The 71049-nt window shown below is 44.4% G+C and overlaps 2 protein-coding genes, 1 long non-coding RNA gene and 2 pseudogenes across 5 annotated transcripts; 3 read left to right on the top strand and 2 right to left on the bottom strand.

Moving 5' to 3' along the window:
* Positions 1–12181: 12181 nt before the first annotated feature.
* LOC112671488 (glutamine synthetase-like) lies at positions 12182–13335 on the bottom strand (annotated as a pseudogene).
* Positions 13336–25110: 11775 nt separating this feature from the next.
* On the top strand, positions 25111–26249 carry LOC112671005 (protein FAM3C-like; annotated as a pseudogene).
* Positions 26250–51039: 24790 nt separating this feature from the next.
* On the top strand, positions 51040–68180 carry PATE1 (prostate and testis expressed 1). Its single transcript, XM_025465017.3, has 7 exons — positions 51040–51257; positions 52060–52095; positions 52772–52807; positions 53082–53198; positions 63113–63163; positions 63736–63933; positions 66507–68180. Exons 1-6 carry the CDS (start codon positions 51161–51163, stop codon positions 63927–63929), a joined length of 531 nt encoding a protein of 176 aa, XP_025320802.1. The 5' UTR covers positions 51040–51160; the 3' UTR covers positions 63930–63933; positions 66507–68180.
* On the top strand, positions 53216–54005 carry LOC118349937 (uncharacterized). 2 transcript variants are annotated; one of them, XR_003143405.3, is made up of 3 exons: positions 53216–53456; positions 53626–53821; positions 53913–54005. It is a non-coding gene; the product is annotated as an uncharacterized LOC118349937 (long non-coding RNA). The 2 variants fall into 2 exon arrangements; XR_003143404.3 differs by having other exon boundaries at positions 53217–53456; positions 53642–53821.
* Positions 59379–61462, bottom strand: LOC112671106 (prostate and testis expressed protein 13-like). Of its 2 annotated transcripts, none has more exons than XM_025465029.1 (4): positions 61328–61462; positions 61172–61195; positions 60662–60805; positions 59379–60347 (listed from the first exon to the last, which is right to left on the bottom strand). In XM_025465029.1, exons 1-4 carry the CDS (start codon positions 61389–61391, stop codon positions 60145–60147), a joined length of 435 nt encoding a protein of 144 aa, XP_025320814.1. In that variant the 5' UTR covers positions 61392–61462; the 3' UTR covers positions 59379–60144. The 2 variants fall into 2 exon arrangements, with proteins under 2 accessions (XP_025320814.1, XP_025320811.1); XM_025465026.2 differs by having other exon boundaries at positions 61167–61195; positions 61328–61449.
* Positions 68181–71049: the final 2869 nt, after the last annotated feature.

Here is a 71049-nt window from a genome sequence, read left to right as displayed (position 1 = left end):
TGTTGAATAGAAGTGGTGAGAATTGGAGCTCTTGTCTTGTTCCTTTAGAAAAAAAATTTTTTTCTTGATCCTGATCTTAAGGAAAATCTTTCAGCTTTTCACCTTGGTGTATGATGCTAACTCTGGATTTGTCCTTTGTATGGTCCTTATTATGGTGGGGTACATTTCCTGTATACCTGTTTGTTGAAGAGTTTTTATCACGAAAGGTATTAAAAATTTTCAAATGCTTTTCTAGCATCTATTGAGATGAGCATATGATTTTTTTTCATTCAGTTAATGTGGTATATCACACTGATTTGCATATGTTGAACCATCACTGCATTCCAGAGATAAATCCCACTTGATCATAGTGTATGATCATTTTATTTTATTTTATTTTATTTTATTTTATTTTATTTTATTTTATTTTATTTTTTTAAGATTTTATTTACTTATTCATGAGAGACACACAGAGAGAGAGGCAGGGACACAGGCAGAGGGAGAAGCAGGCTCCGTGCAGAAAGCCTGATGCGGGATTCAATTCCGGGTCTCCAGGATCTCACCCTGGGCTGAAGGCAGCGCTAAGCCACTGAACCACCCGGGCTACCCATGTATGATCCTTTTAATGTGCTGTTGAATTAAGTTTGCTAGTATTTTATTGAAGATTTTTGCACCTGTGTTCATCAGAGATGTTAACCTACAATTTTCTTTGCTTGTGGTGTCTTTATCTGTATCAGAGTAATGCTGGTCTTGTAAAATGAGTTTGGAAGTACTCTTGGAAGAGTTTGAGGAGTATTGGCATTAATTCTTCTTTAAACGTTTGATAGAATTCACCTCTGAAGCCCCCTAGTGCTGGGCTTTTCTTTGTCGGGAGGCTTTGGATTACTGTTACAATCTCTTTATTCATCATTGATCTGTTCAGAAATTCTATTTCTTCATGATTCTGTCTTGGTAGGTTATAGTTTCTGGGAATTTATGCATTACTTTTTGTTTATCTAGTTTGTTAGCAAAATTGTTCATAGTAGTCCCCAACACACCAACCTGAAGGCATGTACAGGGTGCTAGGGACACATGTCAGGCAACTGGTGGGTCTTGCCAATTAGGTCCCATGGTCTCCATGTGTGGGCCTGTTGGTGTGGCGTGCCAGCCAGTTAGGAGGATCTGTGGCCAATTTTCAGGATCTAGATTGTGGTTTCTGTGAGTTTCCTCCCCTTTGCCCTACTTCTAGGTCCTCCTAGACTATTCAACCTTGTTGATCCCCTACACGATCTGGATGGGGCAAGATAGAAGTGAGTCAGTCACTTTGACAACATCCTACAAGGCTGAGAAAAGCTGGATACTCATTCTTCTCTCACTTTTCCCTGTGGGATAAACCATGGGCTGTGGGAGTCCCTCTTGACACCACGATCTTTCTCTGGAAGATGGGTGATATGGGAAAAGTTAAACTGCTCTTCTTGCGCTCTCCCAGGTATCTATTCTCAGATATTTTGCTCAAGTGGAGGTGCTGGAATCTTTCTGCAGGACATACAAGTTTCCACGGTGACATTTCTGTCTGAGGATGTGTGTCAAAATCAAGGGTTCTGTGGGCTACACGGACTGGAATCTCTTATTGTACAGTCCTGCTGACGTTACTGTGTTTTTTATTGTAGTGTAACAAATTGCCATAAACTTAGAAGCTGAAAACTACACCCACTTATTATCACATAGTCCTGTAGGTCAGATGTAAACCCATCTCAACAATCTCCTGAATCTGTGGCCCATGATTAGTAAAATAAGTAAAGATTAGTAAAATTCATTACATTTGCAAGATTCCCTATGCCTTTTAATATAACAGCATCACAGGCATTATAACAAGTGGAAAAATGGGGCTGTGATGGAATTCCACCTATCATAGGTAGTGAGACATGTACCTAGCCCAACCTATCATTCATCACCAGAGTGGAACCACATTTGGCACCAGCAACTTGTCCATCATCCTCAGGAAGTGAGATCTTCCCAGCAGGCCGGCTCCATGGCCCATCTTCCCTGTGGCTCACACCTCATCCCACCTGGCAAAGGGACCATCATTGTCCTGGGATAAGATAAGCACATTCTGACGTGGACTTCCTGTTGTGTGGAGAATGGCACTGTGGGGAATAGAGCTGAATGGCAAGTCCATATCCAAGTCGCACTTGAAAGTGTTCCCAGCACATGTCCTTCTTTTCCGTGTATGGGGTAGTTAAGGAGTTCAGGGAGTGATGCCGAAACAAGTAGTGTGGAGGGGCTCCCTGGAGTACTCTCCCTGCTTGGCCCTGAGATGTCGGGAAGAAAGTTGACACTGATGTCATCTGAGAACTGACACAAAGACTCAGAGTTTGATTTCCCCAGTGCTCTCTGCCCCACATGCATATCCTTTCCCCCCACAGGGGTCATTCTTCCCTGCCCCAAGCCCACAGACACTGGAGATATCTGGCTGCTGAGCAGCGATGAGTGGAAAATGAGTGGAAACTGGCTGGAGTGCACTAGTGGTCAGTGTCGGGGGTGGAGAGGGAAGTGGTGGCAGTGGGGTGTGATGCTGCGGGTGGGGGGCAGGTAGGGCGAGCCAGACAGGGGAGATTCAGGAGCTGAGTCTGCGTGGTTTATACATATGGGGTCCATAACCAATGTTCCAGGAGAAGGGGCTCTTCCATCAGGTCACACTCTGTGCAGGTGGACGGCACTACACAGACTCCACAAGAGACACGGGGGAAGACGAGGAGGCTCACGGTGCTAGTTTGGGACCTGATGAAGGGCCAGGGGCGCTGGCAACTGCCCACTGCCTCATACAGTAGCATTCCTTTGAGCGCTGCTACACCTTGTCACTGGTCTGGACGGTGGCAGCAGGTTCCCAGGGTAGGACGTGAACGAGAGGAGAGGTCCGTGGTGGGAGATGGTGGCCCAGGGACTGGGCCTGCCCTTGGGAGAGGCAAGGTAGCCGTGGCCTTTGTGTGCTGCTGGGGGAAGGAAGCACAAGACCCTATGGAGGGACGTGTTTGTCAGTGTGTGTGTGCTGGGGGTGGTCGCACGGACAGAGTCACTAACTATAACTTTGTGATATTTCCTAGTTCCAATTTTAAACCCAATTTTTAAAAAAGATTTTATTTATTTATTCATGAGAGAGGCACACAGAGAGAGAGCGAGAGCGAGCGAGTGAGCAAGAGAGAGGCAGAGGGAGAATCAGGCTCGGCTCCCTGCAGTGAGCCCGACGTGGGACTCGATCCTGAGTCCCCAGGATCAGGCCCTGGGCTGAAGGCGGCGCTAAACCGCTGAGCTGCCCGGGCTGCCCAAAACCCAATTTTTATTAAGTGAGTCATAACTGTTAGCCTTGAAACAGAACAATAATATGGATAATTGAGGTTTTAATTATTACATCCTTACTCTGCATTAGATATTGTGGTAAAAAACCTGACACTCAGCATCTGTATGTGGGTGGTGTCTGTGTGTGTAATTTTTTTTCCTAGAGCTATTCTATGACTGATGTACTATTATCATTTCTCCTTGGAGGAGGAATTAGGATGTAGCATGATGTAACTTGTCACGGCCTTAAAATTTTTTTAATTCATTAATCTTTAAAGGAAATTCTGCACCCAACGTGGGGCTTGAACTTACAACCCTGTGATCAAGAGTCGTATGCTCTACTGATAGGCAGCCAGGCACCCTGGCCTTAATTTTTAAGTGATGGAACGAGCTTCAAACCCCGATGGGTCTGATTTCTGAGTCTGTGCTCTGGCCAGGGCGCTTCCCTGTTGGGTCTCGGCCTAGACACATCACGGGGAGATCTGCCGGGGGGCGGGCGGCCGTGGGCCTGGAAGTGGTGGCTCTGGACGCCCGCTGTCTGGATGCTGAGGAAGAGGAGGCTCCTGGACTGGGAGACAGATTGTGCCTGGTGACTTCTGAGTAGGCTGGTTGCGTAATTTGTCCCCCGGACTGGGGCATGTTGGGAGTCAGTGGGTCTTTATTAATAATAAAGCTTGGCCTAGAGGCACAGATGAGACTCACTATTGGATTTCGGCCAAGTTCACGAGTCTGGGAGGCGCGTGTGGGCTTCAGATGAATGTAATACACGGCTTCCATCATGTTCCCAGCGCCTCATGGGCCCCAAGCCTTCCCCTGCTTCTCAACAGTCGGGAAGCCTCCACCACTTTTCACTCGGCACAACCCCACCACGTAAGGTGACCTTCTTGTGCACCTGATGTACAGACATTATGGGATGGCGTTTAGGAAGCTTTACCAGGAAGAGGGGCTGAGGAAGGCCAGCCAGGAATCTAGGGCGGCAGATTCTTCTGTGGGGTGATGGTGCCCTTCGCTGGTGTAGACTGAACCTGTGACGTCTCCGCATGATTCCTGGGTGGTAGCAGATACACAAGGGGGGTTTGCAGTCATTTACCACCTCCATTGTGTTTTACTGTAATTACATAGCCTCCCCCATGGACAATTTGCAGTGGAGCCACATGCCATAAATCTTTAAAAGAAGGTTTGTTTCTTGCCAGCAAGCCACATAGACAGGTCATCATATGACATCCTCCCCTTGGGAAGCAGCATGGTGATGTTGGAGAGCATAGGTTTCCTTGAGGAGACCTGACCAGATCATTCTTTTCTCTTCTCACTCTTTTTGCCTCAGTTGCCCTGGTGATAAAGTGTCCCTTTCCAATATCACATTAGGCATCATCCTCATGACGTTCTTCAAGTTTGCACAGAACAGTGACTTTAGTCAAACAATGCTATGGCAGAACAAAGTTGCTCTTTGGCAGCTCTGATAATTTGTTTATAATTTGTTTTCCCCATTTTGTATTCCCCCTGCTTTTTCTTGAGGGGGGTCATGTCGGATTTGGGGAACTGTGAGCATCCCTGGAATCCCACTGCCACTGTTAGAGTGGCATCCTGGCTTCCAGGTGATCTTGAAAGTTACTCAGTTTGGGGAGTGAGGTAGAGGGGATTATAGCTCTGCTCTCAAAGTGTGGGATGCGGTTGACTCTCAGTCTGTGGAGGGTGGGGATGGGGGGTTCTCGGGCCATTCTCTCCTACAGCTGCTTTCTGGGCCAGGCAGATACTCAGGCATTCATCTATTTGCTCTATCATTCTTGTTTGCTCAGAAATATTTCCTAGTGTCTGCTCTGTCCCCTACATTGTTCAAGGGGACACTTTCAGGGATAAAGGATGTCCCCTGTATTTGGTTCGCTGGGGAACACGACTGTCAAGGTCTCTGCTCGGAATGGGTTGTCTAGATGGAAAAGGACAGAGGGCAAAGAGAAGGTGCTACTGCTACCTGGGACATTTTTTTCTAGCGCCCAACCTTCACTTAGGGATCTTGCTTCTTGGTCTCTCTCCTTCCCTTGGCTGGATCTCCAAGGATGACGCTCTGGTGGAGAGCTGGCCATTTTTATCAGCACAATGAGTGAGCTGAAAAGTGTAAGTAAAAAATTAGAATTAAAAAGTCAGAAAAATACTTTGCACCCGAGTTGCTTTGCATGCCCCACCCTTGTGAGCCACACAGATGAGAATGTTTGTAAAACTCTGAACTTTCTAGCCAGGACCTGGAGCAGTGAATGAGAGTCTCTGAAGTCAATCCATCTCGGTGAACATGGGTCTGTGTTTTCAAGGCTAGAAAAGTAAGACAGTTGAATATAGTAGAATTGTTTTATTCTTTGTTAAAAGAACCTAGCCATTCTATCTCTATAAAGCTTCTATTTTATTGTTTGGATAGTATTTTCTGTATGTTATATGTATTTTTTTAAATTTTTTAATTTATTTATGATAGTCACACTATCATATGTATGTATGGTCTGCGAGAATTTTAAGAGAGGTCATTGTTGAGAGAGGAGAGAGAGGGAGAGGCAGAGACACAGGCAGAGGGAGAAGCAGGCTCCATGCACCGGGAGCCCGATGTGGGATTCGATCCCGGGTCTCCAGGATCGCGCCCTGGGTCAAAGGCAGGCGCCAAACCACTGCGCCACCCAGGGATCCCTATATGTTATATGTATTTATGATAGGTTGAAGATATATCTTAAATAATCATATTGCACGGTAGCAGCAGATATAGATGCTGGTTTATAGAAAATATTAAATAAATGCCTGTTATTATAACTATTCTCACACTGCTAACACCAATTTAGTACTGAGAGGTCACAAAAACTCTGCTTTTGCCAAACTTGAGCAAAGCTCCCCTGAATACTCTGACTAGTTCCTGACTTTGGGCCCCATCCTCGGCATGTTATATCCAATTTTAGCAAGGAGACTGCTGGGTCAGTTTGGTAAAAAACCTTCACCTTGTCATCTGATCAAATATTTCATCCCTAACCCTCCACATCCTGTCACCGTGTCCTGCCTTCCACAAGACTCCTGTCCAGTCAACCTCGCAAGAATTCTCAGACCTGATGGGTTTTGTTAGTGATTTTGCATTACTGACCTGAATTTTGCTTGGCTTGCTTCTTGGCTATAAATTTCCATTTGATCTTGTTGTATTCAGAGCTTAGTCTTATCTCTTTCCCCTACTACAAAACCCTCTTACAATTGTCCCCTTGGATAAAGTCTACCTTACTGTCTTTAACAAATGTCATGAATAATTTTTATTTAGTAAAGGGCCCTGTCCTAACTACGAGGGGGAAGAGGAAGCATGAGGTACAGAACACCCCTATGATGAACGCATCCTGAGCCCTGAAGCAGGGCATCCACCAGGTTGGGGACTGGCTTGGGCCATGGGACTAGTGGGGAGGTGGTCAGAGGGGACATTGGACCCGGAGGAAATGGTATTTAGCAAGGCCCCGCCCACATGAGTAGCCCCGGTCCTGGACATGGCACAGTGGGATGTCCAGAGAGTGAAGGGTCAGGACTATCGAGGGGCCCCCCAGATCTGGCCAAGCAGCATGTCCCCCCACTCAGCAGGAGGCAGTCTCAAGGGAACAGGAGGGACACAGGGGACATCTTTTATCCCTGGAAGTATCCAATGGGGCTAGGTCTCCTGAGCTTGGGCGGTGGTGAAATACCCCTGTGCGGGTGTGAACAGGAAGCTTCTGCCCACAGCTTGGGCACAGCACAGTCCAGATTCTAGAGCAACCCATCCTAGCCCTTCCTGGGCACTGTGCTCCCCTGCTCCAGCCAGCGCGCACATCTTGCTGCCATCCCGACCTGAGATGGACAAGTTCCTGCTCCTGCTCCTGCTGCTGGCAGTCTTCCCCTTTGTGTTCTTCCAAGGAGTGGGTGAGGGCCTGGGCCAGGGGGCGGGGGTGGGGGGGGCGAGGATGTGCAGGCAGGCTGGAGTGCAGCCCCGGGGTGGTGACCGGGCTGGCTGGGAGGGAACGAAGTTAAGGACCAGGTTCTGGGTTGATCTGTCCACCAAGGATTTAAGGTCTCTGTCTGCTGTCCCCACGCCAACTACTCCCAGGGAAAGAGTTCAGGTCCCTTCCTAAGATCTCTGAGTGGAGTCAGTCACTCCCTGGGGGTGGACTGGGGCCAAGGGCTCTTCTCACCCGAGGGCCTCGGGGCTGGCTGGGATGGCCCTCAGCAGCAGAGCCAATGGTAGCTCAAGACTTTCTATAAAGAAGCAGCCTAGGGTAGTGTTGCTGGAACATGTCATTGAAGGGCTTATGTTGAACCGATATTTCCATGTCAAGTGCTTGCTGCCACTTAGGTATGTTTGGGCATCAAATGATGTTTGGCGGGAGGTATGGTAGGAAATTTTGTAAGACTGCATCCTCACTTTGGAGCCTCTGCAGTCCTTATGTCCTATCATTTTCTTATAGATTCCTGGCCTCAGGCAGCCGTATATGGATGTTCTCATTGTGTTCTGTGTAATGACACCATAATTAACAGAATGCCTTTCACTTTATTTTTAGTGGAAACAAGATTCCTGTGTCAAAGGCTCATATCCTTAAAGAATTAAGGGACACAACCCAGTGGGGAGCATTGCCAAGTTTTAAGAGTACATTGGAGAAGGTGTTGAGGGTCATGGTTTCCCCTTGAACTCCAAGGCCCTACCAATATCCTAGTACACTTTCATCTCAATCCATTCAATCCTGGAATTAGCCTTCATGTCTTTTCTTCCATAGGTCCAACCACGTTATGTATGGTCTGCGAGAATTTTAAGAGAGGTCATTGTTTGAGAGGCAAGAGCAATTGCACCATGGAGCAGGGTCCTGGATGCAGAACCAGAGATTTCTTTATTTTCACTGACAGAGGTAATGCTGCCAAGCCAAGAGCTCCTGGCTTAGGCTGGTGCCTGCCTCCTGAGACTGTGAAGGGGCCCTCCAGTCTGAGGGAGGCTTTTTGGGAGGTGGGTGTGCCCCTCATCTGGAGGCCAGGCTTGGCATGGTTAGGGAAAATGCCCTCTTTCTCTGAGCTCCAATTATTGCTCTCTGAGCCTAAGTGTGAACGTCCTTCTCTTCCAGATGGGTGGCGCTACAACCACACTCAGCTGGACTGCTCTAATAATTGCCAATCTATGAATTACCATCTAGGAACCCTGAGGATATCGATCTTTTGCTGTAAAGGTCAAGATTTCTGTAATAAATATCAAGGAAAAGGACTGGAATGGAAGCCCTACTAACTGTTCTTCCCTTGCTGGTGGAGGTGTCCGCTCCCCGCTCCCCACCTTGGTCATCCTTGACCCTCTCTGGTCCTGTCTCCCTCCTCATGTGCTCCTGAGGAGCATGCAGCATCCTCCTGTCTCCTCCCAGTTTCCCTCATCCCTTCCCTCCCACCCCCTGGCTCCTGCTCCCCAACACCAGGCACTGTCAGGTCACCCTTGCGTCATCTCGCCTGCAAATCACCAGCCTTCCTTGGCCTGCATCTCCTCCTCCCTCACAATCACTGTGCTTCTCTGGCTACCAGCTGCCTGGCTTCTAATCCCACAACTCAGGAGTGACTGTGATGACCCCAGACCGGGGAATGGGATCCATTTCCCATCGGGGTTGGAGGAGTCAGTGGAAAGCTCAGGAAGACGTGTGCAACTGGCAGACGGACAGAGAGGCTCCAAGTCCAAGAAGGAGCCAAGGCCTGAGGCAGAGGAGATGGGCTCACCAGCTGTAGATGCGACGCAGTCTCTGAGCCTCCTGATGGCTTGTGTTCTGAGACTTACAGAGGTTGTCCAGGGAGGGGAGTGGGGGTAGGGGTGGGCGACTCGAGACAGGGGAGACCAGGGCAACAGAAAGTGGGCGAAGGCCCCAGAAGCAGGGGGGAGCCTTGACGGAGGAGCATCGCTCTCTCTTTCTGTGATGACTGGTAGGTTATTGGCAGAGCAGATTGATGGAGAAGCGGCACAGGAGCCACAGCACAGAGGGTTGAGGAATGAAGGGACCACGATAGGAGGACATAGTGAGTATGGGCAGCTCTTCAAGGAGCTTGGGAGGAACTGAGAAAGTGGAACAGTATCTTTTATAAGAACAGCAAATTTCATACATTTTTAGGCAATAAAAGATTTTTATTTCTGCAGCAATAGTACAGTTTCCTAATAATGCAAAATTTGAGGTCCAAGTTTGGGACATTGTAATTCGTGTAGTAATTCATACTTTTGTCCTAAACCAAAATACCCCAAATTTGTAATTTACCATAGTGTTAAGTACCTGGAAAGGAATGCCAGTCACATGATGATAAGTTCAAAACTAAAATCTGTTGTAAATAAAGTAAATGGTGTCTTTTATAAATTGATCTCGTGGCTTCTAGAGGTTACCTCCACATTTTATCGATTTGACATTCTCCTTTTCCTTTTTCCTAATGTGGACTTTTCCTTTTTGTGTATATACTCCAGATGAAATCTAGAAAATATTGAAATATTATTATATATCCCTATGACGTTATTTTATCATTCTGAGTATTTTCTAATAATGTTTAATATTAACTTTAATGCTACTCTTACATAATTCTAAACAGAATATTCTGTCTTCAATTGATGCGGAGGGGGCTTGGACTAGTATAATATCGAGGTTATAAATATCTGTTATTATGTAAGGTCATTGTGAAATTAAAGTATAACCATGAGACTGTATGAAAAAAATAAACAGATTGTTTTAAACCTCCAGTGATTTGCTTTAGTCATCCTTCTGTAAAGGCAAATTTAGATTTCTTTAGAAGAGTTTCTTCAGATTTCATGTTTTCTTATATTTTTAACGTGGTTTGTATTATTTTGTGCCATAGCATAAAGAGGAAAAATACCTCAATTGCAACAAATATTCTTTTGAGTAATATTGTCGTGCTTAAATAGGGCGTTGTTAAATTTGTGATATTAAATCAATGAATATGCACTATTTGGAAGAGAAAGAGAACATCAAATTATGAAGATGGGAAACTGAGAATCCAGGAAGGAATTTGGAATGCTGGTCACTGCTTTTAAATAGCAATTCCTGGGACACCTGGGTGGCTCAGCAGTGGAGCGTCTGCCTTGGGCTTGGGGCGTGATCCTGGAGTCCCTGGGTCGAGTCCCACATCGGGCTCCCTGCATGGAGCCTGCTTCTCCCTCTGCCTGTGTCTCTGCCTCTCTCTCTCTGTGTCTTTCATGAATAAATAAATAAACTCTTTTTTTAAAAGATTTATTTATTTATGAGAGAGAGAGAGAGAGAGAGGGAGAGAGGCAGAGACACAGGCAGAGGGAGAAGCAGGCTCCATGCAGGGAGCCCGATGTGGGACTTGATCCCGGGTCTTCGGGACCACAACCTGGGCCAAAGCCGACGCTAAACCGCTGAGCCACCCGGGCTGCCCTAAATAAATAAAATCTTAAAAATAAATAGCAATTCCTCCTTGGGGAATAAAGAAAAATTATCGTTTTTTATTAAAATTTGTCTAATTCAACTATATCATCAAATAGTTTTCTATTGATGTAATCTGTAGATTGGATGTCATAGAAGCCCCACCACAAGCTGGCTAAGACATTTAAATATTTTTTTTTTGCTTTTAAAATTTTAAGATATCAAAAGGCCTGCTTCAGTGACATGCTAGTCCCATCAGAAAATAATCCCAATAACCCAGTAACATGCAAGTTGACCAGCCAACTCTTCTCTTTATATCTAAACCTCTTTGTGTACGTGTGTGTCTTTTAAACCAAAGCCACCAGGCTCAGGTGACTCCTCCTTCTACATGGTGCTTTCCACCTGTTAACCAACTGGTGTCCACCCCCCCACCTGCAGAAGGGTGGGCAGGGCACATGGGAGCCCTATAGTGGCAGTGAGGGAATACCAAGTCTCCACTCAGTAGGATATCCTTATTTCCAGACTATTCACCTCAAATCTGGCTCTCCGTGACCAGAATGTTTTTCCTCCTTTAGGAAAAAAAGCACACACATGTATCTGCACACCCATATATATAATTTTTTTTGTTTTTACATTTAAATATAAAAATACTACTCTGTTTTGTGTTATAAATGGAGGACCAAGCAATAAGAACTTTTTCTGCTAAGGTAGGTCAATTCATCCTTACGCTGAGCTTGTCTTTAGGTGAGGGCTGTCTCGCCCCAGGTAGGGGAAGCCCTGCACCAGGAGGACGGGAGGTATATTCCTGCCTGATTCTCTCATAAGTCTCACTTTTTAAAATTTTTTTTAATTATTTATGATAGTCACAGAGAGAGAGAGAGAGAGAGAGAGAGAGAGAGAGAGAGAGGCAGAGACATAGGCAGAGGGAGAAGCAGGCTCCATGCACCGGGAGCCCGATGTGGGATTCGATCCCGGGTCTCCAGGATCGCGCCCTGGGCCAAAGGCAGGCGCTAAACCACTGTGCCACCCAGGGATCCCCAAGTCTCACTTTTAATAGAAAGTTGGTCATAACCTTATACGAAGTGGAACTTCCCACCAGGAGGGGAAATCCTAACCTAACCCCAGAGTAAGTAACCCCCGCCCCCAACACTCAGCTACCTCGAAGAAAGAGCCCTCCCTTCACAAACACTATTCTCTGTCCGGATAGCTACACCTATTGGACAAACACACCTGATTAAATGGGAACAGTGGCTATGTCTCCCCACCCCCTCCCTACTAACATTCTTGACGGCTTTCAGTGACAGGGAAAAAGAATGGGGTGGGGGTGTTGTAAAAAGACTAAGGAGTTGACCCCTCTATCCTGGCCAAAGAAAGCAAGAGATATTAACTGGGCATGAGGAATAAAAAAAAGACCTCTATATTCTGCCCTTTGAGTTACAGCTATTAGGACAGCCAAGACAGGGGCAAACACGGAGGCAGGATGGAGGATTAGGAGGGGTTCGATGGCTGCAAGTCTAGTCCGCTTAGTTTTTGTACTGGAAGGGTTCATTGCCAGTTTCGTTGAGAAGACATGTGAGGATGAGGGCTCTGTCACCGAAAAGGGGTCGCAGGTGGCAGAGGGGCGACGGTCTTCGAAGTAACCCTTCTTCTCCTGGCCGACAGTCTGGGGAATGCGGATGCCAGCACCACGGTTGGCCACGCCAGCAGAAAAGTTGATGTTGGATGTCTCATGGAATCCAGTTAGGTGCCGGGCATTATCCAGGCCTCCCTTGGGATCGTGGGCTCGGATGTGGTACTGGTGCTGCTTGCTCAGTGTCGCAATGGACTCCTCAGTGTGTTTAGACCATTCTCCTCTCACCAAGCATGGCCTTGGTGCTGAAGTTGGTGTGGCAGCCTGCACCATTCCAGTTTCTGGGAATGGGCTTAGGATCAAAGGTTGCTGTCACTCCGAAGTCTTCACATACATGATGCAAGATGAAACGGGCCACACAGAGATGATCTCCCATGTCGACTCCTTCCCAGGGTCCTATCTGGAATTCCCACTGGGCAGGAATGAGCTCAGCGTTTGTCCCAGCAATCTGGATGCCAGCGTGCAAGCAGGCCTGGTAGGGAGCCTCCATGATATCCCTGCCATAGGCTTTGTCTACTCCCACGCCACAGTAGTATGGATCTTGGGGCCCAAGGAAGCCATTGGAAGGCCAATCAAAAGGGTGTCCATCTGTGCCCATGAGAGTATATTCCTGCTCCATTCCAAACCAGGGGTGCTAGTTGCTCACCTATCCATTATCCATTTACAGGTATGCCTTAAATTGGTTTCTGCAGGCTTTCTGTTGTCTTTGAAGACTTCACAGAACACCAGCTTGTTGAGGTCCTTGCGGAAAGGGTCACGAAACATGGCAGCAGGGACAAGATACATGTAACTGTTGGAGCCTTCAGACTGAAAGGTGCTAGAGCCATCAAAATTCCATTCAGGCAACTCTTCAACACCCTTGGGCTCACTGTCCAAGGTCCAGGTCTTGCAATGTAATCCTTCTCCAGTCCCATCAATCCAAATATGCATAGCTTGCACTTTCTCGCCCTGAGGCAGGGACATGTACACCTGCTTGATGCTTTTGTTTAAGTGGGAACTCGAGGAAGTAGCCATGGTGGAAGTTGTTCTGGGCGGGTAACAGGCAGCAGGGCAGGCAGGCCGCGAGAGTGAGGTGCGGTGAGGAGAGGAGGCCGAGTGTGCTGCTCAGAAGCTCCATTCTACTCCCATTCTTAGCTCTGCCGACATTTAAATAATTTTTTGGCCAACCACACTGGAAATCCGAAGGATGAAGTTTTTCCAGAGTTGGTCACATAGAGGATACTCTGGCTTCATTTCTCTGGGTTTCTCTCACACTGCCTTTTTCTTCCTGAGAAGGATTAGTCCTCCTGCTGTTTATGTTTGTGGTTATGAAATGGCTACATCAACCACAGTCTCAAATGTGTACAAATCAGCTAGAGAGAGACTTCATTTGTGCCTAAATTTTCTTCCAGATTCCAAATATTCACTTCCATCAGACCAGTTTAGATTATATGCCCACTCAAAACAAATCCTTTGGTCCAAACTCACTCATTGACTGTCGGTTTCTGCACCACCCCAGGGGACCAAGGGGGATTTAGCCTCTCTGCAGTCACATGGTTCTCCACTATTGTAAGGGGAAAAGGAATGGATCCTATTGGGACAACCAATGCTTGTCCATCCAGTAGAGTTCCTCATGGAAGGTCTACAGCCATCTGTCTGGAAAAGACACCACATCGCCAAACAATTTTCATGACAGAGATGAACTTTGATAAAGTGAATGCCCTAGTTTTTGAGGGAGGCCATCTCTACTGGAAGTGTCCTTGAACTGCTCCTATTCCTGCCCAGGTATATCTTTCTACTGAATAACACCAGAGCCATTAGGCAACCATAGTGCTTCTGCAGCAAGTCTAATGCATAACAGTGCAGAGGAGAAAATGTCTAAGCGAGGGAGGGATATCAACCTGTCTGTACAGAGAGGTGCAATTTTCACTAGAGGAAATACCCCCATGAGGTGCATGTATTGGAAGGTGGTGGCGAAAGAGAAAGCAGAGAAGGGAGGGGTAGGCACAATCTCAAACATCTCAGGAACTGACCTTAGCGGAACTCAGCTGCCTCATTTTATTGCAGACTGCTCATCCCGTCTGCATTGCTAGCCATCCCTTTGTCTGGATCTAGTGTCCTTTTCTGTGCCTTAGTACTTAAGCACATGCAATCCTTTTTAAAGACTTTATTTATTTATTTGAAAGAGAGAGAAAGTGAGTGGGAGAGAGAGGGAGAGAGAATCTGAAGCTGACTCCGCACTGAGTGCAGAGCCCGACACAGGACTGGATCCCACCACACTGAGATCATGACCTGAGCTGAAACCAAGAGTTGGATGGATGCTTAACTGACTGAGCCACTCAGGCGCCCCAGCACATGCAATCTTATGCTTGAAATACTTTTCCTTCCATCCTTGCCTGGTGGTTTCTATTCTGTCTTTAAGATCCAATTACATTTCATTCATCTCTCAATACTTCCTCAACTGATCTATCAAAGTACCTTTCTCTTCTGGGCTCCCAGAATAGTCTCTCTGTTCCTCGATTAGGGCATATGGTAGATACTTCCCCACATCCACTTCTCCTACATAGAACTCGAGCTCCCTGGGGTCAAGCTATAGTTCAGTCTACAGGTATAACCACACCACTCATTGCCTGACACCTGTGTCACAAAGTAGGTGCTAAATAAACATTAGATGGAAAATGCACTAAATTACAGTGACAGTCTATTCTATTTTCTTTTTTTTAAAAGGATTTTATTTTTTATTTATTCATGAGAGACACATAGAGAGAGGCAGAGATACAGGCAAAGGGAGAAGCAGGCTCCCTGAGGGGAGCCTGATGTGGGGCTCAATCCCAGGACCCTGGGATCATGCCTTGAGCCAAAGGTAGATGCTCAACCACTGAGCCGCCCGGGTGACCCATGTCTATTCTATTTTCATGGTTTCATTCTCTCCTACCACACTGTCCCTTCTTCCATAACACTGGACTTGAAGCTTCCACTGAGCTGTTTCCTCAGATAATGATCCCAGAACATTACTATCCAACCAGGCAGCACTCTGCATGGATAATCACATTTGAATTTCATCAAAGCTCTGAGACACACCTTTACCTTATGCCTATTTTACATTTGAGGTAATTAAGCACAATGCTGAAGAGAATTGCTGAAGCCCAGACAGCTAGCATATGTGTCCCTTGGGATTTAAATCCAGGCTGTTTGAGGACAGAACCTATGCTCCTAACCACCATAGCACAGTACATCCAAATCTGTACCTTGCTCCAGTTTGCTATATTTATATCCTATATACCTATTACTTCATATTCCTCATGAACATACCTCATGAACATTGTCTTCATTGCAGACCCAATGGCAGTAACGACTATGCATTAAATGGATGCTAATCAGCACATTCCTTTCTTGTATGACACGTCTAAGATTTCCAGCACCATTAACCTACCTCTGATTTCCAATTGCTCCTTGCTGTTGTAAAGTCTGAATTAAAAGAGATACTCAAAACTTTAAAATAAGGAGGCATGGTAATGACATCAGCAAAATGAGTGAGGAGGAGAGGGAGGTACAGGCTTCCAATGGTGGCGTGAAGAAGTCATAGAGATGAAAGGCACAGCACAGGGAATGTAGTCAATGGTGTCGTAATAGGGTCGTATGATGATACTTGTGATGAGTACAGCATAAAGTATAAACTTGTTAAATCATCATGTTGTACACTTGAAACTAATGTAACATTGTGTGTCCACTATACTCAACTTAAAAAAAGAAGGAAGGCAAGAAGAAAGGAAGGGAAGAAGGAAGGAAGTATTTATCAGTTAAAAGAATGTGATGCTCATTATGATCAGCACCCTCCTTCTCTTCCTCAGCCTGTGATACATTTGCCCACCCCATCGGTGCCATGGCCTTCTTTTGAATCATAGGTCACAGGACATGAACTAGAGCCAGAGTCAGTTCTGGTCATGTTTAACGGGAAGAAATGCCAACACTAAAGACATGGACTAAACAAGCGGTGAGCATATCTCAAGGGGAAGCTACTCATCCAGGAGAAGTGATTATCCTGGAAGGAATGAACTGGTTGTGAGGCAACATGATCCTAGCCTCCTCCTAGGGAATCTTAAATGACTGAGTAGTTATTGCAGAAGTCAAAGTGGTTACAACAAATGTTTCTCTGGCTGCAAGACTCGGAGCATTTCTTATAGTTGGAGCAACTTTTCTCATAGCTGGTCCTCACCGAGTTTGGGTCATCCATGGTGCAAAAGAAAATCAGATATAGTGTCACAGTGACCGCCAGGTTGTCAGTCAAAGAAAAATATTGTAAAATGAGCAACATCCACTCTCCATTTAGGTTTGGATTTGAAGAAGGGATATCCTATAAAAGCTATATGCTCCATTAAAAAAAAAAAAAGTCCTGCTTTAAGTCTTTAGGAAGTCATAGTCTATGAAAGACCTAGTACCCAAAAGGCTGCCCTATAAGAAAGACCTATCCTTCCTGTCAATCAGTGGTGGACAAATGTTAGTGGAATAAATTGACCTCTCCCTTAAAACCATTTGCTCATATAACAAACACTTTCTGGAAACCTGCTGTGTTCCAAGTTTGGTACTAAGCACCAGATGAAGAGTGGTGAGAAACATAGAATCCCTTTATCTTGAGGATATTTCAGTCTAATGGGGGAATTTCAAACTATTAGAATCCCACATAATTAACAATAGGGGAATTAGAAAGACTGCAGGTGAGCATGGGCTCTTGGGAGACCCATAGTGAGATTGAACCCAGCAGGCCGGAGCAAGTGTGGATCTCCTTCTATTCGGATGGAGACAAGACTTCAATGTTAGGTGCCTGATCAGATTACCCCATCCCCAGCACTCAGCAACTCACTTCCTCTTCTTGGAAAGTTCCCAGGTGTTTGGACACTATGCCATATGAGAAACTGATTTGAGCATAGGGCACAAAGCTGAATCCTCCTGTCTCTACAAGTTGAGGTCCCATACCCCAGTTTGACAACCTCCAGAATAAACCGTGGAAGCAAGAAACAGGAACGACTGTCAGGAGGACAGCAATGTCACAGTTCATTTTTTACATTTCCCATCTATATAGAAGGAGCACTGCTGGGACAGGAAGCCAAAAGCTGAGGGAAGAAAAACTGGTTCTCCCCTTGGGCTGAGGATGGAGATGGCACAACTCCAAAGAGATTGGAATCTACTCTTCCTCTTTCAGAACCCTGCTTCCCTGCTTTTCTTCCCTTGGGACCTTATTCAATAGACATATAGACCTTAGAACTGCATAAGAGCTAGAGGAAACTTTGGGATAATCTAATTCTCTTCTACATTAGAAGAAAGCCTGAAGAAAGCAGAAAAATTGTCTCAGGCTTGACCTGCTCTCCAAGGGTCTCCATACCACCATGACATTCTTGCTGGTATTTCTAGATGGCCATAGAGACAAGATGCATATTAGCTGGAAGCCCCAACACTCATGGAAGCTGAAAGCATCTTGCCTGGAGCCCCAGGGTAGAAATCAAACTTCACTTCAGTCTACCTGGGTGCTGTGTTTTCTCCTTCTGCAGCCAAGCCAAGGGACAGGGGGTATTATAATGAGCCAACACAATAAACTCCAGTGCCAAAAGGAGGTCAATATTCAGGAAGGGCCCAAAACTGGAATTGGCAATATGTCATTTTTTTTTCAATATGCCATTTTGAAAAGCTTGGGACTGGGCAGCCCAGGTGGCTCAGCAGTTTAGCACTGCCTTCAGCCCAGGGCCTGATCCTGGAGACCCGAGATCAAGTCCCATGTTGGAGTCCCTGCATGGAGCCTGCTTCTCCCTCTGCCTGTGTCTCTGCCTCTCTCTCTCTGTGTCATGAATAAAAAAAGTAATTTAAAAAATCTAAAAAAAAAAAAAAAAAGAAAGAAAAAAAGAAAAACTTGGGACTCATTCCTCAGAAAGCCCAAGTAAGTACTCTGAGGCTCAGAGAAACAGGAATATTGAGGTCCTTACTCCAAGGGTAGCCCACAGTAAAGAACAGATGGGTAGGGGCAGGATCCTCAAACCATGTCCAATATTCACTACTTTCTACAAGGACACTGGCCACTAGCACAGGAGAAGGTGGAGGGATGTGGTGACCTGGGCAACTCCAGGAGTGCTCCCTGAGATGGGCTGACAGTCGCAGATTTCTTCATTACCTCTCTTCTTTAACTCAGAGAAACTCTGGAGTTATTTCTTTCTGTATCCCTGGAGCCATCTGATTTCTGGGTTGATCCCCCAGCTGAGAGGAAGAAGTTGCCCTGTTCTGACACGTGTTGCCCATGTACCTCCGCTTCCTTCCTTCTGACCATTCTCTTCCTCATCCCCATTCAGCCTGGACTGCTGCAGGCTGGCCCAGGGGTGATCTCCCCACTAGCTTGTTTATCATGGAGGGTCCGTCTTGTGCACTGGTCACTGGAAGAGCATCGGGCTGGGGCAGGGAGAGAAACAGGTCAGAAATCTGTGTATGAAAGCAACTCTCAAGTTAGCCCGAAGGCAAATCATCATACAGAAAACAACCAGAGCTTTGTGCAGCCTGAGATCTTCCAGCACAAACGGTGGAGCCGAGATGGCTCTGTTGGTGAGGCTGGAGTGAGCGGGGCAATGAAAAGGGCAGATGGAAAGAGTACTTTAGTGGAGGACTGATGCCCCCCAGGAACTGCAGAGGCCTAGATAGAATGACATCTTACTGCTTCCCTGAAGATTTCCCATCTATTTAGCGACATGTGCCTCGTATACCTGGGAGCTTCTGGAATCAGACCAGTTCATTTCTGATCTCAGATGTTCTGTGGGACTTAGGGATGTAACTCTATGTCAGCCCTACCTTACTTTGCTAACGGAATGATGATTGGGTGATGTCCACATTGTGCCAGGCCAATGCAAGAAATTTTGCACAATAGGGTTGATCTAACACATTCTCAGAATGCTCTCAGGGATTGGCTGATGGTCTTTTTCCCCCTCTTCTTTTTCTAGCTCTTCTGGTGCATCCTTTGCTGAGAACTCATGTAAGAGAAACCAGATAGCCTACAGTGGAATACATCTATGTCTTGAAAGCACTCAGTTTCCTTTACTTTCTAAACAATTCTTTAAAAAATGAGTTCTTCTATGGGCTCTCAGAGCCTCTCCAGCTGCTAGACAGTGAGGAAAGTGAGAAAATAAGGAGGTCTCAGGTGGCAGCCGCTCAGGGCAATTGCACCAGCTCAGAGATTTTTATTTTTATTTTTTTTTTTAATTTTTATTTATTTATTTATTTTTTTATGATGGTCGCACAGAGAGAGAGAGAGAGAGAGAGAGAGGCAGAGACACAGGCAGAGGGAGAAGCAGGCTCCATGCACCGGGAGCCCGACGTGGGATTCGATTCCGGGTCTCCAGGATCGCGCCCTGGGCCAAAGGCAGGCGCTTAACCACCATATGGGATCCCAGCTCAGAGATTTTTAAAAATGTCTTATCAGTGTGGGGTAAAAGGCACAGAGACAGTGCAAGTGAAAAGAGTCCTTGGGGACACCTGGATGGCTCAGCAGTTGTATGTCTGCCTTTGGCTCAGGGTGTAATCCCGGGTTCTGGGGATCAAGTCCCGCATTGGGCTCCCTGTGAGGAGTCTGCTTCTCCCTCTGCCTATGTCTCTGCCTCTCTGTGTGTCTCTCATGAATGAATGAATAAATAAAATCTTTTTTAAAAAAAGGGTCCCTCTGACCTCCAGTATTTTAGGGACAGGAAGAAGACTGGGACACCTGGAAATGTGGACCACCTTTTGAGGACATTTCAGAGGGAGAAACAAGGAGGGCAGAGCTAAGATCCACAGAGAATCATTCTCAAGTACAAGACTGACTCTCTGTGAAAGACTGGGCTTCAGAACTGTCAAAGACCAGTGGCTGATATGTGCTTTACATTTTCTTCTTTTAGATGGAAGTATTCATTATTCTATTTCCTCCTATTTTATGTTAGGTATGTGGAGAGTAGACACTTGTTTAGTACATGAGACCCAAGGAACCACACGAGAAGCCACATGCACCCCAGGACCTGCTTTAGATGACAATATCCTGGATTTTCATTTAATGCTATAATGGGATGGGATTATGGATCGAGTAGACATTTCTCCAAAGAAGACATAAATGGCCCACATGTATATGCAAAGGTGGCTCAGGCAGTTAAGCATCTGCCTTTGGCTTAGGTCATAATCTCGAGGTCCTGAGATCAAGCCCCACATTGGGCTCTCCACTCAGCAGGGAATCTACTTCTCCCTTTCCCTCTTGCTCTCCCTCTGTGCTTGCTCACTCTCTCTGTCAAATAAATAAAATCTTAAAAAAAGAGAGAAAAGGTGCTCAACATCACCAATCATCTGGAAAATGCAAATCAAACCCACTGAGATATCACCCTATACTTGTCAGGTTGTCTATTATCTTAAAAAAAGAAAAGTTTTGGCCAGGATGTGGACAAAAGAACCCTCATGAACTGTTGGTGGGAATGCGAATTGGTGCAGCCATTGTGGAAAGCAGTATGGAGATACCTTAAAATTTTTTTTTAAATAGAACTATACTGGAGAAAGTTCCATGTGCACTTGAGAAGAATGTGTATTTAGTTGGGTTCGGATGCAAAGTTCTGTATATATCTGTGAAATCCGTCTGGTCCAGTTTATCATTTAAAGCTCTTGTTTCTTTGGTGATGTTGTGCTTACATCTGTCATTTGCAGAAAGTGCCGTGTCAAAATCTCCTACTATTAGTGTATTATTATCTAAGTATGTCTTTACTTTGGTTATTAATTGACATACTTGGCAGCTCCCACATTAGGGGCATAAATATTCATGATAGTTAGGTCGTCTTGTTGGATAGACCCTTTAAATATGATATAGTGTCCCTCTTTATCTCTTATTGCAGTCTTTGGGATAAACTTTAATTTATCTGATATGAGGATTGCTACCCCAGCTTTCTCTTGAGGACCATTTGAATGATAAATGGTTCTCCAATCTTTCATTTTAAGGTTGGAGGTATCCTTGGGTCTAAAATGAGTCTCTTGTAGACAGCAAATAGATGGGTCTTGCTTTTTTATCCAGTCTGAAACCCTGCGTCTTTTGATGGGATCATTTAGTCCATTCACGTTCAGAGTTACTATTGAAAGATTACACACACACACACACACACACACACACACACACAATGGAATATTACTCAGCCAACAACCAATACCCACCATTTGCTTCAATGTGGATGGAACTGGAGGGTATTTTTTTAAAAAAGATTTTATTTATTTACTCATGAGAGACACAGAGAGAGGCAGAGAAACAGGCAGAGCGAGAAGCAGGCTCCCTACAGGGAGGCCCTATGTGGGACTCGATCCTAGGACCCTGGGATTATGCCCTGGCCTGAAGGCAGGTGCTAAACCCAGGCTGAGCCACCCAGGGATCCCAAGAACTGAAGGGTATTATGCTGAGTGAAGTAAGTCAGTCGGAGAAGGACAAACACTATATGGTCTCATTCATACAGGGAATGTTAAAAAATAGTGAAAGGAATTAGGGGAAAGGAGAAAAAATGTGTGGGAAATATCAGAGAGGGTGACAGCGCATGAGAGACACCTAACTCTAGGAAATGAACAAGGGGTAGTGGAAGGGGAGGTGGGCAGGAGGATGGGGTGACTGACTGGGTGACAGGCACTGAGGGGGGCACTTGACAGGATGAGCACTGGGTGTTATATGGTGGCAAATTGAACTCCAATTAAAAAATATACCAAAAAAGAAGAACGATAATCTGATCCAGTAATTTCAGTTCCAGGCATTCCTCCAAAAGAAATAAAATCACTATTGCATGGTGGTATTTGCACTCCAGTGTTCACTGCAGCATTATTTACAATAGTCAAGACGTGGAAACATCCTAAGTGTCCATGGAAAGATGAATACATGAAAAAGATGTGGTGTGTACATGCAGTAGATCATTACTCAGCCTTAAAAAAGGAAATCCTAGGCACCTGGGTGACTCAGTTGGTTAAGTGTCTGCCTTCAGCTCAGGTCATGATCCCAGGGTCCTGAGATCAAGCCCCACATTGGGGTCCCTGCTCAGTGGAGAGTCTGCTTCTTCCTTTCTCTCTGCCCCTACCCTCTGCTCGTACTCTCTCTCTCAAATAAATAAATAAATAAATAAATAACTATCTTAGAAAAAAAGAAAGAAATCCTGCCATTTGTGTCCACATGGATGGACCTGGAAGACATTAGGCTTAAATGAAATAAGCCAGACAGAAAGACAAATATTGTGTGATCTTATTTTCATATGGTCTCTACAATAGTCAAACTCATAGAAGCAGAGAGTAGAATGATGGTGATTCGGTGCTGGGAGAAGATCAATAGTTAGATGCTGGTCAAGGAGAACCAGGTTTTAGTTACACAAGATGAGTAAGTTCTGGAAACCTGCCATACAGCATTGTGCCTGTAGATAACAGTACTGTATTACAGATTTAAGATTTGCTGAAAACATAGATCTTATGCTAAGTGAAAATGAAATAATAATAATACTAAAAGAGATGGAAGAGAATTTTGAAAGGTGATAGATATGTGTAGGGACTTGCTGGTATGATGCCTTACTTAGGCATAGACTTATTCCCAGATTCATCACATTGTTTACATTAAATATGTGCAGCTTTTTACACGAAAATCATACTTCAGTAAAATGTGTGTGTGTGTGTGTGTGTTTAAAGAAGCAACCCCGGAAGGAAGTGATGTATTCTATGTGTCGGAGAGGCAAAGGTCACCTAGATCTAGCGAGAAGACTATAGTAGCGAATGTCTCACGCGGGGACCTTCCCCTCCAGGGAAGGATCCACCTTCCCTCGTGGTATCCACACACTTGTGTTGACCTCTCTAACACTGAAGTGGATCGACCCTGCAATAGTGGAAGCAACATTGCATTGTTTCAAGGTTAGGTTCTAAGTGGCCTTGCAGTTTGCTCTTGGAACAACCGTAGCCTTGAAGTGCCGTGTAAGAATTCTGATTCATCAGAGGCTACCATACGTGGAGAATCCTTGAGGCTACATGAAGTGAGAGAGATGCCTGACCTGCCACAAGCTAGCTGTTCCAGCTCCAAACATTTCAAGTTCTCCAGCTGAGGCCTCAAACGCCATGGAGCTGAGCTGAGGCCATCTCACCAATGGTGCCTGAATTGCAGATTTGTGAGCAAACTTAAAAAAAAAAAATACTTGTTTTAAGCCAATAAGCTTTTGGGTAGCAGGAACACTTTTTAAAGAGTATTTGTCCTAAACTCCTACTGATATTTCCAACGAAAGTTATGACTGTCTTTTCTGAACACTTTGTCTATATTTGCATCTCTTTTTGTGGAAGGTGGGCAGAGGGAGAGGGAGAGACAGCGTCTTAAGCAGGTTCCATGCACAGCACAGAGCCCAACGCCAGGCTCAATCTCACGACCTTGAGATCATGACAGGAGCCAAATCCAAGAGTCGGACACTCAACTGACTGAGCCACCCAGGTGCCCTTGTGTCTCTTTTTCTCTTGTGCTAAAATGCTGGGTTCGTGCCATGTATACAATTAATTTTGGATAAGCATACACACACGTATGTGTGTGTGACACACACGTGCATTTTCAGCATAACACTAATTTTATTACAAAGTTGCAATGACACAACTTTAAGGCTATGTTGTAGTTTATTACCCTTAGATACACTCTACTAGTAGTAGACAATTCAATTACTGGCTGCTTCTAGTTCTTCTTCTTCTTCTTCTTCTTCTTCTTCTTCTTCTTCTTCTTCTTCTTCTTCTCTTTGGTGCAGAAAGGTGATTTTACTAAAACACAGGGACAGGACCCATGGGCAGAAAGAGCTGCTGCCAATTACTGACTTTTCAAGTAAAAAATCTCAATGGGTGCATGTGTCCCCACTCCTTCTCCCTCCCACCCTCCCTCCCCAGTGGCTAACTAGAGAATTCCAGGGCCAACTATAAAACAGCACAGATTACATGATGCTCTTTGGGTGTAGAAGATGGCAATCTGCTGTGTTGCCCACAATTTCTGCAATCACATTTTAGGGCAGTAACTGTAGCAGTGAGGCCATACCTTGCCCGTTCTCTGTATCCTTGTATCTCTCTTAGGCAGGACCCTGAATCTCTCTTCCAGAACCAGGGCCTTGTTCAAAGGGCTTCCCTCTTTGTTCATTGGTTTCCCCCAAATATCAGATATTCAGAGTCATGGGGTCTGAGTATCAACTCTTTCCTGGCTTTATAAATCCTGCCTCACTCTCTGATCTGCTGATGCCCTCAAACATGGTGCTTGGTTTATTGATTTACTCATTTGAGTAACAAAAGCAAAAAGAACAATATCAGTTTCTGATCCTACACTTGTTTGAGAGTCAAAAAGATGAACAGAATGTGTGTTTAAACGTGGCATAGGTTAGAGGTGCCTGGGGTAGGGGGTGGAAGGGGCCCTCCATCAGTTGAGCATCTGACTCATGATTTTGGTACAGGTCATGGTCTCAGCCGTCAGTTCTGCCTCAAAACCACTGCCAGCATGGTCTCCTGCTCCTCTGCTTGCTCCCAGGCTCCTCTGGCTCCCCCTCTCTCCCTAGGGAGTAGCCCCAGGGGAAGGCCAGCATAAATTATTTTTTAAAAATATCTATTTATTTATTTGAGAGAGAGAGATTGAGCATGAGCTGGGGAGAGGCAGAAGGAGAGGCAGAAGCAGACTCCCCGCTGAGCAGGGAGCCCGATGTGGGACTCAATCCCAGAACTCCAGGATCATGACGGCTGAGAAGCCTGACAGCAAGGGCATGTGGCAGACAGGTGGGCAGGAGGCTGAAGCTTATTGAATTAGAAGGGCTATAGACTGAAAAGCCAAACATGAGAGTGGCAGGGGCTGCAAGGTTGGTGGCAGCTGTGGCAGGATATTTATCACAGGTTATGTTAGTTTTCAAGTATTTGAAATAAAAGTGGATGCAAGTTTAGGAAATCTGTTTGCAAGGTCAGCATTGGACATGGCTGCACAATCAACAAAACCTTCCGAATATAACTGCGAGATGTCAAAATCTTGCCCTGAGAATCATTTTGCTTTTAAAAATGGCAAGTGGAGTAGCCAATGTGGTGGACCAAAAATCTGCCTGGAAGATAATGTTTTGTTTTGTTTTGAAGATTTTACTTATATTCCAGTCAGTTAACATACAGAGTATTACTAGTTTTAGGGGTAGAATTTAGTGATTCATTGGTTGCATATAACATCCAGTACTCATCACATCACTTGCCCTCCTTAATGCCCGTCACCCAGTTAGTGCTCACCCTCCTCCCCTCCAGCAACCCTCAGTTTGCTCCTTAGAGTCCCTTATGGTTTGTTTCCCTCGTTGTTTTTTAATTTTTAAATTTTTTAAATTTATTCATGAGACACACACACACACACACACAGAGGCAGAGACATAGCAGAGACATAGGCATTAGAACTCAATCCCAGGACCCCAGGATCACGACCTGGTCACTGAGCCACCCAGGTATTCCTCCCTCTGTGTTTTTATATTATTTTATTTTCCTTCCCTCCCCTTACCCTATGTTCAACTACTTTGCTTCTTAAATTCTACATGTGAGTGAAATCATATGGCATTTAATGAGTGGTGTTAAGAATAATGTAAGAAGAGGGGTCAGTGGAAAATGAAAAAACAGAAGTATTAGATAACACATATTTTGACACACAGGGAGGAGATGTGGCCTCATTTATGGAGTTTCTGAGGTCCATACAAGATGGGCAAATCATGTTAATGGAAATGTATGATGACAGAGCAATCAAACTCAGTGACAAGGCATTGAATTGTGGAGTGAATCTATCACTAATCTTGGTTTTAGAGACAACTAGGCCTTCTGCGGTGGGAGAGACATTAAGATAAAAAATCCATTAAGCAGCCCATAAAGGCACAAGCAAATATGAAGTATGGCCCAAAGTTGCAGAAACGAAAGGCTGTATCCCCCTGAAGCAAGACAATTATGGAGAAAATTGAAGAAAGTACACTCTCAGTATTAATGGGAGAGCTAGCACAGCGAAACTTCATGTAAATATTTGAAGAGCATGCAGCCATCTCAACGTGTGAAGGAGATCATCCTTTTGATATCAGGATTTTTTATTGCTAATGTAAATAGACATCTTTGTAAATAGACATCATGAACAAATGCACAAATCACTGAGCCATTTCTTCTTTTTTAAAATTCCATTAGCCAACATGTGTTACATCATTAGCTTCAGACGTAGTTTTCAATAATTCATCAGTTGTGCACAACGCCCATTAAGCCATTCCCAAGCACATTTTAGTACCGTGTTTAGACTGCAATGGCAACAACAATTTGATTCTAAAGTATACGCAATGGATAACTGAACAAATTATGGGAATATATATATATATATAACATATATATTAATATATAATATAGTCCTATTTAACAAATATTAGCAAAATGATTCTCAGGGCAAGCTTTTGGTCTTTAATAATATATACATTCCCATAATCTGTTCAGTTATCTATCTATTTATCTATCTATCTATCTATCTATCTATCTATCTATCTATCATCTAAATGTAGTTTTATTATTCTTGTCTATCTTATCTATCTACTGGTAGCTATGGAAATCTACTGTGAAATAATATAGATTTTAGGGAGACTTTTCTTTCATACAGAGATACAGCATTTTGAGGATGGTATCTTTTATTTTATTTTTTTTGGTGATAATGTCTTTTAAGTATCATTTAAAGTAAAAAACGATTTGGCTTAGTTATGTATAAAATGTTACTTTATAGTCTGACCCTCTTGCTATACCTCCTTTCTTTAGCTTTCTTTCCCTTCCCAAGAAACCTAGAAATATGAAAGCGCAAATCTTAAATATACACAGTAAAAAGTAAATCTATAAGTGTAGATGACATCGAGGACCACAGCTTGCCGGGTGTTGTGTTAGCAGTGTGAATACCTGATTTTGCAGAAGCTATTTGGAGTGAGGCTGGGGTTGGCAACTCCACAGCCCCCAGGAAGCAGACGGTTCCCTCCCCACTTTAGCCAGGTAATTCAGGACAGCCCTATCAGTAGATTGAAAGCAATACTGGCATATATTTTTCTTATTTGATTGTTATCCGCATGGATCAGGTGGTCTGGGAAGAGGCATCCTTTAGTATCAAAATAATTTTGACTTTTAGACCAAGAAATTAATTCTGTATTTACTTCCTTTAACTTCATAATAGCAATTTTTGCCTGAAGATATAGTGACATATTTAGAAAAATCTTAATGACTGGGTGGACTGATAACATTTAAAAATACTTTGATTTGACCCCAAATGACTTTATACTCAACTCTACATAAAAATATCAGAGATACTGAGATGATGAAAACATTCTGGAAATGGATGGTGGAAATGGCTGCAGAACGCTGTGGATATACTTAATGTCACTGAGCTGTACACTTAAAAAATGGTTAAACTCGTAAATTTTGTGTTATTTGTATTTTACCACAATTAAAAAAATAACTGATGTGGGCTTGATTCAGTTATTGTGACACAGAACCCTCTGATTTAGGAGCTATACTATAACTCGATTATGACTAATGACAGTGAGGGCTTCGTATTAGGTAGTTAATGTGTGCCAGTCACTATGTAAAGTGCTTTTCATGCATTTTATCATTTAATTTTCACAACAGCCATGTGAGGACGTTTCCATCTCCCCTAGTTTGCAGAGGGAGAAATGAAGGCTTGAGAAGCTTGGGGAATATTCTCAAAGTCCCACGTTACTGATGGGTGAGCTGCAATTAGAGCCCAGATCCCTCTGTTCTGCTCTGGTGCTTCTGACTTTCTGTGGCTGTGGCATTTCGTGCCATCTGCTGGAACCCGGGTCAGAACTCGGGCAAGGAGCCTGGGCCCAGGAGTCTGTGGAGCTGAATAGAGCACCCTGGCTTGTCACCTGCTATCTTGGTCTAGCTCATCTCAGTGCTGTAACAACTGTGTGATGACATTGGGTGAATGGTTTTGTCTATTTCAGATTCCTCATCTGTAAACAGGACTAACCTACAAATTAAAGGAGATAAATTATATATAATGCCTAGCAAGTAGGAAGAATAGTGACAGCTTCCATTCATTGAGGCATTACAATGTTCTAGGCACTGTGTTGGGGGTGCATTATATATACCATCTCTTTTATGGTCACAGGACAATAAAAAGGAGATGTAGAACTTCCATTTTACAGGAGAAGAAGCTTAGAATCAGAGTGGCTAAGTGTCTTCTGGCCCAGAATCCTGCAGCCGGCAAGTATCAGAGCCCTGCTGCCTACCTGGTTCTGTTTGAAGCTGAAGCTTGTACCCTCCACCACTTGGCTCTCCCACCTCCTTGGGCCACACAGTCAAGAGGACTCAGGAGTGAGTTAGAGCAGAGCCTGATGGCACAGTTCTGGGTTGAGAGGGGAAGGGAGGCCTGGGCCAGCCTTAGGAGATGAGACCAGGGCCATCGGAGGGAAGGAAGGGAAGCCACGACTGGGCTGCAGTTATGATGCTGACTGTGCCAATGCTCTGGGAACCCTCACAGGGCACTCACTTCTAGAGCATAGAATCAATGTGGGCGGATACCTCTGTCACTTACCTGCTGTGCACATTCTACAAAGTTAATAAACCTTTCTGGCCTACAATTTTTTCACCTATATATAAAATGGAGGTAATAACCTCATTGCACTGGAGGGTTTATGGGGTGATGTGTAAGATCACCAGCCCAGCACTTGTAATATAGTTGCTAAGAAACAGAAAACACCTGTGCTTGGCATATACCTAAAAGCTATGAACTCAATCCTCATATTCACAGTGTAATGTGAGAGGTGCCTGTGGTGCAGAGAAGCTAAGTAGTTGCCCAAGGTCTTTAGGGCTCGTAAAAGAGAGTGGTGTGAGATTCAAATTCAGGCAATCTTTTTCAGGACATGTGGTCTTTAATACTAAGTCATACAATGACCAGAACATGTCCCTTCCCAGTGTCTCCATCACACCTCCTCACCCCAGCCAATCCCAAGAAGGCAGAGGATGCCCCATAGAAAACCAGGCCCTCTTGTCAGGCCCTTCCTGCTTCGGGGACCTCCCCAGGTGTAGAGTGTCATTGGCCTGGTGGGATTTAGGATCTAGACATTTGAGCAGTGATTTGGGGACCTTTGCCAGGCCTTTCTCTGTCCTGCATCCTTCCTTCTTATCTGGCTCGCTATTGAAACAGCCCAGGAGTCTTGTTATTCATTAGAGTTGCTATTCGGGGTCCTCAGGTGTTCCAGCACAGACTCCCCTCTTTTCTCACTTCACCTAGACTTGGGGTTTGGCCTCCAACCAGAAAAGCAGAACCAGACGACCAGGCTGGCTGGATAGTACTTGGGCCCGGATGGTGCTTCAAAGTTGCACCACATCCCGTCCTCATCCACAGTTCCTTTCTCTTGGGCCTCTCGGCTCTTAGGAGACAGTGTGGGTGGCAGTTGAGAGCAAAGGCATTTATGGATGTTGATGTTTGTTCAGGAAGGATGGGCGGGATGCCGTCGGGAGGAGATCCCTGCAAATTAGCTGATTATCTCAGGCTAAATTCTGTAATGGGTCAAGGTTGAATGGAACTTGCTCCTTCACATTCAAGCTATTGCAGTAGCTTCCATTACAACAGAAGAACACGATTTTCTCCCCCCTGCTGATGCGTACATATTCCACACATTTTTTGGGACAGCCTAGGATGGAATATTGATAGGAGTATCCTGAAGAATAACAGAGAAACCCGGGTTGGACTTGGAACGTGAGGGAATGTGGTCGAGAAAGCAGTGCCTGCCTTCCGTCCCGTCCCCCTCAAGGCAGAACCTGAGACTTGCACTCCCTCTGTACAAGGGACAGTCTCCTTCCAGGACAACTCACCCTGTCCCCAACACCCTCACATGTTTCCAGCAAAGGAGCTGCAACAATTGTACTGTTTTAGAGACTCAGTCACTGAATATCAGGAATGAATGAGAATTTGGAGATCAACCGTAACATCCAGTCATTATATAGACGAAGTCATTTGAACTTAGAGAAGGCAAGTAACATGCCCTAGACGATGGCTGAGTTAAGCCTGACCTGGTGAGACTAGACAATTCTGACCTCAGATCTAGTGATCGCCCCCTCCTCCCCACTTTTTTCCCAGAGCAATCATAAAATTCCATCTCCCATCGCCCTCCTTCTCCTGCCCTCATCTTACCACCAGTGAAATGTTGAGTGTACACTTCTTTGGTCTGGCACGCAAAGTCAGGATATCTGGGTCGACAGGAACCCAAATTCCTTCTGCAGTTCTTGCCAACAAATTCATCACAGGAGGTGCAAAGTCTCTCTGTAGGATCTGGACATTATGTGAGAACCATAGGGTGAGACTGAGGGATGCCAAGTGGAGAGGGGCGAGAGAGGGGGGCACCACTGCAGATGTTGAGATTGAGGCCAGGACCCTGGACTTTCCAGACTTCCCTCATCTAAACTCTGGGAACCCTCCCTGCAGAGCCTGGATCTATCAAGGAGTCTGATTTTCAGAGTCACATGGTTACCGGGTCGCCCTCTCCCTTCTTTCCAGGATCAGCCTGCCATGCAGCTGTGGCTTCTGAAGGGAACACTGAAATGAGCATTTCTTGCTGGTAGGGATAGGCTAGGCTGGCTGAGAGAGAAGACCCAGGGCCCAGTGGGGGAAAAGAAGGAGGAGGATCTCTTTTCTGAATTACTTATCAAGACCTGGGTCTTAGTTGAAACAAAAGGTGACATAGCTCTCTAGCTTGTCCACCTGTAGACCCCAATGGTTCTGCGTCATCCCTTCCCCTCACACCATTCCTGGAGTTAGAGTTTGGTGAAGTTCCTGGACAGCAGCAGTGGCAGGGTCCCCAGGAAGAGTTTCCATGGGTGGGGTGGGGGGAGAGAGTTTGCAGCAGCCAGAAGTTCAGGGCCTGGACCCCACCAACACTGTCAGGACTTTCTAGGACATTACTCCCTGAACCCCTCACCCTGCCCCCCTGCCTGTCTGCCATGGGACTCACTGTCTGTGGAAGACCAGCACAAAACCAGGACGGCTCCTGGGAACAGGAGGAACAGGGGCCAATCCATGTATGTCGGGGAGAGGATGGTGAGGCAGGCAATCAAGCTTCAGGAAGAGTTCAGTAATGGAACACAAGACAGGATGTGGGATGAAGAAGAAGCTGTGGTCTCCTCTGTAGTCTCCTACTCTGAGTCATATGCTGGACTGTGAGAGGTGCAGCTCATTTTCCTGTACTGGGAGGCCCTGCCTCTGAGAGAGTGGGTGTTGTGCTTCCTCTCCCCTCTCCACAGCCAACCCAGGGCCTCAGCCAAGGAACTTGCACAGGAAAAGGATGACCGTACTCTCAGAGGAAGACAGGAGAGTGACAACCTCATTCCAGAGAAGCCAAGAGATCTTAGTGAAGCTGAGATGGGAGCTACCTTCAGATTCCGCATTTTCTCTGTTCATTAAACTTTCTATGTGTGATGCTACCAAGTGCCCCACTGAGCCCTGGCATCAGGCTTTGCCCTGTAGGCATACAAGTGCATGGCGCATCCCCGTGTTATGTTGGATTCCTCAACTCAGCCAAATTGCATAAGTGATAGGACTCAACTTTCGGATGGCTTCATGTATAGTCCACCTAATAAGACTAAAATCTACTCACAGGAAGAACATTAGTCACCATTGACTAGAAGAGAAGAACAACAATTTCTGGAGGGGATATATTGTAAAGGAGAGTAGGATTTGACTGAGCAGAATCAAGATCCATGACATTCATTCTATAATCAGAAAAAGGTACATGAGGTGCATTTGAAGTTCTAGAGATGGGAACCTATGTCACAGATCAGACTCTTTTCTCATAGTCTTTTTTTTTTTTTTTTTAAGATTTTGCTTTTATTTGTCAGAGAGAGAGAGAGAGAGAGAGAGAGAGAGAACAAGCAGGGGGAGTGGCAGACGGAGAGGGAGAAGCAGGCCCCCTGCTGAGCAGGGAGCCTGACTGGGGCTCCATCCCAGGACCCGGAGATCATAACCTGAGCTAAAGGCAGATGCTTAAACCAACTGACCCACCCAGGCGCCCCTCTCATAATATCTTTATCTGGTTTTGGTATCAAGGTAATTCTGGAGTTAGGACAAATCCTCTTCAAATTTCTGGAAGACTTTTTCTAGAATTAGTATACCTTCCTGAAATGTTTCACAGAGTTCACCAGTGAAGCCATCTGTGCTTCCCTTGTGATGTTGTTTTTTTTTTGGGGGGGGGGGTTGTTTTGTTTTGTTTTGGCAGCAAAGGAAAGTTTATTGAGCCATAGTACAAAGTTTATTGAGTGATAGTACAAAGCTCTCGAACAGGGAGGGGACCCTAGAGGGTTGCCCCCTTGTGGGGTTTTTAACTAAAAAGTCAATATCTTTAATCAATAGCAATGTATTTATGACTTTTTGAGTGTCCTCTGGTAGTTGGAATCCTTCAGGACTGCCCATTGTCGGGCAGTATAAACAAACTCATATAAACACCGTATGAGTTTGCCTATTATAGTTTGGTTTGTGAGGACTTAAGATAATGTATTTGCAGTGTTTACAACCCAGGGAAGGTGCTTAGAAAACTATAGTCGCTTTTTTTTTTTTTTCTTAAGATTTTATTTATCTATTTGAGAGAGAGAGAGAGAGAGAGAGCACAGCTCAGGGGTGGGGAGAGAGAGGCAAAGAGAGAGGGAGAAGGACGAGCCCCACTGAGCAGGGATCCCAACTCGGGGCTTGATCCCAGGACCCCAGGATCATGACCTGAGGCAGATGTTTAACCAATGGAGCCCCCCAGGCACCCCTCTAGTCATTATTATTGCTATCTTCTAAGGAGAAAAAGAACCATCTTTAATGAAGACAAAAAAAATCCTCTAGGTTAATTTTATACTATAGAATGACAGGAATTCAAAGGATTCAAATACTAAACATCTAGGAGGAATAAAAATATCAATATTGAATCTCAGGGGCTTTTCATTGTCCCTTTGCTCTTCTCTGAGCTAATACAATCTTTTAAGCAGCAAGCAATCATCTTTTCTAAGACTGCCCCCCTACCCCACATATGGATATAGAAATGTCAGGTGAGTCCTTTTCCAAAGCTTGGGGGGCCCATAGATGACTGGCTCTGCCCTCCTTCTGTGGCTCTAGTGAGTAGTTGCAGCCAAGAGGCAGGTGTTCCTCATTCTCCTGGAGACTCTTCCAATAGCTATGCCCTGGTCACAGAAGCCCTTGGACGTGAGGAGCAGGGTAGGTCATGCTGCTTGGATCTCACATGTCTTCTGGTTCTGGAGGACCAAGGTGGTTCCTCAGTTAATTCTGATGGAGGCCTTGGAGAAAAATTCCTGAGACATTGACCCTGGACTGTTTTCTTCTTGAGGCATCTTTCTACCCATTTCACAGGTTTGGAAATGGAGGTTAAGAAAGCTTGAGTGATTTGCCAAAGTCAAAATGCTAGGGAGTAGACGATGTTTCCAGCAGAAATGTCCACAATAGCCAAACTGTGGAAGGAGCCTCGGTGTCCATCGAAAGATGAGTGGATAAAGAAGATGTGGTTTATGTATACAATGGAATATTCCTCAGCCATTAGAAATGACAAATACCCACCATTTGCTTCCACGTGGATGGAACTGGAGGGTATTATGCTGAGTGAAGTAAGTCAATCGGAGAAGGACAAACAGTGTATGTTCTCATTCATTTGGGGAATATAAATAATAGTGAAAGGGAATATAAGGGGAGGGAGAAGAAATGTGTGGGAAATATCAGAAAGGGAGACAGAACATGACTCCTAACTCTGGGAAACGAACTAGGGGTGGTGGAAGGGGAGGAGGGTCGGGGGTGGGGGTGAATGGGTGACGGGCACTGAGGGGGGCACTTGACGGGATGAGTACTGGGTGTTATTCTGTATGTTGGTAACTTGAACACCAATAAAAAATAAATTTATCAAAAAAAAAATGCTAGGGAGTAGAGCTGTGATTGCAGCTTGGGCCTGTCCCCAAACCCATGCAGCATTTTTTTTTTTTTTAACATTTCAGCATTATAGAATTAAAATTGACAAAACTGGAAAATATTTAAAGTATGCATCATGGTGGCTTGATATACATATATACACACATTGTGAAAGGATTTCCCTATCCCCCACCTAGATAATTAGCATATCCGTCATCTCATATATTTATCTTTTTGGCAGGTGTGGGGTGTGGTGGGGGTGGGGGATGTGAGAACATTTAAGTCCTACTTACTTTCTTGGCAAATTTCAATTATACACTATAGTGTTGTCAACTGTAGCCTCCATGGTTTACATTAGATCTTCTCACCTTATTCATCTTAGAGTTGAAAGTTTGTACCCTTTTACCAACTTGTCTCTATTTCCCCCTTCCTCAACCCCTGGAACCCCTTTTCCACTGTCTGTTTTATAAATTATAAATTAGACTTTTTTTTTTTTTTTTTAGGTTCCACATATAAGTGGTACCATGCTGTGTCTCTCTGGCTTATTTCACTCAACCAACCATGCAGTTTTTTTGTTTTTTTTTTTTTTTTTTGAAAGAGAGAGCAGGAGAGAAGGGCAAAAGGAGAAGGAAAGAGTCCTCAGACTCCCCGCTGCGTGAGGAGCCCAATCTTATCCTAGGACCCTGAGATCCCAACCTGAGCCAAAATCAAGAGTCTGAAGCTAAGCCTACTGAGCCATCCAGGCGCCCTGCCCATGCAGCTTTTAATCACTAGGCCAGATGATGTGTGTAAAGCAAAGGCCCAATGGTTCTGACAGAGCAGGGACTCACTTAGTATTTTTTTCTGTTTCCTCTCCACTGGAAGCACAGAGGTAACTCTGCTGTCTGAGCAGATGTCAATAAGTTGAATGTGAAAATATTCTGGAGCCCTGATGTCTGCAAGGAGAGCCAGAGAGGCCAGCGTGTAAGAGACCAGGCAAGCACACCTGGTCATAGGTCTCAAGGCCGGGATGCAGATCAGTCTGCTTTCATTATTGAAAGGGGAGGAGGGAGGCATGGAGCTTACTGGGTAAGAAGATCCTGTTGTGAGCCAGGCGTTCTACATTTGAATCCCTGCTGAACCTCTTCCTAGTGCTCTGATCTTGGGCAAATTAGTAACTTCTCTGAGGTTCAGTATCCTGAATGGTAGACTGGAGATACTACTGGATACTATTGGTGGAAACTAATGCTGTGGATGCTACAGCATAAGCTTGCTGTGATGGTTGAATGAGTTAATATATGTAAAGCCTTGGAGCAGTTGTGGGCATCCTGCTAGTATTTCTAATTGGCTGCCCGTGGGCTGGGGGCCGAGTAAAAGGTGGCTCCAGGCTGAGAAACACTGTGTGAAACTGCCCACGGAAGTCTGGCACAAGTCCAGTCAGGCTGAATTGCACAGTGAGGCAGTGTCCTGCAGAGAGGACCACATTCAGGGAGTTTTAGCCTGGAGCTGAGGGCTCCTGGGAGTCCCATGTGTCACTGCACTTAGCACCTTGCACATCTCATGATCCCTTACAAGTCTGGGCATCAGGGATCATCCCCATTTATAGATGCTGAAGCTAAGACTCTTCATAAAGAGAAGAGCTGAGATCTGAAGCACAATGGATCTGATTCTGCTGCGTATGCTCTCAGGGTCATGGATACAGCCTTGTGAGGAGGGCGGTGGTGCCCAAGAGGTTTTGCACCCTGAAAGGAAGTCGGGACGAAGACACTGGAGAGAAGAGTGTGCAGAGCTGTGGAGAAAGCAGAGCAATCTGGGGACTGTCTTTTGAGCAAACACACCTGCCTTCCCAGGTCCTGTGACCAGCCACAGGCTGCAAGGCCGCCTTCTGTGTTTTGTCTTGCAACGACTCTCTTTCTCCGTGGGGCCTCTTGTACTGTTTCTTCCTTAGGCCTCTTTGCTGAGCCCCACCTCCCCACTGCCAGCTTTCACTCTTCTCTCTCAGGACCTGAGAAGGATGGTTGTCATCACCCAAAGCACGGGGAGTTCCATTTCTCAGGAGGGAACTGCAGGTTCTGGCAGCATCGCTTAGGATGGAGGCCAGGGCGCTGCTACAGTAGATTTGAGGAGACCAAACGCCTGGGGGCCAGGGGTCAGAACAAGGGTCCATTCTCTCATTTGCTCTCAACCACAGACCTCTGATGGAGGTGATAGGCTGGTTGTTTTAGGGGTGAGGAAACAGGGCTCTGAGAAGGTGTGACCTGAGGGGGTGAGAACTCTCAGAGCCCTGTGCTGCTGGGACCACACTGAACAGTCTCTTCAGTCTTCAATAATTTGGGGTGGTTGGGGCACACTTGGAGATGGGGGTGGGGCTTCAAAGTCTATTACTTGGATGTAACACCAGCCCACCCCAAGCCCAAATTTCTCCCCATCTCATACTATTTATGGCAAACTCACCTGCTGAGAAGAGGAGGGTGAAAACATGTGGCCATCTTTAGCCAGAGGAGAAGTGACTTTTCAGGAATCCAAGTCTGGGGGTTTTCTCATTGTCTTTGTAGTCAGGACTCAAGGAGAGTGTCCAAATACAACAGCCTGCAGAGAATCCGAGGGAGAGGAGGCATTGGGGGTCCTCAGAGCGGGGCTCTTCGCCCTTTCCCAGCTCTTCACGGCTCCCTCTGGACCCCGGAACTCAGTGCCATCTCCCTAAATTGTTGCCGTGGCTAAGAAATAAATTTGAGAAGCTAATTCCTACTGAGATATTTTGTTTGTTTACTTTAAATTTTTAAAAAGATTTTATTTATCTGAGAGAGAGAGAGAGAAAGAATCACATTGAATGGGGCAATGGCCATTTTAAGGAGAAGCAACTGGCTAAGGTGGAGGTGGTCCCTTTGAGAGAAGGATTTTGGGGCACCTGGGTGGCTCAGTTGGTTGAGCATCGGCCTCATGCTCAGTTCATGATTCCAGGGTCCTGAGATCGAGTGCTGCGTCAGGCTCCCTGTTGAGCAGGAAGTCTGCTTCTCTCTCCCTCTGCCTCACCTCCCCACTGCTCCTTCCCTCTCTTTTTCTTTCTCTCATTCTCAAGTAAATAAATAAAATCTTTAAAAGAAAAAAAAAGAAGGATTCTTTGGGGTATGCTCTGGGCATGTGTTGAGGGCTAAGGAAGGAGGAGCTCTATCGTATAAGAGCCTCGTATAACACAGGCTTGGTGTTGGGACAAAGTTCACTTTTTCATGGCTTTGTCTTGTTTCTATTTTTAAAATAGATTTTAGTTATTTAATTGAGATAGAGAGTGAGAGAGAGCATGAGCAGGGGGAGGGGTTGGCGGAGAGGGAGAAGCAGACTCTCTGCTGAGCAGGGATCCTGGTGTGAGACTCGATCCCAGGACCCTGGCATCATGACCTGAGCTGAAGGCAGATGCTAGCTGACTGAGCCACCCAGGCATTGGTCTTGTTTCTAGCTTACTGGGGTTTAATACTTTCATTTAGCCTGGGGGTGGGGTTGAAGGTCTATCCCATCACCCTCTGGCATCTTCTCTTCATTAGTTCCCCTTTCCCTTTCTGGGATGCTCTCTTCATTTTCCTGAGCTTGTTTCCCCAAGGTGGTCGCTGTGAACTTTTAGTGGCAGGTTGATGGGATGGCCCATCATGGGCAGATACCTACACCCACCTTGACTGGCTTCTTTCTCAGCCCCAGGCTCAGGATGTCCTGTGCCTCACCATTCCACTGTGGCTCCCAATGTACCGGGACTGAGGGATTGGGACATAGGGAATATGTTTTCTTGAGCCATTGCCTCAAGGGTTCAGGTTAATTTACATTGCCTGGCCCTGGCCAATGGTGCTACTCAAAATATGTTTAATGAACTGTTAAACCAAACCCACGTCTTCCTAGCTGACGTGGGAGAGAGTTGGCATATCAGCTTTCCCTCTGCGTGGGCATTGCAAGAAATATCTGCACACAGGCAACAATCAGTTCACTTGTGCTTCGCGAGCTCCTGCCTTTGGCCCAGCCCTGTCCCAGTGTCCTGGGCACTCTTAACATAAGTCCCCAGGGGTGCTAACAATTTACTAGAGAAAAATGAGGCTAGGTGGAGGAGATGTTCCAAATGCTAAAAGAGTTTTCAGTGCCCTGAAAGTTTTTTTTTTTTTTTCAATGACAGCTCCCTTGAATCTTAACCACCTTTCAAACAAATGCCAGGATAGCTTTACATAGGTAGGGGATTAAAGAGCCATCTTCATGTTGGGGGTGAGGGAGGAGGGGAGTGGGGAAGGAGAGAAGGAATATTCAGGAAATACAAGGTATTAGGAAAGACAGAGAGAAGTAGAGTGGGGGCTGGGTGAGGTTGGGAGCAGACTGTGTGGGGAGTATGATGTTGGTATGAGAAGGGATATGAAATCAGTGGTATGATTCTGGATATGTTGAATTCGAGATGCCCAATCAAATGGAGATGAAGAGAAGGTAGAGAAGGGTTGAGGGAGGACAGTAAAGATCTATGGGTCATCAGCATACAGGGGGCATTTAGAGCCATGACACGCAATCACTGAACGAGATACTTAATAGGGCAAGAAGACCAAGGACTGAGCAAGTCCTACCATATCCATAGCCTCAGGTTTTTTGGTGCTGAAAAGAAAAAAAATAAAAACCTGATCAGGCCACTAGGTATTATTATCGTTATCACTATTACTTCTGGCAGTGGTGCTGCTCTGGTTGTTTGGTGCAGCTCTCTCGCCGACTCGTATAGAAGCTAAATAAGCACAGTTTTGCAATCTGGCTTTTACACTGTAGCCTCTGTCCTGACTGAGCAGCCCACTGAGAATCTTCCTGAAGGAGTGCAGTTGGATTTGTGCCTGCTAAGGCCTTCTGAGGGGCAGCCCGCAACAGAGGGCTTCAGCATAATGGCATAAGGGAAGTGCCAAAAAGACGGCCCCCAGCCTAACATTCCACAAAGCCAAGTGGTGACACTGAATGGTAGGAGGTGGGACGGAAGACATGCTGGTAAGCTGCTGGCAAGTACTGAACACCAAAAAAATCACTTGAGAGTTAAGAAAAAGAAAAAGAAATTATGATTCAAATTATGCCCCATTATACCTGTGATACTAAACTTGGCTATTGCAACCAATTTGAAATTATGGGGACATGGGTACCCATGCGGACCTGGGCAGAGAGTCCTCCTCAGACCACCTTTGGACAAGTATGCCAGACTTCTGTTTGGGGGAGGAACGTTTCTGGGTCCAGGAGGGGAGTATGGAGGTAGTACAAGGGTGTCCCTTCCTTATACCATGTGTGAGCATACATCCTCAGGGAATTTCTAAGACATCCTCTTTCTAGTCTTAGATCTGCAACATTTGGACATAATGTCCGAAACCAGGGTGCCTGGGTGGCTCAGTCAGTTAAGCATCTGCCTTTGGCTCAGGTCATGATCCCAGGGTCCTGGGATGGAGCCCCACGTGGGGTCCCTGCTCAGCGTGTAGTCTGCTTCTCCCTTCTCTGCTCTTGTGCTCTCATATTCTCTCTCTCTCTTTCCCTTTCAAATAAACCAATAAATAAAATCTAAAAAAAATAAATCTTTGAAATTATAAGAACTGTTTTTCTTCTTCCTGGAGTAGACAGATAGCTTCTAAATGTACCTCTTACCCCTCTCCTGCCCACCTCTGAACGGGGCCAAGAGCTGCAGGGCTCCTTGCCCCTCTTCCTCATCTGATTAAGCTTCTCACCTCTCAAATGCTGCCCATCTGGCCTTCAAGGATCAGAAACCACCTCAGCTCAGTGCCCCAAGGAGAAGATGTTCTGTTCTCTAACCCCCAGGGCTGGGTCCAAGGCTATTCCTGGAACAGTGGTCCTGGACTTGTCAGGAGGACATGCACTGGACCTCGATGTCCACAACCTACCTCCTACCCTGTCTGGAGCTATGAGAATCCCCCTCCCCCATTATTACCCTTCCTTGAGAGCATGGATCCAACCCGACTTCCCCCAGCACTGCAGGCCCTGACCAGGGGATGCATTTCTTTCTTTCTTTTCCTTCTTTCCTTCTTTCTTCCTTTCTTCTTTCTTTCTTTCTTTCTTTCTTTTTTTTTTTTTGCTTTTTTGGTGCAAAATGGTGATTTTATTAAAATCACCTGTGCGTGCATAGGAAGAGCTGTGACCACTGCTACCTGCTACTCCCTGATGCTCCAGGATTATGAGCAAGTGATTTTTACCTTGTGGTTGGGAGAAATAAAGATAAGGGAAATTCCAAAAGGACTTTCATATGTTAAAGAAGACTCATAGGATCCCAGAGGAATGTTATAATCTACCTATCTCAAGTATTTGTTGAGGGGCTGCAGGTTATAAGGAGACTTAATTTTACATACAATCTCTCTGCCTTTGTTTCTCACATCATCTCCCCCTGAACAATTTTGACCCTGAAATCTTTAAAGTTGCTGAGGGTGGAAGGTCTCATCTTCTGTAACTTCTTCCTGCTGAATAGGGGCATAGAGGTGTTCCTACCTGTGGATCAACATAGGTCAGTTGGGGTGTTTATTTTTATTTTTTATGAAGATTTTATTTATTTATTTATTTATTTATTTATTTATTTATTTATTTATTTATCTATCTATCTATCTATCCATGAGAGACACAGAGAGAGAAGCAGAGACACAGGCAGAGGGAGAAGCAGGCTCCCTGCAGGGAGCCTGACGTGGGACTCGATTCCTGGACCCAGGATCACGCCCTGAGCTAAAGGCAGATGCTCAACCACTGAGCCACCCAGGTGCCCCAGTTGGGAGTTTAAATAAAGGAGTTACCAAAAAGGCAGAGGCAGCCAATCCAAGGTAGACAACATATATGAACCTCCTTGAGTAGGAAGGGTCATCTGCTGGCTGGAAGCCATGGCAGTGAAGGAGTCTTGGCACCAGTCAGGGAGATGCTAGAAAAAATCAAATAAGGTTATTATAAGAGAAGCCTGAATAAAAAGACCTTTGATAGTTAACTAAAATCTTCCTCCAGTCCTCTGTTGTTTGAAGAGAAATTTGAGGTCTTCCACGGATTTATGGGAATAAGGAAGCACGTTAGTTTGCACATTGGTTTCCTGTGAAGGAGATACAGTTTTTTATTCTAGATATATGAGCCCATGAAGATGCCCCTCTAACTTTACTGCAATGGGAGTAAATAATATGACCCAGTAGGGGCCCTTCCATTTTGGAGTTAAATCCCCTACTGTATTAGACCTCCAACCCTCTAAATAAACCAGGTCTCTGGGGTTTATGTGGGGTGGGTTGCTAATGACTGTCAGATCAGGTTCAAAAAAGGATATGGTTCGCATATTCATTAGATATTTATTAATTAACCCGACCTCAAGTGAATAAGTGAACAGAGCATTATAGTTTCCATCTACTGATAGGTCTACAGTGGGAAAAGTTATTCCATACAGTAATGCAAAGGGACTTTACCCTATTGGTTGTTTCGAGGCAATCTCAGGGGATGCCTTTCTTTCAGGGCTCCTCTTCTTGACTTTACACAATTCCTCCTTCCTCCTTCTGCAGTTTTATCATGCTACTCCTTCCTCTGCATCTGCTCTCAGGTTGAAGGGCTTAAAATCTCTCCTTCCAGCTCCTAGATCCTTCTTCCTTCATTCCTCCCTGCAGCTTTGGCATCTCAGCTCTGGAATAACAGCCTTCCTTTCCTCAAAGGAGCAGAGGCAAAGCTTTCTTCTCCAGTGCTCATAACTCTGGGAAATGAACAAAGGGTTGTGGAAGGGGAGGTGGAAGGGGGTTTGGAGTAACTGGGTGACAGGCACTGAGGAGGGCACTTGATAGGATGAGCAAATAGAACTTCAATAAAAAAAAAAAAAATTAAATTAAAAAAAAAAAGGACTCCATTTCAGTGGTTGGAACTCAATCCGTGCCTCCATACTGAGAAAAGAATGGGCTCCAGATGAGCGACATGAAGGCCGTAACAACACAGCAAAATGGAGATGGAGAAGGGAATGAGAGTCATGACAGCATGAAGACAAACAGATGGGACTCTGTCACTGGCTTAATGTGGAACGGAAGAGGAAGAAGAATCAAAGATAAGGCTATGTTCCTATCGTGGCTCTCAGTTGTGCCTTGGAAACACATAGGAGGGATCCCTGGGTGGCGCAGCGGTTTGGCGCCTGCCTTTGGCCCAGGGCGCGATCCTGGAGACCTGGGATCGAATCCCACATCGGGCTCCCGGTGCATGGAGCCTGCTTCTCCCTCTGCCTGTGTCTCTGCCTCTCTCTCTCTCTCTGTGTGACTATCATAAATAAAAATAAAAAAATAAAAATAAAAATAAAAATAAATAAAAAAAAAAGGAAACACATAGGAGTCAGAGGAGGAGGCCCGGAAGAAGGAACATTTATACCAGGACCTGAAGTTGTAGAGGCACTTTCCTAGGAAGAGAGGGTGGGGGAAGCATGTACAAGAAAGAATGTGGCTTTGGCCAGGGACTGAGGAAGGTTCTCCATCATGCAAGCCTAGGGGGCTAGTTGGGTGGAGTCATCTGCAGAGGGGCAACCAGCAGAGAGCATCGCTCCACCCTGGGAGCTTCCCAGGGCCCTTTGGACTCCCCTGCAATGAATCAGGGGCTCAACTCTCTCTCTTTCCTCCCCAGATTCCCACCATCCACTGCATCTTTTGGAGGTTTTCTCCATTTATACCTGGCCATGAAATAGGCCACGAAGCATCCTCTCCCTACATATACTTTTCAGTGTTGGAGTTTTGCTGCCAATCACTTCAAACACAGGAATATTGCAAGAGTCTTTAAAAATCTTACCACGGTTGGGACACTTGGGTGGCTCAGCAGTTGAGCATCTGCCTTCGGCTCAGGGAGTGATCCTGGAGTCCTGGGATCAAGTCCTACATCAGTGGAGCCTGCTTCTCCCTCTACCTGTGTCCCTGCCTTTCTTTCTCTCTCTCTGTCTCTCATGAATAAACAAATAAAATCTTAAAAAAAAAATCTTACCACTTTCTTATAATCTATGAAAACCTGCTACTCTCTTTCCACAGTTGGCCATTATAGTGTCAGGAGGCAGACAAAGCTCTGTTTAAACCTGGATTCTCCAATTGCTGCTTGTGTGACCCTGTGTGTGACCTTCAGCCTTTCTATCTTCAGTTTTTGCCCCAGAAAAAAATAAAATAGTAGCATCTATCAGGAAGAATTGTAAGGACTAAATTAGTACATATAAACTATTTAATTATTTTTAAATGTCATATGTTTTGAGGAGACCTGGAGGTGGCGTCAGCAGAAATGGCAGAAGAGGGAGCTCCAAAGGACAGTCCCTTCACAGAAACAGTGAGAAGAGCACAGATCGTCAGAATCAACTTTATCTAAGTTTTACAGCAACCAGGAGAACGATGAGTCATGATAAGGCAGCTTAACCGGAGTAGGAGAGCTTTGTGGCATTTAAAACTTAGCCTTTGTCCCAACCGGCTCCATTCCTGATGTGGGTCCCTGGCTCCAGCAGAAGCAAAATGGACCTTGTTGTCAAAGAATCGTGTTTTTTGTTTGTTTGTTTGTTTGTTTTTACCTTTCTACTGTTGTCTTTATTTCACCTGACTTGTAACTGCTTTGGGCCAATAAGCAGTTTTCTGTGAAAATATTGAAAGGTAACTGGACAAGTTCTTATGACCCAGGGCAAAATATTAGGGTTAAGTCCAACAGGAGACATGCCAGAAACCAGAGAGGAAAATCTTGGGGGGAGAGTTACTTTCGAGAGTGAGCTTCAAAACACCCTCACACATGATGGGGAATCTAGAAAACCACACACAACTTCCAGAGCAGAAAGACTTGAGAAGAACCTGAGCTTTCCCCTCCATTTGATCTGCAGGCTCAGTGCAAGCAGGAAGATACAGAATGGATTTGTGGTGTCCATGTTTGGAAAGACAGGACATGCTACCCATTGTCAGTCTCGTGAGTCTTTGTTCTTCCATATTCTGGTCATAAAGACATTATCTGAGCACTTCAGTCCTCAGAACATTCTGATTCTCTCTGTCTGTTGTTGTCGCTACTGTATGATTTTGATCTCTCCACCTTGAGGATGGGATGCTAATCAAAGCTTCTATGGGACTGAAGTTTGAACCCAAGTGACCCTATTCCTTTTCTTCAAAACTGAAAGCTTTCTATGAACTCTCATGAACAAAATGAGGAAAAAGATCCATCCTTCTCATGGCTTGGAATTTCTTGTTAGAGAGACTTTAGCACCTGTAGGCAGCATCAGGGCCCTAGAGAAATCATATAGAAACAATGCAAGGAAAAATTATAATGAGACTCATGCACAAAACACTTTTTTGAGTCAATTTTACTAAGGTATAGGTTGTGCATATCAAAATGAGCCCATTCAAAGTGAAGATTTCAATGAATTTTGATATATGTGCACCACTGTATAACTACCATCCTAATCAAGATACAGGACATTTCCATTACTACAGAAAGCATTTTCATGCCCCTCTGTAATCAACACTCTTTCATCTCCTACCCATTTAACTACTGGTTGGCTCTCTGTCTCTAGAAATATCACTAATTGTTGACTGCTATATATTTGAACACTCTATGTCTAGCTTTTTTTTACTAGCATAATGTTTTTACCCTAGAGGAAGGAAAAATATATATGTTCACATAAGAACCTGAAAAAGAATATAACAGCTTTATTTGTACTAGTCTTAAACAGGAAAAAAAAAAAACCCAAGTCTTTCTTCAGTGAGTGAGTGGATAGTCAAGCTGTGGTACCTCCATACAACAGATTACTATTCTGCATTTAAAAAGAATCTGGTACACATAACAGTTGGATGGCTCTCAAGGATATTATGCTGAGTGAAAAAAATCCAATCTCAAAGGATCACGTACTATGTGATTCCAGTTTTATAATACTCTGAACGATAAGATTACGATGTAGAGAAGAGATCAGTGGCTATCAGGCTCCAGAATCTGTAAAGGAGTGGCATGGTAGGGCCTCTGTGGTGATGGAAAAGTTAGTTATGTGTCCTGATTTTGGTGGTTATTTGAAAAATCTATACATGTGACAAATTTTCATAATAACATACACCAAAAAATGAGTACACATAAAAACTGATGAGATTTGAATAAGGTACATAGTTTAGTTAATAGTATTTTACCAATATCTGTTTCCTAGTTTGTAGAATACGTTATGCTTATTTCATTGGGAAAGATGGATTAAAAATACACAGAGACTCCCTGTACTATGTTTGGTAACTTCTTGGGATTCTTAAACTATATAAAAATGAATTGTATTGAACTAAAATTTTTTTGATAGCGTGTTTGATTCTTTTTGAGACTTCATTGAATCTATAGGCCTAGAGGAAATTAATTTACATTATTGAATCTTTCATTCAGTAATCATGGTCTGTTTCTCCATTTATTTCTGGATCTTAGCTGGCTTTTCTTAATTATGCTATTTTTCTTCAGAGAAATTACACCACTTGTATAGATTTATTCCTAGATGCTTAATATCTCCTGCACTATTTAAAACTCAATTTTTAACTTTTTTGTTGGATATTTCATTTTTTTAAGATTTATCTATTTGAGAGAGAGCATGTGTGAATGAGTGGGAGGGGCAGAGAGAGAGGGAGAGGGAGAGAGAGTATCCCAAGCAGACTCTATGTTGAAGTCGGACCCTGAGATCAGGACCTGAACTGAAACCGAGAGTTAGATGTTTAACCGACTGCACCACCTAGGCACCCCTAGATAGTTTATTCTTTATTCCTTTTTATCTGGCTTCCTCTTCTCTCCTTTATTCTTTTCACAGTGGACATAAATGACCTCTATGTGCTCAATCATCATGGCACCTTTTAGGCTTCATTTTAATTTAGTCTTAGTAGATGCCTTAGATGAATTTGTATATCATACTTACTGTGTCCGGGTGATTCTTTTTCATGAGCCTCTTGAGTATCAAGGATACAAGACCCAAAGATAACATGTCTGTTTTTCTGGGTTCAGTAAGAACAACTGGACCCATCTGTGAACACTCAAGAAGCCTGACCATGGAGGGGGATTATGGGGTTGGGATTGCTAGAGCATGGGCTGAAGGACTTAGGTCTGAAGAGGGAGGACCCTGTACAGATGGCAGCCTCGCCTCAGAAGCTCATCTTCTCCTTCTTGAGTGTAATCGATGCACAATGCTACATTAGTTTCAGGTGTACAACATGGTGAATGAACAGGTTTATGAGTGATGCTCTGCTCACCACAAGTATAGTTGCTCTCTGTCATATACAACACTGTTAGAGTAGCATGGACTATATTCTCTACACTGTGCTTTTTATTCCTGTGACTTATTCATTCTGTAACTAGAAGCTTGTACCTCCTTCACCCATTTTTTACAAGATTTTATTTGTTTACTCATGAGAGACACACACACACAGAGGCAGAGACATAGGCAGAGAGAGAAGCAGGCTCTATGCAAGGAGCCTGATGTGGGACTCGATCTCGGATCCCGGGATCACGTCCTGAGCCAAAGACAGACACTCAACCGCTGAGCCAACCAGGCATCCCATCCTTCACCCATTTTGATGACGATCAGTTTGTTCTCTGTATTTATAGGTCTTTTTTTTTAATTAAAAAAATTTTTATTATTCACTCATATGTGGAATGTAAGAAATAGTGAAAGGGATTATAAGGGAAAGGAGGGGAACTGAGTGGGAAAAATTAGAGAGGGAGACAAACCATGAGAGACTCTTAACTCTGGGAAGCAAACAAAGGACTATGGAAGGGGAAGTGGGTGGGGGGATGAGGTGACTGGGTGATGGGCACAAGTGCCCTCACTTGATGGGATGAGCACTGGGTATTATACTATATGTTGGCAAATTGAATTTAAATAAAAAATAATTGTATTTATAGGTCTTATTCTGCTTTTTGTTTATTTATTCTTTTTTTGTTAGATTTCATATATAAAAAAATCATATGGTATTTGTCTTTCTTTGATTTATTTTACCCAGTACCCTCTAGGCCCATTTGTGGATTCCTGTAAAAAAGAAAGAAGAGAGAGAGAGAGAAAGGAAGTGCTTTTTCTTCTTCTTCTTCTTCTTCTTCTTCTTCTTCTTCTTCTTCTTCTTCTTCTTCTTCTATTTTTGCAGAAATCCATAGATGTATACGTTTGTCCTCCAGGCTTGACTAGTTAAAACTAACATATCAATTCAATTTAACAAATGTTTATTGATAGTATCTGGTTTCTTTAAGTGAAGATTCGTTGATGGCATTACTATTGCCTAGCAATGTCTTTATTTCACTTTATTATGGAAGAATTTTTTTCTTTGGATATACAATTTTTAAAAAGATTTTATTTATTTATTCATGAGAGACACACAGAGAGAGGCAGAGGGAGAAGCAGGCTCCCTCCCGGGAGTCTGATGTGGGACTTGATCCCAGGACCCTGGGATCACGACCTGAGCTGAAGGCAGACACTCAACCACTGAGCCAGGTGCTAGGTGCCCCTGGATATAGAATTCTATGCTGGCAGTTCCCTGTCTCCAGCATATTGAAGATATCATCCCACTAATTTCTAGCTTCCATTGTTCTGACTGAGAATTCAGCTGCCACTCTTTTGCATGTATTATATTTTTTGTCTTCTGATTACTTTTAACATTTTATCACTTTCTTGGACTTTCTGAAATTTCACTATAATGCTGAATTTGAAATTTTTTCTTGCTTAGGATTTTTTAGGCTTCTTGAATATCTGAACTGATGTTTCCCATTGGTACTGAAAAGTTCTCATCCCTAAAATTCACACAATGGAATACAACATAGAAAAAACGTGAAGCTTTATACAAAAACATGAATGATTCCTAGGATGCATACCATTTGATTCCACTTATATAATTATCCAAAAACAAGCAAAAATATAGTGTGGTAAAACTGTAAAACCAAACAATGGTTAAATTCCATAAGAGAAAGGACATTTCCCACTAGGTAAAGAAAAAGGAGAATGTCATTAGGAAGGAGTGCTTGGTGTGGGGAATTTTCTGTGGTTTTGGCAATATTCAATTTCATGACCTGGTTCATGGTCAGTGATTTAAGATTGCTTTTATGTTTTCTACTATTCTTGGTATGTTTATTATTTTTCACCAGTATAAAAACTCTAAACATTTGAACACTCACACAGAGGAAATATCAAGGGGGAAATCTGCTTTGGTCAACTGGTCTCTCTGAAGTGAGAGAGATTATTTTTATAATCTGGAGGGATTCATTTAAATAGTATGTTGTAAACTGAGCAATAGAGAGAGCTATGTGCCACCATGGGAGTTTCTGCAGTTTGCAGAGACGCCTCTGAGCATGGCCTTTGTGCGTTGGTGAATTTCCCATGGAAAGCAGAAGAGGATTCCTTAATTTCTCCTTAGCCGAGGTGACTCTTCGAATGAGTTTACCAGGTGAGAGCTAGGTTTATTGATACAGCATATTGAAAGTACAGGAGATTTTTTTTTTTTTGAGTGATAAGCCATAGTAGGAACAATGGGTAGATGATTAGTTACTTTGACACCCTTGAATCCTAAACTTACCTCCTTAGTCATGTCAATGTCCATGCTCTCTTCTCTGGCCCTTGGCATCAAAGGAGGGAACTATCCAGGGAACTGTGGAGGTTTCAAACAATTCTCAGAGTCCCAGGAAATCATTGGGGATCATGAGTCTTATGATAGAAAAGAATACACACATAAAAACTCCCCAGATACACTCCTTTTATGTTCTTCCTCAGACCTTCTCATACTGTCTGTGAAGTCATGTCTTCACATCCCTTCAGAGGGTAGAACTTCCCTGATTTCATCTAGTCTCAGTTACCCAAGGCTATGCTGGTTGCTGGCCTGAAGGAAAAGAGACAGACCATTTTCTTAAACCCTGATTTAGAAGAAACTGTTCTGTCCCTGCTAGATCACCGGAACAAGTCCTGTGGGTACTGGGAAAAGCCCAGGAGCCTAAGACCATTGGTGCTGCACTGGAGTTCTTCATTTTGTGAAGCCTCTTCATATGTGGGATCTGCCTAAGCTGAGGTCTCATTCCTCAGATCCTGGTAATATTCACCTTCAGCCCCATGGGCCTATTTAAAAAGGTCATTATGTGAAAATCTCTTAATTACCAATGATTTTCTGGCTATTTTGCTGTATTTCCTGTGCAGAGTAGATCTATTCATTTTAAAAATAATGATAACTTGGGGCACCTGTGTGGCTCAGTTGGTTAAGCGTCCTATTCTTGATTTTGGCCCAGGTCATGATCTCAGGGTCCTGGGATCAAGCCCTGCATCAGTCTCCATGCTCAGCTGGGAGTCTGCTTGAGGATTCTCTTTCTCTCCCTCTCCCTCTGCCCCTCTGCCTGCTCATGCATGCATTTGTGCATGTGCTGTCTCTCTCTCTCTAAATCTTTTTTTCTCTAAATAAATATTAAATAAATAAATAAAAATAATGATAACTTGGAATTGGAAAGTGAATTTCCATTCAAAAAACATCATTTTGTTTTTACTGTTTTATGTGACAACACTGGAGATGCAAACTGAAAATGCTAACACATTATCCAAACATCTTCCAACCATACACATAAAGACACAACTGGGCACCTACCTAGTCACTCTCAGAGATGAAGGGTTGGGCTACTTTTCTGGACTAACAAGTGTTCTCCCAGAACTCTGCAGTGGTGAGAAGAGAGAGCATCATGAGCAAAGGGATTGTGACAGACTTACATGAACTTCAGAGCAATAGGCAAAAGAGATTCATTCCTGAATACTGTCAAGTCATAGATCTGAAATATATGATATAAAATGAATTATGTGTGGTGCCAAAGGAGGGCAGTTAAGAGAGTTAACTCTCTCTTAGAGAGTTAAGGGGTACTGGGAAAAGGAAAGTGGGGGCCAAGGAGGAAAATCAGGTATTATAGAATGCTAAGGCTGGAAGCATGAATTTGAGGAAACTTTGAGATAAAAGTCAGTCAATCAAATAGGGCTCAACTATAAGCTAGGAATCCAGGTGGATCCCCAAGGCTGGGAGAGGAAAATTCTGCTTGAGGAGAAGTGATGTAATCATAGCACAGAAGTGTCATCAGGGGAAGAGACAGTTTCTGATGAGGCAGAGGTAGAGGGCATCTCCTCCCTTCTTGTGGGCTGCCATTAGCCAAGTGATGAAATAAGGAATTTCTAGGAGATAAAGAAGGGAGATCTCAAAAAGTCAGAGAAAGGGATGTAAAGATGGAAGAGAGGATGCTAAATTCCATGGCAATGAGAGGACGGAAAGGGAAAGATCTGTTCGTAAATATGCAGAAAACAAAAATCAGTGACGTATGTGTGTGTGTGTGTGTGTGTGTGTGTGTGTGTGTAACACATAAGTACTTAATGGTATTATTTCAAAGCTTCACCAGGCTCCTGAGTGCCCTGGGTAAGCTGTTAACTGGTTATACTTCTCTGCCTCCTTCTTCCCTGTATGGAGATACCAGTTTTCTCTTTTGCTGTGAAATAATCACCTCCAATAAATATATCATGGAGAAAATCTCCCCCACACATCACTCTCACCCCTTACGTATTCAGCCAACATCTGGCTTAGACCAAGACCCCACTTTGCTGCTGAAGCCCTAAATTATGCCCCATTGCAATCTGCTTCCTTCCAGTTGCTGTTTCTCTCCCCACATGGCTTCGCCCTAAGCACGGGGTGCAGACCTTTCCCTCAGGTCCTTGCAGTAACAGCAGAGACGAGGTTGCAACTTCCATTCCTACCCATTAAAGGTATAGGAATAACCAAAGGAAACTACCAGAAAGAAACCTAGAAGGAGATACTAGATGTGGCTGTTCTTAAGATCCACCAGCTCAACCCCCTCTGTGGGACTTGTACCTCCAGCCACCTCTCTGACTGAATATCTAGTTCTTCTGAGTTGAGGTCACCCCCTCCCCTGATACCCGGCCTGACACCAGGTGGGAAGGACAGCTTACCTTGCTCCAAGAGTAATCTCAGACCTCCTAACAAAATCTGCCTCAACCTCTGGGAAACTCTAGGAATGGGAAGCAGCTTCCTCCTCAGCTCTCATATCCAGGGTTTGCCTTGTTCCAGGATGATTGACAATGTCACACTGGTCCCTCCTGAGAATCCTGTCAGTGAGTCTAACCTCCGCCTCTCTCCTTTACTCCCTGTAGGTATGCCTTTTTAAGGGTCTATGCTCGGTGTCCTTCCTGCATTGCAATTATTCGTGCTCATATACTCTCTCAGCTTTAATGAGCACCTTGGCATAGATGACTTTGAATCCTACCCACCTAGCTGTCGGACTTATCCTTGTACTCTCCCACAGTGTGGTGTCATGAAAAAAAAAAAAAAGCCATAGAACATGGCATCAACCATCCTGAATAAATCAGGACCAGGGTTTACCTAGCTAGTGCCTCTTCTCACCAGTTTTCTAGAAAAGAGAAACTACAGAGTCACTGGTTTCCCTAGGAGCAGAGTATACTTTTCAAGCACTTCTGCAGCGTACCCACCCCTAGCTCTTCCTGGGGAAGCCCAGCCTGGCAGAGGTATAAATAGGCATCTGGCAGCTTCCCGCCCTAACCTGCTCCTTTCTCTTTTCAAAATGGACAAGATCCTGCTTTTGGGACTCCCCATCCTGCTTGGCTGCATTAGAAGTGAGTCCCTAGGGTTGACAGTTGATGAGGTGTATCCAGGATATGGGAATGGGTCAGAACTCCCATGACAGAGGTCCCCTTATGCGAGCCACATGATCATTATAATACCTTGCCTTTCACCCACTTCATGCATCACATCCCTGGCACCTTCACCAGAAGCTCAAGTCTCCCTCTTATAGGAGGAAATAGGTGCATTAAAAGGGAATGAGAAGATTTTCATAGAAGCTGTGAGGCGAGGTTTGTGAAATGAGGTCTGCAGAACATGTATCTTTTTCCTCAACAGTACTGTCTGGGTCCCTGGAAAACAGCAAACGCTTGAGTGAGTAGAACTAGATCATGGTGTGGGAGCGGGAAGATGGGAGGAGGGAGGATATGAGCTGGGCAAAGTGGGCTTTGGGTATTGAAAGCAACCCAGAGATGGACCTTGAATTTCACCACTCAGCAACCTCTTACAGTAGGATGGGCTGGGCTGGGAGCTGATTTGAAGTTTGACAAAATAACATGAACAGCAGTTGACAAGACCGAGGGTGAGTGTAAAAAAGGGCAAACAAAAGGAAAAGGAGAGAGTGGAAGATAGACTTTACCAGCCCTAGTTGGCCAAACCTACAAGGTGGCAACTTCATGAATTTCAGATGCTTTTCCCCATTGTCAGTTTCCAGGAGCAGGTAGATAAGAAAGTCACATAGGTCATTACAAAGAAGGGAATGAAGAGGGGACGGTGCATTTCTATTTCTCCCCTGGTCTGTACTATACCCTCTAGGGATGGGGAGGGTATTAGAGAGGCCCCACGGAGGCGAAGGGAAATGAAAGGAAGCGGGGGTGCACAGATGCCAGGAGACAGATGCCGAGGCTTTGGAAGGACAGAAGGAGCCTAGAGTGGCAACAAGTGAAGAGCATAGGCTGGACCCTATGCATTACAAGCATCACAGGGGGCTCTGCAGGGCTGAATTTCAGACAAAATTGCAGACTGGTTTTGTTTCTCTTTGCCAGTGCAGTCCATGAACTATTCATCAATGAAGAATATTATCCCAGTGAGTATGAAGAAGACCTGATTATCTCATTCTTGATTTAGTTCTATCCCTGTCCCTCCACATTTCTTTCCCCTCCCATTTTTCCAACCTGAACTCCGGAGACCATAAACTCCAGTCCCTCTCGTGGCTTAGCCTCTCTTAATAGAGGCAGATGCCCACACTTAATGGGTCTCTGGTAAAGCCAAGCCAACCTCAGAGCTGAAAGGGGGGACAGGTTTTCTCCTGGCAGTGTGAGATCTAACTTCTCTTCCTGATTTCCTGGCCCCAATGACAGAAATCATTCAGTGTAGGATGTGCCACCTCCAGTTTCCAGGAGAGAAGTGTTCCAGAGGGAGAGGATTTTGCATCGCGACAGAAAATGAGGTTTGCATGACCGGGAGGATTTTCAAGAGTAAGTTGTGGGATGGGGGTGGGGGAAGCTGCCTAGGACATATGAGCTACAGGAAAAAACAGGGACCTTCTTTTGCCCCAGGGAGCCCTGGGATGACTGATCTCTTGACCCCTGACATAGGTCATAATGAGAAATAGACGTGGTCACCAAGGGGTGGGGATCTGGAGCTATGGAGCTAGTATTTTGAGAAGCCTGTGGAAAGCAGGGAGACTGGATGGAGAGGAGAGAGGGGAGCACAATATGGCCAGTGGAGAACAGGTGCCTGTTGGAGTGGGGAAGGCAGCTCCTTGTCTGTCCCTGCCTGGCTTTCCCTGGGGCTGGTTTTAAACTGTGGAGATAGAGGGGCCAGTGCCAGCCATAGACACTGGGTAAATGGCCCTCGCTATTTTCCTACCATTCGTGCCAAGTGAACCCTTGGTATATATAGCCCTCATTTAAACCAGTGTGAAGATTCTCTACTGAGACAGCCAGCTTTGGAAATCCCTCCATTGCTGCTCTCATCACCTCCTCACCCCCAAGAAGTTTTTCCAACCGTTCCACCACTGCTCTTCTTCTGGGAAACCCTCACCTTGCAGCATTTGCAGTTCTTCACACTGGAATAACAGACTTGAACGACGCACAAGGTTGTTCTTGTCTGCTGGTATGGGCTGGAAAGTAGTTTCTTTGCACAAGCTTCTTTGCTAACCTGTTTCTCCTTCCTTCTTCCTTCTGCAGAAGATGGGACTCTGTGGTTAACATTCATGGGCTGCCTGGAAAAGTGTGCTAATGTGGACAAAATAAAATGGAGTATCTACTTGGTGAAGTTCAGATGCTGCAGAGGCTATGACTTATGCAATGAATCTCTATAGAGACTGTTCGTCTTTTGGGGGCTCTCATCTCCGGATGACACTGTTGCCTCAGCCTCTTCCCAATGATTTCCTAAAAATCGCAAACACATGGTTCTGCCTTCTGCGTGTGTAAGAAAAAGCCATCTCCTTTTCTAAATTTTCCATCTTGGTCCCTGGTGGTGGGGAGCAGGTGGCGGTGGGGGCAACCAATTCTTTGAGAGTAAGACCAATGTCTCCTGAAGATTATTACAAAACTAGTGTTTTCACCGCATAGCTAAGTTGCTTCAGATAAAGAAGACAAGAGGTTCTTGGGTGGTTCAGTTGGTTGGGTGTCCAAGTCTTGATTCTGGCTCAGGTCAGGATCTCAGGGTTGTGAGATTGAGGCCCGCCTCGGGCTCCGTGCTCGGCATGGAGTCTGCTTAAGATTCTCTCTCTCTCTCTTCCCCTGACCTGCACTCCCTCATGTGTTTCCTCTCTCAAAAAAAAAAAAAAAAAAAAAAAAAAAAAAAGATGAAGACAAGAATAGGTCACTTCTTTTCCTGGATTTTCCACTTCTTTCTGTGGCAGGATATTTTCTTTCTGTCTGTCTTTGTTTCTTTGTTTCTTTCCCTCCCTCTCTCCCTCCATCCCTCCCTCCCTCCCTCTTTTCCTTCTTTTTAAATGTTTCTCTCTCTCAGTATTATCCTTCTTATCACACTCCCATCATAGCACAAAACTTTGGCCTCAGGGAGGGAAGTAGCAAAGTCAAAAAACACCCTAGCTACTGGGGTCTTCTTGAATTCTGTTCATGAATGCTATTCCCAGAGTGAGGAGAAGGGTAGAACATAGAAAGGAATTTGCATTAGAAATTCTGAAGAGAGAAAGCTTTTCTGCCTTTCAGGAATGAGACTCTCTTTTGGGGGTTGGGAGTCAGAGAAGAAAAGGAGAGGGAATCTATGGGGTCTCGAGATAGTAACTTGCACCCTGCTTCCCTGGCAACCTCACAGGAAGGCATGGACCGCTAGATGCAGAAGAGCTGCAGGATACTTCCAAGGAGATGGGGCCAGAGGCAGCCACACAGATATCCCTGCATGTCTAGCATGGCATGGAAAAAGCTGAAATTGGTGGGATCTGAGCAAGTCATGTGAGTCTGCCCACTGGACATCTCACCAGTAACCTCTGTACAGAGCTGTCCCTACCTCACACATGCTCAGGCTTTCCACTCTGTATAGTTCTAGCATCCTGGGAAAAGTAGGAGTGGGAATGAGCATGCTCACCTAACAAACTGGTAGGATGAGGCCTATTTATTTCATTAGTTAAATATAAACACATTTTCCTATTTTGTTTGACTGATTATAATTTGTTACTATTGTGCATAAGCTTGAACCTGTGTCCTTTCAATATCCTTTGTCATTCTTTGAACATTTCCTTATATCTGCCACAGTCAAATGTTCCAGGCTCATTTTGCATTTTCGCTCTAGGAAGCCCTGCTTCTTCTCAGTGGGAAAGTTATTTAGAAACCAAAATCTGGGGCAGCCCGGGTGGCTCAGCAGTTTAGCACCGCCTTCAGACCAGGGCGTGATCCTGGAGACCCTGGATGGAGTCCCACCCACATCAGGCTCCCTGCACGGAGCTTGCTTCTCCCTCTGCTTGTGCCTCTGCCTCTCTCTCTGTGTCTCTCATGAATAAATAAATAAAATCTTAAAAAAAAAATCTGCATACCAGGTATGCACATTGTTACTGGAGTGTCACTACTCTTAGGTCTTCTCTATGGCCAACACTGAAGAACACACGTGTGTATGTACACGTGTAAGTGTGTGCATGCGTGCATACATACCCCCCCACATGCACACTTCCACCTAGAATTTATTCTAGTTTTTTTCTTTTTCCATATTTATAAATCCTTTCTATAATACTGAGACACTGGGCTCCTAGTATCCTCAATACATTTCTTATGTTGTTATTCCCCTTTCTACAATACTGAACTCCCGTTGTTACCACCTGACCCCCTTGGGCTCCAGCATTCCACCACAGGTTACCACCAGTGTTATCTCCACATGCAGATGCCCTCCTTGCAACTTTCAGGTACCAAATCCTTTTTTTGGAGTCACTATGCACCCCACTTAAATCTAAATGCTCTTTACCAGTCTGCCACTGCCGTCCATTACATAAGTTGCTCTCCTCACACAGCTTGGACTCTAATGACCAAAGCTGGACCGAGTGACACCGTACTCATTCACCAACTACCTATGTTTCCCCACATCTACCACCCTATCACTCTTCAGGGACACCCTCTTCACCATAGCAGACTCTGACAATCTGCACCAAAGTACATGGATGTTGTCCTCGCCCACCTGGGCTGCCAGTATCCTCTTTTGAGTCTATCTATACCCAGTAAACCCCTTCATGGAGACCTACCTTGCTCAGCCTAAATTCAGGCTTTTAGACTGAATTCTTAGAAGGAAGGAAGCTGAACATTTATTTTATTTTAAAGATTTTATTTATTTATTCATGAGAGACACAGAGAGAGAGGCAGAAATGCAGGCAGAGGGAGAAGCAGGCTCCATGCAGGGAGCCCGATGTGGGACTCCATCCCAGGACTTTGGGATCACGCCCTGAGCCAAAGGCAGATGCTCAACCGCTGAGCCACCCAGGCATCCTGGAAGCTGAACATTTAAAAAGTGTTTTGTTTTGTTTTGTTTTTCCTGGGACGCCTGATTGGCTCAGTCAGTAAAGTGTTGGACTCTTGATTTCAGCTCAGGTCATGATCTCAAGCAAGGAGTCTATTGGAGATTCTCTCTCTCTCTCTCTCATAAATAAATAAATCTTTAAAAAGTTTTTTTCTATGCTGCTTTTTCATAGTTTCTGTTGTTTCCCTCATTTCTGTTAGTTTACTTTGAAACATCAGATTGAGTTTTTATTCGTTTTGAATCCACATTTTTCTGGTATCCTTTGTTTCTGTAAGTATGGTGTCCAGCACTCATCTCATAACATTATGTTATGGGGTTTATTAGCAGATCTTTTATGTCATACATGTTTAAATTAACTGTATTTTTCCAGGAGATTTTATGTTGTGTGGCTGGAGGTGGGCTAGGGGAGCTTTCCTAGCTTCATCTCTTGAAGGCATTGACAGGGAAATAGTTAAGATTTTTCATCTCTCTATTTCAGCCTCTATAGTGATTTCCAAGACTTGCTACCTGTCATGTCCTCTCCCACCAGGATTCGAACATTCTCTTACAACGTTAGTCATTATTCCTGCTCAATTTCATTTTTACAGACTGTTCCTTTCTTCCTTAGAATGGCACTCTATGTTTGTGGAAGGAATTTTAGTGGCATATTTCCACGTTTCTGAGATCTTTGAGGGCTTAACCAGCCCTAGCAGACCCTGCTTTTGCAGGATCCTAGTTCTTCTGCCTCATTGAAAAGAGGACTTGTGGAGGTTCCTAAACCATGTTGCTGTCTCTAACTTGTCCCATCTAAAGACCACAGTCCTACCTTGATGGTCCTAAGCAAAGATTTAAAATCAACCCAAGGGAGCACCTGGGTGGCTCGTGGTTGAGCATCTGCCTTTGGGTCAGGTCGTAATCTCGGGGTACTGGGATCGAGTCCCGCATCGGGCTCCCCAGAGGGAGCCTGCTTCTCCCAGTGCCTGTGTCTCTGCCTCTCTCTGTGTCTCTCATGAATAAATAAATAAAATCTTTAAAAAATAATAAAATAAAATCAACCCAAGAAGTTTAAGGCAGGCACCTTTAGCCTCCAGACTCATAGCCTTTTCCCATTTGTGGCTTACAATGTGCTTCCTGAGGCTCTTTCCTCTGCCTGAGAGCCAGTGGGCAGGTTTTCTTGCCCTCATCAATCTGTGATAGAACTATAAACAAATATGCACCCAAAGTGCTGAAAAAGTACAAATAATGTTTGTGTCTTCCGTTGTTCTTTGTCACCGTTAGCAGCACCTCTCAGCATAAATCAAGCAATCCATACATAGGTGTTGAATACTTATGGGTGTATTTTGAAATATTCAGTAGTTGTTTTAGAGCTCCACCCATAAAAACAACATGAGATCAAATAATATCTCTATATAAAGCATATAATATCTCTAGATGAGATTCTGGAACCAGCCTCCTGATATTTCAGACCAACCATGACTTGTATAAAATTCATGAGTAGAAGTTTTGATGTGTGGTTTTCTGAGAAGTTGTCAATAATGAACATATTTCTATTAGGTTTCTGTGATCTTACACACATTTATAGAAAGAAACCCTGTTTTCCTAATATTAATAATCCTCCAGATTTCTAGGTCCATACAATTGGTTTGTCTTCCTTTGATCAGTTTTTCCAGTTTAGGTCTACTACCAAGTAAGGAATCTTTGGCCTGAAAGAGTGTTCTGGACCTGAATCTAGAACTAGGGCTCATGTTCAGGGTCTGTCTTCCCTCATTGTTTCCTCTACTTCTTTCCCCCCTGAAAATGTGAATAACAGAGATGTAGTCCACTTGGGCAAGAAAACTAAGAGGTGTTGTTATTGTAAATGGCGGCAATATGGGAGTTAGAATCTCATGGAAATGATGGGGGACATAATAATACAGATTCCGAAAGATTTGACCTGGATGGCCAGTCTGGGTATGATGAAGCTCTGGGGACTTTGCCACAATGGTTTATGAAGTTTCACTTCAAATTTAGCTATAAAAATGTGTTTGTATCACTCAGTGTCTATTTGCTACTCTTCCTGCTACTGGTTACCTTCTTCACCATCTATATTATTTATCTTCCCTAATCTGAAGTTTCCAATTTTGATTTGTTTGGGACCATTCTAGGTACTAACCATACATCACAGTAATTCCCCCATGAATCACTTCATTGTTGGAACCTACTGCCAACATCTCCATTCTATCCATATAAACTAATTAATATCTACCATATTTTCATATTTTCTACTTCTCAAGATGCTAAAGTGTAATGCCTTTGCTAGCATGACACAATTTGGGGCAAAGCCGAGCAAACATATATTGCAAATATTTCAAAATTCATTTGTATTTTATTATATCTATGCAAATACAATGTGATAGAAAGCAATAATCTATTATAAGCCTGGATCAGGAGGGATACTATTAAACCTGGGGTAATATTAAATATGTATATATAATTATACAGCTAAAAACTAAGTATAATAATTTCTGTAGATTCTAACACATAAGAAGGCAAACACGGTAAAAGAAAAGTTTAACCTAAAGTGAGTGAACAGCAACTTAAGGATTCATTTTTGTCATTTCATAGCTTACTATTTTTGTTAGAATGCTACAGTGGAGTTTGAAATTCTTATCTCTCCTTGACATAATCCATTATAGGGTTGTACCAATGGATGAAAAACATTCAACTTTTTATCAATGAGTTTATTGAACGCAAGGTAATATTTAATATTTTTCAGAACTGGACGGTAGAGTATTCCTCATATGCCAGAAGACAGACTTGTTGGCCAACAACGAGGCCAGTGCTTATCCTGATGTACTTGGCTTTTGCCATGAAAGCAAAATAAGATCATGAGAGACACAGTAGCTCAGGGCTATGTGATCAGGAGTAGCTGTGGTTGGTACAGTTTCCCCCAAAATGATGGCAGGCACAAAGACCCTCTTGTCTAGTTCATTGACTTTTCTTTTTTCAGGAGTTAGAGTTTTCCAACTTCACATTTACTTCCTCAAACCCTTGCTTAATACGAGCCCTTTCTGCCTTCCACCAATTACCTCTTCTATCCTCCTCCCAAATATTTCTCCTAAAACCTCTTATGAGTCCTTGTCCCTATTTCTGTCCAGTCTGCTTTCTCTTGATTCCCCACTCAGGAGCTCTACTAGAAAATATTTTTTTCCCTTTGCCAGAAGTTGTACTCTAGGTTTAGCATCAGAATCTAAGGACAGTTACAGATTGCCAAGCAGTATCAAGTATCCTAGCAGAAGGCAGAGATGAGTGTTCCCATTTTCCTCTTAATGAAAACACTGAGACAGGAAATACAGAGCTTCCATGGTTATATCTACTAGGATAGAGAGGAGAGGAAGGTCTAGGTTTTGAGATAATGTACGATGAGATTGCCCTGGTGTAGGGGAGGGGCAAGGATTACTGGGAGAAAGCTTAAGTTGATTAATAATTAGCTTAATTTTCTGGGATATCATCATGAATAGAGGTATATTTATCTTCTCCATACAGCACTGACTTTTCCGCAATATCATGTCCGGTATTACACAAGGGTTTATCAGTGCAGCAATGCGTCTCTTTCAGTAAGTCATGGAATACTTGGACCATTCCCTCTTCACAAACTTTACAAGACAGTCGTGTATAATGATAAAAGTATCTCCCTAAAGAGAGAGAAAAAAGCAAGTGTGATCACCTTGCTTAATCATCATCTTCTCAGCAATGACGTCTCTCCAGAATCTCATTGGTTTTCCGTGGACGGGAATGAATCCTGAAGTTGTGCTTGTATCTCATTGAGGTCTCTCTAGACAGGACCAGGCAAAGACCTCTAGGGACACAGACTCCACCTCAGGTGGATGTATGGAGAATTCCACTTTCCTCAGCCTCTCTCACGGTCCCAGTTTCCCTCCACATCTTGATTCCAGGGAAGGTGGGCACCACTGTTAATGTCTTGTGTCTCTCTCTAATCTCCACTTACCTGTAACTCGATGATAATAGTAATAGTGCTCTGTGGTACAACTCCTGTTGTTTTTTGAGAATATATTAAACTTCCAGCAGTGTTTCATGGGAACACGGCACTGGAATCCATCAAAGGAGTTACATTCATGGCAAAATCGAATCCCTAGAAAAACAGAGGAAAGATTTAAAGCAGAACTCTAGGGAAGGTAATTCTGCTTCAGAAGCCTGCCCCACCTGTCAACATTTACACTGGTGAGGTGCAGACCTCACAAGAAGGAAGCTGACACCCTTCCCAACTTCTTCCAGGGGTCCTTACTCCCTTGAGTAGATAACAGCTATGATGCCAAGGATTCCAGCTCCCCCTCCCCTTCACTCAATGCTCAGGGAAGAACAAAGACACAAGAGCAGTGAGTGAGGACAGTGGAATATAGTCAGGGAGGGTAGAGAAACAATGTTTGAAAATAATCAGGAACGTCCCCTTTCATTGTGGCATTATTTATCCAAAAACTGAAAACCAACTTCACCATACATTTTGATTGTGAAGGGATCTCCTCTGTGAAAAGAAAAAGAAAAATCCTCTTTAAGCCATTTTCAGCCTCCCAAAAAGTCATGTTCAGAAACCACCTCACCCTCCTCCCCATATACCTCCTCATTACCCATCACTGCCTCCCTCTCCAGGCTTTACCTTCTTTCATGAAGACCAATGTTAATATGCCCAGCAGAAGCAACTGCAACAGTCTGAGGACCATTCCTGAGAGTCCCGTGGGAGGTTCCAGCTTTATTTATTCCCATCACCTGCCCTCAGGCCTCCCATTAGATCACAGAATCACAATTTCAGATCAAGCCACCTGAATCCTCTCTACAATGTTCAGAGGAGAGGGTACATCCTGTCTGTGTTTGCATTCCTCCAGATACTTGGGACTCACTCCATCCAGACACCCTGTCTCATTTTATTAGATCCAGAATAAGGTACTAATTAATGTTGGTATAGAATCTCTCTCCCTAATATCTCATCACTTCACTTGTAGTTTTGGTTGTTGGCCTACATGCAGCGTGTATAACCCCACACCCACAGGACAGCCTTTCACACCTGACAAAGCTGGGGTCATTGAGCATCTGTGAGGGAGTTGCTCAGTCCCTTTCAGGCACCATAATCATCCTGGACACTTGCCTCAGTGTGACCTCCAGGGGCAAGGTGGCTCATTAGGACCAGAGTCTGATACTCCAGATGTGGTCTGACTGCCCAGTGTCCCACCCCTCTGCAAGATGGATGGGACAGCTCAAGAAGGGGAGGGACGAGAAGGTAAAGATGATCTCTTTCCCTTAAATTGTATTCATTCATTTGTCCAAGGGAGACAAAGACCAGATGATTACAGTGGGAGAGACTTACACTGGGGGTGATGGGGATTAGTCACTAGAAATGGAGTGTCAGGGGGAAAAGGAGCAGGACAGCATGGAAAAGAGTTTTCCCATTGGTTCTCTGCCTTTCCCTCTCCCTCCAGATGGTGCCACACAGTTGTGCCTCCCTGTGTCATATACCAAGTGTCACTAAGTGTCATCAGTGAGCCTTGGGAATGGACACATATGTAAATGAGAAATATTTGTATATAGGTACAAATTTCCCGTTCCATGCTTGCCCCACCCCTTTCCTGTTTTCTCCCACGTGCTAAACCCAGTTGGACATTCTAAGGCTTTTTCCTTATTTATGTATCTTGTCTCTTTCACCTCTCAAGGACGAAAGTGCCATGAATGCAAGATTTTCCTGTGTTGTGTTCACTTCTTCCCCCTCAGCACCTAGAAAGATGCCTTGCTGCATCTTTGAATGCATGATGCATTCATGAATGCATTGCTGGTATGGTTAACCTGGGAGGCACGAGGGAACGGTGCCCCCATATGGAGAGCCCCTAATTCCAAGTTCTCAGGATGACATTCCTTGTCTACCTTGCAGTTGGTGGTCACCACAGAGAAGACAGGCATCAATAATGGCAGATTCCCTTGTCCTGGGGAAAGAGTGAGTGTGGGGTCCATTTCTCTGAGTGGGCTCATTCCCAGAGCCAGTCACAGGCTACTCCAAGTGTGATTCCTAAATAATCTTCTCCTGCATATCTGGGATACAAGCCCAAATGTGTACCTACCTGCCATGAGACCTTTGACAAGTTACTCACTTCTCTGTGCCTCTGGGACCTCACAGATGGAAACAAGGACTGTCAGAGGTATAGCAGATATGGTTGTTAGGACGAGAGAAATTCAAGGATGGGTAATGGGTGGTAAGACCCTACTTGGTGTCAAACATTCTTTGGGCATGTTATGCACTTTATTTCTCTGGATTTTCTGAGCAACCACATAGGTCAGAAATAATTGACCTCATCTTCCAGTTGAAGCCCAAAGGCACTTAGGAAGTATTTTTCCCTAGGGAACAAGCATATCTGTTTGATTCATTGGGCTGTTTCTTTCTCTTTCCAATCTGGAGGAGGATTTCCAGAGCTGGAGATGACAGTGAGGAGAGAAGGAGGAGGAACAGGTAAGAAAACGGGTGTCTCCATTTAAAAAAAAAGAAAAAAGAAATAGATTCTCTACCTGGTAGAGACAACATTCACAAACTAACTCCCACTGAAAGTAGGGTGTCCTGCAAGCCAAGCTAGGATCTAAGACTTATTTTTTTTTTAAGATTTTATTTATTTATTTATTCATGAGAGAGACACAGAGAGAGGCAGAGATATAGGCAGAGGGAGAAGCAGGCTCCCTGGGACTGGATCCCAGGACTCCAGGATCCCACCCTGACCCAAAGGAAGATGCTCAACCGCTGAGCCACCCAGGCATCCTGGATCTAAGACTTATGAGCCTCTGTCTGGTAAGTAATTGCCACAGGGACTACATCTGTGAGTCTTGCATTTGGACCAAGTGAGACACGGACACAAATCCATGGATGAAGTCCGGAGGGTCTGAGCCAGGAGAATCCAATAATGCTTGAAGCACAAGACCCCATGTTCTGGCTGGCAAGATGCTCCTCCACCATGATCTGGGCCCCCAGGGATTAAAATCTGCAGTGAATCCCAAATTTGTGCAACATGTCTTTCTCCTGTGCTCTTCCAGGCAACTTTGAACAACATTATACTCGGATTAGAAGCAACAGAAATTGTGGAAATACACCAAACTACCAAGAAGTACATAAAACTCCCTTTGTGCTTCCAAGTGTGAGGAAAAGTGAACATTCTGGCATTCTTCCATATAAGAATGCTTCTGTACAGATACTACAGGTTCATGTTCATAAGAGCTGTCATAGCTGACATGGTATGTGTGAGGTTGTGGTTTGTTATTGTGGAGATGGTGCCTTTGTCGCCGTCCCTGGCTTCCCCTCCTAGGATGTGGGCCCCAGAAATGGCAGGAGTTGCAGCAGCTGGTCCCCTGCAGCTTCCAGACTCAGCCAGACCCAGCCAGCAGCTTAGCCTTGCAACACCTCTCACCTGAGGGTCTTGGTGTGAGCCCCAGACACAGCTTGGACCCCTGCGGCCACCTCTCCCTCCAGCAGACAGAGAGGGAAAGGCCTCCATATCTGAGCTCCTGGAACCAGGGTCCCAGCTCTTCCCCCTGTTGGGGCTGAGAATGTGCACCTTCTCCCCTCCTCTCCTGGCTCCTACTCAAAGCCTTTCCACCCTGCTGCCCCTTCCTCGGTGGGAGGTTGTAGGACATGCTGTCCTGCTCCTGCCCTGCCCAGAGGCCCCACCTGTACCCACGCCCTATCTGGACAGATGGAGGAGAAGGCCATGGACTTGAGGCCACATTTGGCCCCTTTGTAGTCAGCCCAATGTTGGGCTCACCTTGCCCCAGCAGGAGGACAGTGAAAGGGCAGGGGATGTAGGGACAAAGAAAATTAAAACGGACCCTTTCCCCCAACCAACCCAAAGAAAGTTCCCTGCATTCGGCAATATCCCCTTCAACCATTTCTGCCAACCTCAGAGAAGCACTTCCCTTGGCCCTGCTCAGCAGGGCGCACACCTGAGGGTGGGATCATCTGGTCCCAGGTGAGTCAGTGAGAGGAGGGAGACTCGCTTTGTTACAGGACTTCATGCAGGATAAAGGAAGTGTGTGAAGGATGTCCAGTCACATTTCTTCTGCATGCGCCAGCACACCTGCCTCACTGCCAAGGCTGCAGGGGACATGGGGTCTGGCTGATTAGCTCCCCTTGCCTCAAGGCCACCTAGGCCTGCCTCGGACCATGCTCCCTCTAGTGGCTGGACCCACCCCAGAATGCTGCCCTGCATGCCAGGGTCTCACCCCAGAAATCCTTGCCCCTCTCTCCCATGCTCAACCCAAATCAACCTCCTGAACTGGCCTCCCCTTCCCTCCTCTAACTGTCCTCCGGAGTTTCTAGCTTTGGGCAGCCTAGAAGGTACCATTTTCCCAAATGGGTAAGTGAGTTGGGTTTCGAAGCAACAGAGCCCCATGTCTTTATTTTATGCCTAAGAAACAGGACTGAACTGAAGCTTCACCACAACACAGAGGCAGAGGGAGCTCCTGAGCTGTGTTCTCTTGGCTGTCTGGTCAGGGATCATGTTAGACCAGTGACAGAAGCAAGGAAAAGGAATTTGGGGTCATTCATGGGCTCTGGGTCACGCCTTCTCCTTGGTTCACCTCCTACTACATGCCCTGCTTAGGATCTTAACTCACCTAACATAGTTGACGGGGATCTATTGTGGGGAGGTCAGGAGTAACAATGGACTTCTTCACCAGGACTCCTCCTAAAGCTTTCTGTGTGACCCCCTTTCCTAAGGCTTTTCCTAGGTGGAGTCATCAGGATGTCAGTCTCGAAGGCAGAGAGGGCTCTGTGGTGAGGCCATCCCCTGCAGCCCTGTTCCATGACCCTAGCCCACTGCCTTCCAGCCCTTGCTCCGGTCATTGCCCCCAAAATTTCAGAGTGATGTGTGCAGGATGGAAGGCTCCTGGAAGCCACCCCCAAACAGCCGTTCTTGACCAATTTCCAGAACTGCAGGCACTGTAGATGTGCTTCCCTCTATAGGCGGCTGGGACTTGCACAAATCAGGGTAGAAGCGAGGGACTGGAAGTTATACTGCCCCCTAGCTTTAACTTCGCCCTGTTCTCATCTTCACATAAATACCCACCTGTGAGGCTCAGGAGACTGAGAACTTCCACTTTAACTTCATTTGAATTCACTCTGAACGTGCATTGGGCAGAATGGGGGCTGACACCCCAAACATGACAATAAGAGATCCATTTTCTCTGTTTTCCCAGGCTAGGAGTCAACCAGGTGGATGCTGGCCAGGGCTACCAGAATAGAAAGCTGTATGACAGGGCTGAGATAAGAACTAAGAACATGAAACACTTTGTATTTTTAGCTTTCCCTAGGAGCCCAGGCCTCTTAGCCAGGATAGATGCCAGAAAGTTCAACCAGCATGAGCCAGTCTCAAGAAGGTCATCTGTCCATAGCTAACAGCCAACTAGGACCTGCCGGTACACTTCTGGCACGGGATGAGGGAAAGTCTGACGGGAGGGTAGATACAGGAGTGTCCTGATAAAGGTTAACTGCCACAAAGGCTGAGATTTGGCTTGTGTGTTGAAGCGGGCATAAGAATTGTTTCTTCCAGAATAGACTTTGAAGGTGGAGGCTCAGGTTCAGGCCAGAGTGTCTGATTTTCCTTAGTGGGTAAAAAGCACAGATGTTCACTGAGCTGTGATGTTGAGGCTGGGCGAGACTGGTCCCTACTCTCTAATTCTGGGTGGTCACAGTCTGGGAAAACATCCAGAGAACACACAGAGACCTTTTCAGGAAGCTCAAGTTAAATGTCTAGATAGGTTTCTTTGAAAAACAAAATTTGAAGATCTTTAATTATTCCCTTGCTCAATAGTCTCGTTGAGTAGGAAGGACAATAAAGACAAAACCACCAAGGATTCAGATCTTGCAAGAATGTGAGCTGGAGTATGACACCAGGTCAGGAAGCCTGTGCAGCTGAGATGCCAACAGAAGTGAGAGAACAGGAAATACAAGTGTGGGAATGCAGCTGTGATGACCGACCTTCTCCGTTACACAAGTGGGGGTTGTGGCAACTACTTCATATTGCTTCATCATTTCAATGATCTCCCTTGGACCCCACTAGAAAGAGCCCTGGCAGTGGCTATGTCACGGGTGGTGGTAGTAGTATGGTTGAATTGCTATCACCTCCCAAGGATGAGGTTACAATAGGAATTTTTGTACCCCCTGTGCTGCAAATGTAAAGCTTCCACCCAGGTGAAAGGGAATGAATGCTGAGAGATAAAAGGGGTGGGGGTGCTAATTTTCTGCCATTTACCTCTTCCAGATCAATTCTCCCCCTTTTCTACCTGCTGTCTGACCCGTATGATATATGGCCCCAAAGCCCCTGGGCTTTGTTTGAGCGTGGCCAGTGGGAAGCTTCTGCAGCTCAGTGGGATGGAATAGGATCTCAGTAGTGTGAGGTCACAGTCCTTAGTCTCCAGGTTCCTGCTTGAAAACACGGCCTCAGGCTAACTCTGCCCCAACAAAAAGTCTCTGCTGAATGAATACTCTCTTTGCATGTCCAGCAACATCCTTCTTCCCCAGTTCCTGTGAATTAGGGATGCTGACAATCCAAATGCTTCCTCAATTCCTGAACTAGCCTGATAGTTTCCTTATTTCTTGCACAAATCTATATAATTAGACTCTTTATACATACCTATTGAATTTTTTACTAAAATTTCTTATTTCCTGCTTGAAACCCAGTGGTACCAGTGAAGTTCTCAGGATTTTGGCTAAAAATCTTGAGACAGGCAATCAAACAAGGTGTGCTGCCCAAGGTGGATGCCATGAAGCATGAAAAACAAGAGTTTTTAGGAGTTTCAGAGCTTCTCTTACTGTTTCCAATATGTTTTGGTCTTTGGTTTTCAACAGTTTTACTTTGTGCATGGGTGGTTCTATTTGAGTTTATCTTACCTGGAATTCATTTATCTTCTTGGATATGTAGATTAAAATTTTTCATCAAATTTGCATATTTGTGGCTCTTGATTCCTTCAAATATTCTTTCTGCTCTTTTTTCCACTTCTCTTCTTCTGAGGCTCCCATTGTGTTGGTGCACTTGATGGTGTCTCACAGGTCTCTGAGGTTTTATTCATTTTTCTCCATTCTTTTCTTCCTAGTTCTCAGACTAGGGGATCTTGACCTGTTTTAAGTTCACTCATTCTTTCCTCAATTAGCTCAAATCTTTTGTTCAATCCTTCAAGTGGGTTCAACAAGTATCAGTTATTGTAGTTTTTCATTGTAGAATTTATATTTGATTGTTTCACATGATTTCTGTTTATTTATAGTCTGTGTTTGGAGAGATACTGTAAGCTACTTTCCCTTATTTTTTTTTTTTTTAGACATGGTTTCCTTTATCTTTTTTGAAGATATTTGTCATAGCTGACTTAAAGCTTTTTGTGGAGTCAGTCCAACATAAGCTTTCCCCTGTGTATAAGTCATGCTATTCCTTTGTATGTCTCATATTTTCTTTTGTTGAAAACTGAACATTTTAAAAAACATAAAGTGGCAACTTGGGAAATAAATACCGCCAGTGATATTTGGTGGTGGTGTTTTATTTGTGCTTGTTGTTGTTCCTTTTCTTACTCTTGTTATGTTGGTTGGTGACTTTCCTGGATTAATTCTGTAAAGTGTGTATTCTTTGTCATGTGTGGTCACTGGTATCACTCCTCACTTCCTTTTGTGGTCAGAAATAACTCAACAAAAATTTCCTTGAATGCTGTCAACCAGTAAGGCTCCTGTCCTTTGTAGAAGGGCTATCTGTGTATGTTGAGATTTGCCTTTAATGCTCTGACAGTTTAAAACTCTGCCTTAGCCTTTACTTCCTGCTCCCATAGATTCCCAAGCTTAGCCAAAGGTTAGAGATTAAGATCTTCGCAGGCCTTTCTTGGATATGTGCACAGCTCTGCACGTGTGTGCATCTTTCCATATTCTCAGGAATATATTGGAGCTTTTCAAAGGCCTGTATAGACAACTCATTCTCCAGCTTTCTCTTTTAAGGTTTTTGGCCCTTCACTTATTTTGCCTAAATAGATATCACTGTCTCAGGTATTTGCAATGTCAACACTTGTCACATATTGCTTTCCACAAATGTTCTGAGGATAAAAACTTTCCCATAGACCACGATCTGAATCAGGTCAAAGACAAGGTCAATTAAAGACAAGCTCTGTAAATGGGGCTTTTTCAGAGAGTATTCATATATGCTGAATAGTGACAAATCTCTGGAAATGGGGGTTGTGGGGGCAGCTTCAAGCTCATTTTTCTCCCCAGCGTATCTGCTAGGCTGATGATTTCCACATCTACCATGGTCAAAAGCCTGCTGGTTTTCAAGGCTACCATGTAGCTAGGGAAAGAGAGAGAGGAATGGGTCAAGTTAAAATGCCACAAAGATGGCTAGCTGGGAGGGAGGCCATCCTATGGAGAGGAAGCTAGTGAGAACCGCTGGGGCTGGGGAGTGAGGGGATGCTCAGAGTCTAAGGCTCAGACTCCTGCACCTCCTCCTGCAGTGGATACTGTACCCCTGTGGGAGACTAGCCACCTGGGAAACTCTTCTCACAAAAATGTCAATGTTGGAAGAAGCTTCAAATAACTATGTGCATAGAATGGAACGAAAGCTTGGCATTGTAGGCACCTGAGGGCACTTGGTGAGGTGTTGACATCAAAGATTCCTCTGAGGATCAATGCAGAACTTGACCAAATTACAGGCTACAAGACACAAAGTATTCTTTGTATGCCAATTAAGAATAATAGGGATGAGGATTTGGGGAGGGGAGAGAAGAAGATGGTGATCAAGTAGGAAAACCTTAGGCTAGCTTTGTCCCACAAACACAACTAGATAGGTATCAAATCATTTAAAATACCCCAGAAATCAACCTGAAGACTGACAGAACAAACTCTACAACTAAAAGGAGAGAAAAGTTCAAAGGAAGAAAAACCAGGAGACATAATTGACTTTCCTTACATAGAGAAGAAGGGAGAGACTTAAACAAATTTGTGAAGATGGAGGAATTTATCTTAAATGAAAGAACAAGGTAAGGTCATGGCCAGAGATATAAGCAAAACAGATACAAGTAATATGCCTGATGGAGAAATTAAAGCGACATCCATATGGATACTCACTAGGTTTGACAAAAGAATAGAAGATATCAGTGAGACTCTAACCATAAAGACAAAGGAGTTTAAAAAGAATCTATCAGAGATGAAAAGCACAACAAATGAGATTGGAAATGAGCCTGATGCAAGGAAGAGCAGACTGAAAGAGCAGAGGAATTAATTAATGACCAGGAAGACAAAGTAATGGAAAGTACTGAAACTGAGCAAAAGAGGAAAAGAATTCTGCAACATGAGAATAGGGATCCCTGGGTGGCGCAGCGGTTTGGCGCCTGCCTTTGGCCCAGGGCACGATCCTGGAGACCTGGGATCGAATCCCATGTCGGGCTCCCGATGCATGTAGCCTGCTTCTCCCTCTGCCTGTGTCTCTGCCTCTCTCTCTCTCTCTCTGTGTGACTATCATAAAATAAATTAAAAAAAAAAAAAAAGAGAGAATAGACTTGGGGAACTTGGTGACTCCATCAAATGTAATAACATTCATATTATAATAATCCCAGAAGAAGAAGAGAGAAAAGGGACCAGATTATTTCCTTGAAGAAATAATAGCTGAGAACTTCCCTAATATGGGGAAGAAAACAGACATCCAGATCCAGGAGGGACAGAGCACTCCAATCAAAATCAACAAAAGCAGGCCAACACTAAGTTGTACTGTAACTAAATTTGCAAGATATAATGATAACAAAAAAATCTTAAAAGCAACAAGACAAAAGAAGTCCTTAATTCACAAGGAAAACCCATAAGGATAGCTCAAGATTTCTCAATAGAAATCTGACAAGCCAAAAAAAAAAAAAAGAAATCTGACAAGCCAGAAGTGAGTACCATGATATAATCAAAGTGCTGAATGGGAAAAATCTGCAGCCAAGAATATTTCATCCAACAAGACTATCATTTAGAATAGAAGGAGAGATAAAGAGTTTCCCAGACAAACAAAAACTAAAGGAGCTCATGACCACTAAACCAGTCCTGCAAGAAATATTAAAAGAGACTTCTTAAGTGGAAAGGAGAGACCAAAAGTGACAAAGAAAAGAAAGGACCAGAGAAAATCTCCAGAAATAAGTATATACAAAGTAACAAAATGACAGTAAGTACAAATATATCAATAATTACTTTGAATGCAAATGGACTAAACATTCCAATCCAAAGATAGAGCGTGGATAAAAAAAACAAGACCCATCCATATGCTGCCTCCAGGAGACTCATTTGAGACCTTCAGACACCTGCAGTTTGAAAGTGATGGGTTGGAGGATATTTATCATGCAAATGTATGTCGA

This window comes from Canis lupus, chromosome 5 (assembly GCF_003254725.2).
Source record: "Canis lupus dingo isolate Sandy chromosome 5, ASM325472v2, whole genome shotgun sequence".
Lineage (NCBI taxonomy): Eukaryota > Metazoa > Chordata > Mammalia > Carnivora > Canidae > Canis > Canis lupus.
Note: the sequence above shows the minus strand (reverse complement) of the source record. Positions and strands in the feature narration are given on the sequence as shown.

Coding starts and splice junctions, on each gene's coding strand:
- PATE1 (XM_025465017.3), top strand. CDS start 51,161: ATGGGAAGCAGCTTCCTCCTCAGCTCTCATATCCAGGGTTTGCCTTGT. Junction 51,258..52,059: donor CCCTCCTGAGAATCCTGTCA/GTGAGTCTAACC, acceptor TTTCCTCAACAG/TACTGTCTGGGTCCCTGGAA. Junction 52,808..53,081: donor CAATGAAGAATATTATCCCA/GTGAGTATGAAG, acceptor CCCCAATGACAG/AAATCATTCAGTGTAGGATG.
- LOC112671106 (XM_025465026.2), bottom strand. CDS start 61,434: ATGGGAATAAATAAAGCTGGAACCTCCCACGGGACTCTCAGGAATGGT. Junction 61,196..61,327: donor ATTGGTCTTCATGAAAGAAG/GTAAAGCCTGGA, acceptor TTCTTTTCACAG/AGGAGATCCCTTCACAATCA. Junction 60,806..61,166: donor CTTCACAATCAAAATGTATG/GTGAAGTTGGTT, acceptor CTGTTTTTCTAG/GGATTCGATTTTGCCATGAA.